The sequence below is a fragment of the Pteropus vampyrus genome, unplaced genomic scaffold (genome assembly GCF_000151845.1).
Source record: "Pteropus vampyrus isolate Shadow unplaced genomic scaffold, Pvam_2.0 Scaffold73, whole genome shotgun sequence".
Classification (NCBI taxonomy): Eukaryota; Metazoa; Chordata; class Mammalia; order Chiroptera; family Pteropodidae; genus Pteropus; species Pteropus vampyrus.
In genome coordinates this window covers 5615612-5687700 of record NW_011888854.1, presented here as the reverse complement: position 1 = coordinate 5687700, position 72089 = coordinate 5615612, and the positions used below count along the sequence as shown (strand labels likewise).

Here is a 72089-nt window from a genome sequence, read left to right as displayed (position 1 = left end):
ATTTTGGTCAGAAGGATGAAATTGCCATTTACTGAGATAGAGAAAACTGGGGGGTGGTAATCAGGTGTTTGAAATATAGGCAGTCATCTCAGACTTTACAAATAGAAATTCACTTTGGAAGCTGGATATAGTTGGGATTTCAGGGAAGAGGTTCGAGGCTAGACATTTTTTTAGAGCATGTAGATGGAGGGATGAATGGGGAATAACTGAAGAAGTGATCCATGAAGTTGGGAGAAATTCAAGAAAATGTGGGGACCCAGGAGTCAATGATGATGGATGCATAATTTGTAAACAGATAAGCAGAAAGAAGAGTTGAGTAGCTGACGAAGCTTTATGGTTTTGAAAAATGGCATCACCACCATCCTCTCATTTCTTTGGCTCTGGAGTATTTCATTCTCTTTTCCTTTATTTTCCTTGTCCAATCTATAATCAGGAGATCCTTTTTTCATATGTTACATTGCCATTTCTTTCTGGTTATGTGGTTAACAGTCTAAACCATGGCTTCTTAGATTGTCTTCTATGTGTGGCAGCTGCATTTCTCTTTTTCAGATGGTTTTAATATGTAATTCTCTTTATCAACTTATCATATTGTTTTGTTGTATATTCAGAATTTTCTGTCTAGTTTGCTATATGCTTGCTTCCTGTATTTCTCTTTATTCTCTAATAAATTCAATTCCATGTAGCTTCTTTCTTGTCTAAGTACCTGTCCCTTGAATATTCACCACTAGTCATTCTTTTCCAAACCTGACTACTTCAGAAAGCCTTTCCTTTTAAGCACCCACACTAATTTTTTTCCTTTCTCCCAGTCTTTTCAGTTCTATGTAATTTGTATGTGGCTTCTTCATGTGAGTATATGCGAGGTATATATTCTATAAGAATCTAAATCATTTAAGTAGAAATTATTAATAAATTGTTACTGAAAAATCTGTTACATTAAGATTTTTTTTTTTAATAGGATGAAAAATATGATCATTTGGATCCTGCCGAAATGGAAAAAGTTGAAAAGTATATCAGTGAAGCCATGAGTTGGTTGAACAGTAAGATGAACGCACAGAACAAACTAAGTCTCACTCAAGATCCTGTGGTGAAAGTTTCAGAAATAGTTACAAAGTCAAAGGTAAGAAACCATAAAATTCTCCTTTTAATGGGTTCAAGCACCAAAATTTTTTAGTGGAAGCCATACTTTGAGAAATAATCAACTTGCAAAAGAACTTAGCAAAACAAATTTAGGGCTAATTTTTTTTTTATTTTGAAAAAATAAGATTCTAAGTGGGACATCTCTGTTCCTTGATTTAGTCAACATACACATGGCTGTTTTGTAAATTTTAAGTGTAATGCAGAATGAAAGAAAGCAATGTGACAACTTTTGACAGTCAAATGTTAGACTTGGAAAGATTTCCAAGTCTCAAGTCTGCATTGTAACCTTGGCAGTATAGGCCTGTCTTTGATGTAATTACATGGTAAAATCTTATTTCTGAGCTAAACTTTCCAGTCTAAAAAACATTACTAATTAAAATATCAAACTCATAGAAAACATGAAAAACATGGGGACAAACTTTTTAATAAAGATCAGCATCTAAGTAGAAAAATGAGTAAAAATTTTGGAAAGTAGTTGACAAAAGAAATACATGTTCAATAAAAATATGAAAAGGTGTTCATCCTCATCACTAATCTACAAAATGCAAATCTCTTCTTTCACTCATCCGATTTGGTTGTATATTTGTTTGCATTTATAATCTTTGCCATAGTTGTCAAGGATGGGAAGAAATTTATTACAACTTTTCTGGGACATTGTATCAGAATATGTATAGAAACTTAAAATGATTAGACTCTTCAATTCAGAAATCATATTTCTAGGAATGCATTCTAAATTGATCCTTGTACGGGTATATGTAGATTAAATAATTGTTTTTAACTGCAAAAAATCAGAAACAACCTAAATACCTATAAGTAAGCAGCTAAATGAATAAGTTGATACATCAATAGAATACACTGTAGCCATTAAATATATTTTAGATGTCGATATATCTATTTAAAGATGTATACAATGTATTGAGTGAAAAAAAGAAACATCACAGAATCTAAAGCTCTCTCACTATAAATTACCCATGCACATTGATTTATATACCTATATAGATATGCCTGGACATACATGTAGAAGGATCTTTACCAAAATGTTAATACCTGTAGGAGATGGAATTTCAGGTGATTTTTTTTTAATCTAGTTCAGTATGTTTTTCGGTATTTAGGTATTTAGCCTTTTTAAAATAGAAAACAGGTATTTCTTAAATAGAGCACTAAAAGTATTTTCCTTTTGAGAAAGTTTTACAAAACTGTAATAATTAGCTGATTTCAAAAAGTAAAGTTAGTATGTATATATAATTTCACTTACTAAAATTGTTTTCATGTAAATGTTGAGAAATATCAGTTAACTAAATAGATGTTGATATAATGCTCCTAACAGCATTAGGCATAATTTAAAGGAATGAATTAAAAATTATCCCCAACACTAATTCAAAAAAATATATGCATCCCTGTGTTCATTGAAGCATTATTTACAATAGCCAAGATAGAGAAGCAGCCTAAGAGTCCATTGATAGATGAATGGATAAATAAGATGTGGTATATATACACTGTGGAATACTCCTCAGCCATAAAAAAAGAATGCAAATTGCTATTTGTGACACTGATGGACTTAGAAGGTATTATGCTAAGTGAAATAAGGCAGAGAAAGACAAATACCATATGATTTCAATAGGGTGGAATATGAAACAAATGAACAAATAAGAACAGAAACAAACTCATAGATGCAGAAAACAAACTGATGGCTTCCAGAGGGGAGGGGGGTACAGGGATGGGTGCAAAAGGTGAAGGGGGATATAAGAGGTCCAAACTTCCAGTTATAAAATAAGTCATGGGGATGTAATGTACAGCATAGAGAAAATACTCAATGATATCATGATAACTTTGTACGGTGACAGATGGTTAACAGACTTATTGTGGTGATCACATCATAAGGTATATAAATGTCAGATCAATATGATGTACACCTGAAACTAATATAATATTGTATGTCAACTATGAGTAAAAAATGAACTTTTAAAATATATTTTAAAATTAAAAATTATTCCTGCCTAAGTAAACTATATTTTGAATTGTGAAGAACCAATTTTTAGGAAGATTAGATACAAAAAGTATTGTTAAAGATTGAATAGTTCCTGTCACCACTTACATGCACTAGCCTAAAAGGTAAATCATTGAGGTATTGAAGAAACAGTTGGTTATCTAACTGAGCCAGCATAAATCCAGGAATGTGGAATTACATGGAAATTTATAAAGTTAAGGTAGAATTTAACTGTACTGTTTTTAATACAAGCAATTTTCTTCATGTCTTTAGGAACTGGATAATTTCTGTAACCCCATCATTTACAAACCAAAACCTAAAGTAGAGGTTGCAGAAGACCCAGCAAAAGCTAATAGTGAACACAATGGACCAATGGATGGACAGAGTGGGACTGAAACTAAACCAGATCCAACAAAAGACAACTCACTGCATACTAAATCTTCTGGGGAGATGGAAGTGGACTAAGTCATAATTTTATCTTCACGAAATTCAAACAGTGCAAGTAACCACGGGGTCCATTCTTCTTTTACATCTGGCACACACAACAGATGTTCAGTTGTTCTTAACCACCTTTTGTCATTTGTTTTTTGGAGTAGTTTTGAAAAGTGTTTTATATTGAGTACACCTCTGTTCATTTCCATTGCTGCTTATGTGAAGCGCTAGCTGAATATAGATTTACAAGCCAGTTTAAGCTTTCCTAATATATTTTATATCAAACGTGCAAGATTGATACATAGTTGGCAACAACTTACCTTATTTAAAGCTTCTAAGTTGATAAACTTCAGCTCTTTATTTGGGAAAGGATACTGTATTGCACTATTGTTGCAGAAGCATAGATTTAACTGCATCATTTTGAAAAACAAATATTGATATTGATGTGGTTTAAAGCCACTGAGGCACTGACCTTTTTCTAGTGATTGTATTGTTCTAATTTAAATATTAAAGCAAATAAGAAGTTCCTCCACAAATTAGTCTATCTCGTTGGTATGCCATGAGGACTCCAAAGATTTGTTGTTATCACATAAATGAAACAAATCACACTTTGAAAGGGAAAACACACAATTTTATGTTAAGGTGACACCAGCAATTTTCTTTTTATTAGTAATGTGGATTTATGTTTTCTCACAGTAATTCAGTGTCATTTTCACTTGAAACTTCTGATCTACTTCTCCTGAAGACCTGCTGCTACAAAAGTAATGGCAGCCTTACGAAAGCAAAGTGTTTTTGATGAAAATACCTTCATGTTAAGTGAAAAATGCTGTTGACCTACTCAGACATGCATCTGTGATGTTGATAGCTTTGTTTCAGTTTTAGTAGCTGTTTTAGTTTTCTTAATTGATTCTGTTAATATCTTAGCACAGTGTAGGGAAAAATGGCATAATGTGTTGCATTATATACATTTATTGCTGAAGTACTTAATGTTCAGATATAAACACTATTAAATAAGCAGTAATACTTGAAAAGAAGCACTTATACCATAAGTCTTAGGAAATAATGCTTGTAATAAACTTAACTATGTTACATATCAACAGGCAAAATATAGAATGTTACATAGTGTAATATGGTATGATGTGATTAAATTATAGTTCCTGCTGTTACATTGACCTGTTCAGACCTTGGCTCCAGTTTTGGTGCTTCTTAGAAAAATTATATGGGACAAGGGACTGTGAAATTAAGATATTTTAAGAACTTAATCTGTACTTCATCACCAGACTTGTTCAGTTGTTCAGTTTTGTCTACAGGCTTTCACTATGGGAGCAGACTGAAATGATTTTTAAACCTCTAAGAAGCATAGACAGTTCATGGGCTCTTATGTTTTAATGCCAATCAACTAGATTGACCTAGTTTTGAAATTTTGAGAGGCTCACTTTTTCCCAAAGCTAAATCTTTATATTGAGAATTAATACTGACTTTTCTTAAGTAGTAAAAATTGAGAGTTTAATATCTTTAGGGATAGTCATTATTTCTCACAACTAGTTCTCTAAGAGAGATTTCGTTTCTACAATGTAGTCTGCACTGAAAGGAGAGTATAGAAGAATGCATTTAGAGGGCATTTTTATCCATCCTTTTTGAGAGAGATTATCTTGTTTGCATTAAAAAAATCATATAGCCCCAATATATTTTTAATGTCTTCTAATCGTTAAACTGTCCTTGTTTTAATACTGTTAAAAGGAAATAATTATACCCGTTCATAATAATTGATAAAGTACACTTTTTTAAAGCATATATCAGTTACTTTTCTTTGTATGTTGAATATATAGGTTCATTTCAGGAAAACATCAAAGCTATGAAAGGGAATACACAGCAGTACAAATAGGGAGTTTATAGCTTTTTCTTGAATAAACAAGAACACCTCCACCTACTTTGTTAGGAGCTATACTTCAGAAACTTTTGGGAATAAATGTGGGAACAACCCTTTCGTTATCTGAATTTTCTAGTATGTTCTGACATTTTCCATTCCTTCTCTTAAATTGGTTTATGTAGTTCTGTGTTTTGGTCCAAAATATAACATTCCAATTCACTTCTATAACACTTAAGTTAAATACATGCAAAGATTACACATATACTTTTTCTACATATTTATTCAAATGATACTTTCAAAAGCCCTTTAACCTTATAATGTCGTTATTTATTGAATACATTAATAAAAGACAGTGTTCTCCTTAATACAGTTTTGGGTAGACAGTATGGTTTAGTTCATTTTAATCTGCACTGAAATATGCAGTGCTAGAGAAAGATATTTTCAAAAGAAATCAATATTTTAGAAGTTATTTTTAAAACAGCAAAATAGAATGTTTTCCTATAGTAAGCAAATAAAAACTAAGTATGTAGAAAATATATAGGATAATTAATAAATACTGGTACACTTTCTCTATGGAAAAGTATAAATTACTTGGTCTGGGAAACCAACTCCTGATAGTCAATTATACTGTGATTATAAAAACAAAAAATGCTAAATAATATAACAAAATAAAATTGGTAATGTTTTAATTCTTTAGTGGCATACAGAATTCTTAAGTTTTAAAACAACTAGAAGGCAGCACATCAAAGAATGAGGCTATTGCAATAACAGATAATCTGCTTTAAAAAAGTCATTAGACCTTTATTAAGAAGGAATAAAGATTTCTTAGACATTTTCGGGGTCAATTATTATGTTTATGATTATTTTCTAGATAGAAGTCTTTATTTAAAGTGAGTTTTGGGGCTCAGTTATCAATATACAATATAATAAAACAGTAATGTTAAACAATTTTGTCCAAATTAGCACATCTTTAACTATTTTGAAAAACTATTCAAACAGACATTTGAATATAGTGATCAAATTAGCTGACTTCCGTTTGACTCCAAATAGATATAAATATCCTATTGTCATAAATTTGAATTGTAATAGCCTATAAACATTCTCTTTAAAATTTTCTGTTTTAATAGTTGGTCTTTGGGATTCCACACCAATTAAAACGTTAGCATTAATTTTACATATCAGATTTAGAAGTGATTCTTAAAAGCCTAGAAAAATAGATCTTCATCTCTTTCACCTTTTAGATTTTACAACAAAAAACTTCAGTTCTAAAGTAAATGTTATTTTGTGGTTAAACTTTGGAAATTTTCAGTTTGAAGTGGAATTTAATTTTGTGATGTTTGATTCTGTAAAACTTAATGAGGCATGTCTAATTTATTGATCTATTAATATTTAAAAATCTGATGGCACTGATTAGCCACTGATGACTTTTAAAATGACATAAGTAGGGATGCTTATAAAGTTGGCTTCTAATATTTTATTATCCTTACTATAATATTTTATAGCCATCAGTGATTCAGCAAACTAAATCTTTAAAGCACTCAATTTCAGAAATACAGAATTTTTTATCAAAAGAGAAAAACAGGTTTAAAATTACCTTTTAAAAATTTTTTGTTGGTCAATGTCAAATTTAATCCAAAATATCATTTTAAATAAAATAATTCCCAGGAAGCACATAATCTTTTTAATAAAAAGTAACAAAAATTTAATGCATCTCAAAGACCAAGACTTTTAACCAGAACAAACAAAAAAGAAACTTGAACTAATTTACTTTCACATCTCTAATTTAAAATGCACTAAAATTAATATTCTTCCATGTATTCATATGTTTCCTAAGAAAACAGCTTTTTTACAATATGGCCAGATGTCTACGTTTTTTGTTTGTTTGTTTGTTTGTTTGTTTTAACTAAATTCATGGGCAATTGTTTCATACAATGAAAGGGCACCTGGAATTTTTGAGAATGTTAACAAACTGAAACTGCTTTGAAGAGAAAACCTAAATATCTGTGGCAGTGGGCAGTATCTGTAGGTGGTAATGGCTCTTTCATCTTCTAGCTCCCTAAAGGATACCTCTAGCATATTGTTAGAGTAAGTATTAAAAGAAAAAGCACATCTGTTAAAATATATTATTAAATGACTTGGAGCTTTCAAGTCAAAGAAAAAAACTAATACTTTAATCATGAACATTTGATTCAGTCTGTCAAATAGGTCAAAATCCTCAACAACAGAAATTAATAGTATGATCTTTGTTTTGGAATTTCTAACTTACTGTCATGTTCTGAGTCACAGTATGATTAGTAGGAAAATATACTGATACCTGAAAATGACCCATCCTATAAAGAGATAAGTGAAATTCAACATGTCTCAGATAGTTTAATTGTATTATACTGTATTAACTATAAGTGGAAATGGTCTTTAGTGTTTCCTGTTATCTTTAATTTATCCTCCTATTCATTTCTAGATTCTTAAATAATTACATTTTTCTGAAATATATTTTCCTATTTATTTTGGATTATTCTTTATCTTTTATTTCATGCTAGTGTATCACTTTGATAGCTAATTTTATTACCTTTGTCTCCTTTATCTTAACAAATCTTACTGTTAAGAATTTTTTAAAATTAATAGTTGAAAAGCCATGTTCTAAATGTCCATATGTAATATCTCTAACATTTAATAGTTGCTTGATCAAGTAGATTTTTCATATATGACCTTAGAATACTTCTAAGCAGTTCTGGACCAAAAGAGGTCAATTTTGTGAGTACTGAGTTTTAAGTAGCCATTGTCCCTAATTTTTAATCCAACTATCAATGTGACAAAATAACAAGAGTCAGAAATTCAAAATGGTTGTTAAAGATTAGACACCTTCAGTTCTTTGCTGCTTTCTGATTACATACATGGGTTCTGTATCTTTCTTTTTTTTTTTTTTTTTTCAGGCAAGGCCTACCTTGGTTGACCTCAGAGATGCAAGGGCCTTGTCAGCTTAGAATAAAGGGTTGTTTTTTTTTTTTTTTTTTTTTTTAGAATTTCCCTAAATGCTTTTGCTTCCAAGACTTTGAACTAAAATAAAATGTTTTTGAAATCCTATGGACCCACCAAGAATGTAGATGTTAAAATGTAATTAGAGGTGGAAATCTAGGTAATGGAAGCTTTAAAGTGTGTTTTTTACCCTGAAATAAACTTGTGTGGCTTAGTATCTTAGAAGGAGACTCACATTAAAAGTAGTTACCTTGTAATTTGGTAGGATCAAGCCTTTATTGTTTGATACTACAGTTTATAGAAGCAATATTTTAATGAAGGTACCAAATTGTTTAGTACTAACAATATGGCATCCAAGTCATTTTTTTCTTTTCTCCAACCATTATTAAAATAATTTATGAACATTGTAACTGACTCTGGTCATTAGTATAAAATAACTTATGGCAGTTTAGTTCCTACTAGCTAGTAATTTTTTTTAAAGAATAATACATTTCTTAATTTCCCAGTTTGTTTTCAATACAGAACGTGACTAGTGCAATGCAGAAAATCATAAGTGTGATATGTCTATAAAAATAATTATCTGAGTTTTGCATGGGATAGACCCTAGCCTCAATGAGCGGACATGAGAATGATTTGTGATGTTAGGATGGTAACATTCTAGGAATATATATGTGTGTATATATATACATGTATGTATATATGTATATATATCTCTATATATATTTGGCATATAAATTTGGTTCACAAACATATCCATAAAAATGCTTACATATGTCAGTATCAATATAAAACATTTTCTATGTATGTAAATTGGCATCTTCATACTGGTGAACAAACAAATGGCAATTGATAATAAACGCAGTTCATTTTGGATGGCAGTGCACCTTGTCAAGAAGTCATTTAATTATAATAAATATGTATCTACTTACTCCTTTAACTATGATTTTTGCACATTGGAGGTTTAATTTTCACATATTGAACTTCACTGACTTGATGGTGGTTTCTGGACAGGTCAACAGAGTCATTTACAGAAATTTGCTTGGCAATGGTGGTTTTTTGTTTTTCTTTTAATCTTTTTTTTTTTTTTTTTTTACGCTTACAGCTCCTGGTCTTCCTAGGTGGTCTCCCATCCAAGTACTAGCCAGGCCAGACCCTTAGCTTCCGAGATCAGACAAGATCGGGCGTATTCAGGGTGGCATGGCCATAGACCAATGATGGTTTTAATTGAGTAAATTGGCAATTTTTTCAAACCCTCTGATGCTGCTGATTTGAAAACTAAAATACAGTTGACTTTTGAACAACATGAGAGTTTGGAGCACTGCCCCCCGCCAACCCCGCACATTTAAAAATCTGCATCAGCTTAACTAGAGTGGTCCCTTAGTATCCATGGGTGATTGGTTCCATGACACCTTGCAGATACCAAAATCCAAAGATGCTCAAGTCCGTTATTTAAAACAGGGTACAACAGTGCATACATTCAGTTCTCTGCATTAGAGGATTCTCAACTACAGATCAAAAATACTGTTTTGATAGACATTTATTTGAATCTGAGGATGCAAAACCTGGAGATGTGGAGGGCCAACTCTATACATTTATTGAAAAAAAAAAACAAAACCAAAAAACGTGTTGTTCAAGGGTCAACTGCAGTAGTTTGCTAATTTTGGAAACGTAATCAGAGAATAACAGCTTGATGTTGGAAGACACCTAGGGATAAATGAATTTGAAGACTAGATATTTTCAGTAGGCAAAAGGGAGCTCCCTGCCCCAAAGTCTCATAACAGCTCCTTTGACAAAAATATGTCAAATAGCTTAGCATATTGGGATAAGAAAACGATTGAGTTTCCCCTGGTCTAGGTTAGAGCTTTTGGTGCTTATCTTCTAGGAGTTGAACAACTTGTGAGAATTTGAAAAATGATGGATCCTCCCTCCAAAAAAATGTTTAAATCCTCATGTACTTTAAACTTTCCAGTGAAATGCAGTTAAACTCTAGAAGGCTGAACAAATGGCAGTCCATTTCTATTCATCTTATCCTGAATTTGGGAGAATGGGAGAGGATTTTGTGGATTTTTTTTAAACTTCACTCTCTAATAATTAAATAGGAAAGAGATGATAACTTTCCAGAGGTGAAAGAGGAATGTCTGTTGATTGTAAATACCTCCTAATACTTTATCCTCAAAAATCCCTCCTTTTAAAAGGTAAAAAAAAATAAATAAGTTCAAGATGGTTCACAAAGCCTGGAAATGCCAGAAGGCAAGTTGAAACGTTTGTGTCGAGCAACACAGCTGCACCATTACATCTGGTCTTCTGTTTAACCTCGCTGTGGTGATAAAGCAGTATAAACTTGAAAGGATTTGTATAATGGTTTTAGAGATAGCAAGGATCAAGTTAAAGGTTAATAAACAGGAAATTATTTTTAGTAAAGAAAGTGAACCTTGTTGAAGACAAAGAACAAACAAATCACACAAAAGAATAGAAATCCAAATATCAGTAGTTAAATTTAAGTACCATAAACTTGCCAGTATAAAAACTATATGGTGTCTACAAGAAGACACTTGTTAGACATAATGATGTAATAGTTTAAATTGATAGGAAAAAAATGCCAGTAAAATGCCAATCAAAAGAGAAGTTGTGAAACTATTAATCAGATATATCAATTTTAAGGTAAAAAATAAAGGGAATGTTGGGATAAAATGAGAGCTTTAATAATGATAAATAGAGCAATTTACCAGGAGTATAACAATTCTGAAACGACAGCTTCTAAATATATAAAGCTATTGACAACTTTAAAGAGAGGTTTAGGTCCACAATAACGGTGATAACTGATAGAAAGTAGTAAGTATATAAAAGTATTGAATGCAATTTTAAAAGCTGCTCAAATAGACTTAATAGACTTATGTAAACTGTCACTCAACTATTAGTTACAACTTTTTAAAGTACACATGGAATATTTATAAAAACTGATATACCATAAACCACAAAGCAAATATCAATAAATACTAAAGACCATTATACAGATTTTCAGACAACAGTACAATAAGATTACATGTCACCTATAAAGATAGCACAAAAGAAATTCCTTATGCTCATATGCTCAAATTGAAAAATTTCTAGTATAGTGTCAGGTGGGTATTAGATTTATTGGGGTGATCACTTCCTAAGTTATATAAAGGTCTAATCACTATGTTGTACACCTAAAACTAATATAATACTGTATGTCAAGTGTTACTGAAAAAAAAATTTTAAATAAAATTAACTTCCAGGAATGTCATATTCATATTAAAAACCATATTATTTTTCTCATTGTGGTACATAAGAATGCATATAATAAGTGCTCAGCAATCTTTAAATAAATGAAAGCTGAATATAGGACTTTGTAACATGCAACTGAAGCTCTATTTTAGAAGTCTATATATTTTAATACATATACGTAAAATGAAGATTAAAGATTTAATGACCTAATCATTCCAGCAACAGTAAATAAAGAATTTTTATTTATCAACAAAACCAAGACACCTATCTGAAATTTTTTTAAAAAAGACATGCCTCTAGCAAAGTTGATAAAGGAAAACACATAAGCATTAAAGAAATTGATTTTGAGTCAAAAATCTATCCATAAAAAACATACCGACTCCAGATAGTTTTACAAACATATTCCAGGAATGACTAAGGTCCTTTTTAACCTCAATGTTGCCGAAATTAGGAAAATAACACTTCCTAACTTCTCTTACGAAGCCAGTTTCATATATACTCGATACTATACCTGAAAAGTGTTATGAGGAACATAATTACTTTTCCAAACTCTGTAACAAATACAACAAATAACAAAATTTCTAAATACTAGCAAACTGAATTCATGAATATATTAAAAATAGACTATCAAATTAGTTTAATGCCAAGGATCCAGGAGTTATTTATTGTTAGAAAATTTCATTCCCCACGTTAACAGATTAAGAAAAAAATAAATGATTATCTAAACAAATGCCAAAAAAATGATTTGATTGCTCATTTATGATTATTAAAACTGTCAAAATTACTCCTTAGTCCAAGCCACCATCTTTCACCTACGTTACTGTAATAGTGTACTAACTGGTCTCCCTGACATCTGTTCCCCACACAGAACTCAAATTGATCCTTTTACAAGTTGAACAGATCATGTGTCACTTTTCTGATTAGAACACTCCATGGATCTCCAGAATTCTCAAAGTAAAACCCAAAGTCCTTACCATGGTCAGCAACGTGCTACGTGACTTGTACCATTAACTCTTTTTATCTAATGTTTTACTATATTCCCCCTTGATCACAAAGCTCCAACACAATAGCCAAAATGAAACAATCTGAAGAGGTCTGTATCAAAGAAATTGAATCCATGAGTTACCTTCCAAAGCAGTACCAGGACCAGATAGCTTCGATGAATTCTAAAGACATTTAAAAAATTATACTACTTGTCTACAATTTCCTTCAGAAGACAGAGGGAAAACTCCTCATTCTGTCAGGTCAGCATTATTTTAATACCAACACCAGACAAAGACATTACAAGAAAACTGCAGCCCAATCTCTCTCATGAACATAGATGCAAAAATACTTACAAAATATTAGCAAATCAAAGAATATATAAAAAGAATTATACCAACTAGAGTTTATACCAACTATGGCCAACTAGAGTTTTATCCCAGGTATGCAAGTATTTTGGGTCCCTGGGCCTAATTTCCAGTGTGGGGATGTGTGTGGTGGTGGTGGGGGGGGGGGTCTTCTTTACACGTCCAAGCAATGCTCCCATACCATACCAACTGAGTGTCCTACAATTCAACTCAATTCTGGAGATAGCATCAGATTCTACAAGTTGAGGGCTCTGTCCCACAAGACTGTCTCCTACTACTGTAATAGTTGCAAACCCAGGTTGTAAGCTGTGCTTCTTACCTACTGACTATAGATTGGAGGTTCCAATGACCCCCTCCTTGGACTCTAGTAGAAAGTTCAGGTTTTTAGTAGAAAGTTGTTACTGCCTATAATCAGAGTTCCCACAACTCTTTTCTTTGGTTCAATTAATTTGCTAGGGTGGCTCACAGAACTCAGAGGAACATTTTACCAGATCACCACTTTATTATAAAAGATACAATTAAAGAACAGCCAAATGGAAGAGATGCACAGGGCAAGGTATGGGGAAAGGGTGTGCAGCTTTCATGCCTTCTCCAGGTGTGCCACTATCTCCAAATGTCCATGTATTCAATAACCCAGAAGCTCTCTGAGCCCCATCTGAGATTTTATGAAGGCTTCATTACATAGGCATGATAGATTACATCATTAGCCATTGTCAACTGATTCAACCTCTAGCTCCTCTCCCCCTTCCCAGGAGGTCTGAGTGGTACTGAAAATTCCAACTCTTTAACCACACCAAACTATATAAAAAGAATTACCACAGCCAACTTGAGATTTATCTCATGTATCCAAGTAATAGCATGATTCAGGCACTCAACAGCCATCCTTAGGTGTGCTCCAGGTCATAAACATAATGAAAGAGACACTTAAGTTCTCATCACTTAGGAAATTTCAAGGGTTTGGGAAGCTGTGAGCCAGGAATTTTGGACAAAGGCCAAATAAATGAGAAATCTGAATATACTTTGCTTGTCTGAATGACCAAATATATATTTCTTAGAAATCACAGTATCAAAGTCCACCCCCTGGTCTTCAAACACAGATCACTTAGAGAAAAACATATAAGTCAAAATATACTGGCATATTACTAGAATCTCATTCAGTCTTTAAACTATCCAGTCCATCTTATGAAAATGTCTCTGAGGGTGAGGCCATTAAGGTTGCAGGCTTCCATTTGATCTTGTCAGGTTCCAAAAGCAGGAGTAGTCTCAGTAATACATGGTTTCACCCTTTTGAGCATCTGGAAAATTCAGCTAAGAAATACCACCTCTGGCTCTGAGCCTCTTTCTCGATGTTGATGTATTCCTGGATTTTCTTCATTCTATAACCCATTTATTCATTCCCTTGCCTTCAGCTACTGTTCCCCTTCTCTCCAAACTTTTCCTCCTTTGGAAGGGACATTAGGTCTGGCCACTGTGTTGGTCTCCAGTGCGGTCAGCAATACTCATCTAGCAAGTTCTCCCCCACACTGCATTCTTCTTCACATTGGATAAAGTTACATAGATGCGGAAGCAATGGGCTATATAGACCATTAGGCATACCCGATATTAATGGAATAAACGATAAATACTTTCCGCCCAAAAAAACCATAAATGATAACAGTGAATTATAGGGGCTTCAGAAAAGTCAATACCAAAAGCAAGTCTAATTGGAAGACTGGACTCTGGAACCATCTGTTCAAGCATGATAACATTTAACCTTTAAGGAATGGTTTCAGAAATGAAGGGGGAAAATTGACTTTTCTCTGAACAGTTTTTTTACGGCCTGTAGGTAGACAACCTTAAGTAAACTTGATATATCCATTAATGGAGAGGGAAAAAGTTCGATTTAGAAACGAAAGATCTGAGTTTGTGAAGTAGTTCTCAGTTTGCTTTATATCCTTACTGAGCATCACACTTTTCTCACCTGCAGAAAGTGGATCGGCCCGCCCTGATGGAGGTCTCTATTGATCAATACATACATATCATTACTGTGTGACATCTCTTAAATGTAAGTTATACAAATGGCGTTATTATACTTGAGAGGCATTTGTCAAAATAAAGAATGGAGTTCATCTTCTTAAAGCACAGTACACATTCATTACAGTTCTGAAAACTAGGGAGTAAACATACAGGTGGAAAGGGCGTTAAGCCAGGTAACAGACCCCCCCTCCCCGCCCCGTGCCGTCCTGTCACGTTCAAACACTTGATATTTTAAAATTGTTTCAAACCCCTTACAGAATCAAAAGTTGTTTTTCAGACCGTCCAGTAAGTAAGTAACGGATCAGGTGACAATATCTCACAGTTCACGTTGGCTCTTTCATCCACCGCGCGCGGGCCTCCTCAAAGCTGAGGCGCTGACACTTGCCACTCGAGCTGCAGCCGCCAGGGCACTTCCGGTCCCGAGGCCCGGAAACTGCGGCGGGCCGCCGAGGAGAGCCTGCCACGCATGCGCGCCCGGGCGCAGCCTCTCTGCAGCCACCCGTCTCGTTACGTCACCGCCAGCCTGGCTGGGACGGCAACCGGCGGGAGTTTTCAAAATGGGAGCGCGGAGGCGCCGCCCAGGCTTCGGAAGATACCCGGGAGACCTTTCGGTGGTTGTGCCGTCGTCGCCGGGAGCGGCGGCCTAGAGAGCGGAGCCTGATGGGCGCCAAGAACGGCTGGCTGCTTGGAGCGCTGCCTCGAAGGGACTGCGTGAAGGGAGCTGATCCGGGGAGCCCAGGCCGGAGCCTGGAAATATGGCGACTTGCATCGGGGAGAAGATCGAGGTGAACAGACTCAGCCGTCCTCAGCGGGGCGGGTGGGAGTCGGAGTGGCGCGAGTCAGGACTGCTGCGGGAAGGGGACCCGGCGAAGCTAACGGCTGTGGGGCGGGCGCCGAGGTGCTTTGGGAGGGTCTCAACCGCCGGGGGCCCGGCTGTTTGGGGGCGGAGCGTCCCGCCCCTGGAGACTGGGGGTGGCAGGACAGGTGAGTCTCTCTCGGCCCCACCCTCTTGTCCCTAGACACCACAGCTTCGTGTCTGGGATCCCGCCGCAGCTACCGCGCTAAGCAGGGCATCTCCAAGGGGATGGCGGTTACCTCAAGCGGGAGCTGTGGCGGGACCTCGGCCAGACCCTTGGCTCCCAGGAGTTGGCTAGAGGTGGAAGGAGGGTGCGGAGGCTGCACTGAGGTTGAGGTACCAAATCATTAGGCTGCTGTATCTGGAGCCGAGCCTGGAAGCTCAGGGAGCCCCGCAAGGCGTCAAGATGCTTTCCACTCCAGACACCTGCTGTATCGAGGTGTAATACCTGCTTGAATTTTAAATGCAAATTCCCCTCTCGATCCATTTTATCTTCTTTTTCCAGCTCCCTCCTATCTTTCTTGTATACTGCTGTGAGTCATCACACATATTCTCTAATTTTAACTTTTAAGGATTTTAAAGTTGGAAATCTGCTTGGTAAAGGATCCTTTGCTGGTGTCTACAGAGCTGAGTCCATTCACACTGGTCTGGAAGTTGCAATCAAAATGGTAAGACTATATTAATCAACTTCGCACCTCTCCTTTGTAAAGAACTAGAGAGGTGTGATACTTGAGATGTCAGAAACTCCTTACCTATCTGCCTTTTCTTTAATTATGCTCTAAAGATCCCATTGCTTCGGCAGAAGACAGTAGTTCCCAAGTCCAACAGTTGAACTTACAGATATCTTAGGAGAGGTTTGACCATGTTTAAATAAGTGTTTTATCTTCATTAATTTTCAGTGGACCTGGTATCTGTCCTAATTATACATACTTGGAGTAATTGATAGTAATCAAAGGGAAAATATGATTTGTTTATAAGAATACATTTGTGCATAGTTCTGCATTACACTGCAACAATCTAAAATACTATTCTTATTGTTAGAACTCAGTGTAATAGCAATAACAAGCAATTAAGAATCACTTATCTAAATCAAGGGAAGGGAAGGGAAGGTTTTTTTTAAACTTTGGCTAAATTTTTGTTGTTATAAGAATGATAGTCAAACGATTAACTTCTTTAAATTGGGAGAAGGTATTAGGATGCATTGGGATGTCCTCTCTGCTAACTGCGTGGGGAAAACTAAGTAAATTGACCTCATAAAGAAGTAGATAAAAATACTTCAGAATATTTTAAAGTATACTTTCTTTTTAAAGTTAACTTTTGACAACTTCACATTTGAAAATTTATTATCAACATTTAAACCTCTCATGTTACTTTAGATAGATAAGAAAGCCATGTACAAAGCTGGAATGGTACAGAGAGTTCAGAATGAGGTAAAAATACATTGCCAATTGAAACATCCTTCTATCTTGGAGGTAAGATGCAAATTTTATTTAAAATTTTTTTTTAAGTGGCCAAGGACATTGAATTTTTTGTGTATTATAATTTATTATGCTCTTTTACATTTCAGCTGTATAACTACTTTGAAGATAACAATTATGTTTACTTAGTATTAGAAATGTGCCATAATGGAGAAATGAACAGGTATCTAAAGAACAGAAGGAAACCATTTTCAGAAAATGAAGGTAGGCTCCTTTTTTTCTTTCTTTCTTTCTTTCTTTCTCTTTTTTTTTTTTGAAGATATATATTTTACTTTATGTAGTTTTGAAAAATATTCTATTGTAATAATTAGTAAAACCATTTTAATTATTAGTTTGAGCTATAAAAGGCAGTCTCCCCCCTCACAAATTATAAGAGGTATTAATTCCTATAAATAATGCAAGCATTACAGAAGTAAAGTAAAAGGAGAAATTTTTATTCATTTTTCCCCAAAACCACATTTTAACTTAAATCATTGGTTCCAATTTAATGTGTACCCTTTTAAATTTAGAAAAAGCTTTTTAGAATGTTATTGATGACTATGTAAGTTTCTAAGTCAAACACAAATAACTATTGAAACCATTTATAATAGAAAATATCAATTATAAATAGAGCAATATAATGAGCCCCCATGAACTTAAAGCACTCAGTTTTCAAAACTATCAACTCAAGGTCAAGTTGTTTCATTTGTATCCTTCTATTGCTCTTAGTTTCCCAGAGTATTTTGAAGAAAATTAGAGACTTCTTTTTATATAGAGATTTTGGTATGCATCTTTAAAAGATGCAGGCTTAAAAAAAAAACCCCATAACCACAAAGTCATTGTCATACCTAATAATTCCTTACTATCAAATACATAGTCAGGGATGTGGTTTCATAGTGTAGTGGTTAGAACGTCTGTTTTATATGCAGAAGGTCCTGGGTTCGTGCGCCAGTGGAGCCACGGTCCGAGGTCTGTGGCCATGCCACCCATAATAAGCCCCACCACGTATGATCTTGGAAGCTAAGCAGGGTCGAGCCTGGTTAGTACTTGGATGGGAGACCACCTAGGAAGACCAGGTGCTATAGGCATAAATAATAATAAATAATTTAAAATAAAACACATAGTTTCAACCTCCCTAATTTCTTATAAATAACTTTTTACAGTTCAGATAAGGCTCAAGTCCATGCATCATCTTACAAACAATTTTTTTCAAATTATCTTACCTCGATAACTAAGATTGCAGATAAGCTAAGGAAGGTGGTTACTGATAGACTTTCTGTACATTTGAATCTATATAACCCATTTGGAAAACAATTTGGTTATATACATTAAGTTATGGAAATGTTCATATTCTTTGACTAAAAATAAAGACATAATACAAATTGGAAATAAATCCATACAAATATTAATGCAGATTACTGCATTTTTCATAATACTATTTAATAGTAAGGCCTTTTTTTTTTTTATTGGTGACATTGGTTAATGAAATCCAGTAAGTTTCAAGTATACAATTCAACAGGGATACATATTGTGTTGCATGTCCACCACCCATAGTTAGATTTCTTTCCATCACCACATATTTGACCCTTTCTACCCTACCTACCTCTCCACTCCCCAGTAAGGCCTTAAGACAAAACCTGCAAAATTTGCATAAGGAAAATAATTATTAATTTAATTAAAATTAAGAATGTATATGACAAGAGATACTGTCAAGAAATTTAAAAGACAAAGATAGGAAGAACATATTTGTAAAAATATGGCTGGCAAATTAATATTAAAAATGTAAGTTATGCCTAAAACGAAAAAGATAATTGAGTAGGAAAATGGGCAAGGGGATATAAGCAGACTATTCATAGAAGAGAAAGTGTCCCTCGTTAATAAACCTGAAAAGAGGTTCACACTCAATTGTAGTCATAAGAATGCCAACTAAAATGAGTACCATTTTTGTATTCATAGATTGAGACTACCTAATATTAACAAGGATGCACATGAAAATACAGCTTTTTAGAAAGCAATTTGGCAACACATTAAAATACTGAGTTTTATCCTTCAACCCAGTGATCCTGCTTCTTGAATTTACTATAGAGAAGCACCCCATAATATACACAAGAAAACAAGCACATACAAGAATGTTTATTGGTCTGTTTTTTTGTAATCTTGAAATACCAGAAATGACCCAAATTTTCATACAATAGCAATTAAATAAAATGGAGATCTGGACATAGAAATATCTCCAAGAAATATTGGGAGATGAGGAGTAATGAAACTATGGTTTTATACTTTTTTATATAAAATGCATTTATTACAACATTTCTGTAGATTTAAATGTATGTAAGCACACAGAAGAAAAGTATAAAAGAATATATACAAACTCTTAATAGTGATTGCTTTTTGAGATGGTTTGAGGGGACAACAGAGGAACTTTACCTTGGTTATTTTAACAATTAGAATGTATTTATGAATTATTTGTTCAATTATAAATATGTTCTCTTGATTGCTAGGGACTTCTGGTCACCATGATTACTCTAGTCACTTCCAATGGCTAATAAAATTAAGCTTCTCTTAACAATAGATAGAAAACTCATCAATTGGAAAGGACAAAGATTGAATAAAAAGAGTACCTAGTTATCTTAAAGGGAATTAAAGAATATTATGAAATTATCAGCATGGTATTTGGTTGGTAAAGCTAAGCTGCAAGCCAGTGTTCTAAATTTAATACTGTGGCATGTGTACTTGAGTTTCATAATGTATTCTAAATACTATTCCAGATTTTCTAAATTGTAAGATTTATTTTTTTGCATTCTCACAGCTCGACACTTCATGCACCAGATCATCACAGGAATGCTGTATCTCCATTCTCATGGTATATTACACCGGGACCTCACTCTTTCTAACCTCTTACTCACGCGTAACATGAACATCAAGATTGCTGATTTTGGGCTGGCAACTCAATTGAAAATGCCACATGAAAAGCACTATACATTATGTGGAACTCCTAATTACATTTCACCAGAAATTGCAACTCGAAGTGCACATGGACTTGAATCTGATATTTGGTCCTTGGGCTGTATGTTTTATACATTACTTATTGGGAGACCACCTTTTGACACTGACACAGTGAAGAACACATTAAATAAAGTAGTATTGGCAGACTACGAAATGCCAACTTTTTTGTCAAGAGAAGCCAAAGACCTTATTCATCAGTTACTTCGTAGAAATCCAGCAGATCGTTTAAGTCTGTCTTCAGTATTAGACCATCCTTTTATGTCCCGAAATTCTTCAACAAAAAGTAAAGATTTAGGAACTGTAGAAGATTCAATTGATAGTGGACACGCCACAATATCTACTGCAATTACGGCTTCTTCCAGTACCAGTATAAGTGGTAGTTTATTTGACAGAAGAAGACTTTTGATTGGTCAGCCACTCCCGAATAAAATGACTGTATTTCCAAAGAACAAAAATTCAAGTGATTTTTCTTCTTTAGAAGATGGAAGCGGTTTTTATACTCAGTGGGGAAATCAAGAACAGGAAACCAGTAATAGTGGAAGGGGAAGAGTAATCCAAGATGCAGAAGAAAGACCACATTCTCGATACCTTCGTAGAGCCCATTCCTCTGATAGATCTGGCACTTCTACTAGTCAATCTCGAGCGAACACATATGCAATGGAACGATGTCACTCAGCTGAAATGCTTTCCAAATCCAAAAGATCAGATGAAAATGAAGAAAGATACTCACCCACAAACAGCAATGTCAATATTTTTCACTTCTTTAAAGAAAAGACAGCTAATAATTCTGGATCTTTTGAAAGGCCTGATAACGATCAAGCACAGTAAGAATAATTCTATCAAATGCATTTTACTTTTTTGATAAACATTCTATTAGCACAATATGATGCTACCTCTAAATAAGGGGTTTACCTTTTTCTAATGTCAGGTAGTCTTTGGGCACTTCTTAACTTTATGATTTCTGTGTCTTAAAAGGAAGAGAATCACAATGATGATTTTAAATTGTCGTTAAGAATATCTTAATATGTGTGTATGTGCTCACAAATGTGTTTGTAGAATATTTGGGGATTTTTAGTTTCTTTTTTTTTATATGAGGCAGGTCTCCAGGGCAAAATATGATATTAAACATGTTTTGTCTTTAATGAACTCTAATAGTTACTGTAAACATACATATGTAAAGAAAGAAGCTGAGCCTAAATGATGAGTAATCATATTGACTGCTTTTCACATGAAACCTAGTCTTTTAGTGATTGTAGTGTATGTGTTTTTCTGATCTTTGATTTTTATGCTTAAATTATAAGAGGGCCGTAACCATAAGCATTGTCACAGTGCCATGAGCATTTTGGCATGAGAGTTTAGCTTCTTAGGGACAACTTAGTTATGCAAATATTGATTTCTGTAGTTACTTTAAGATTTTCAGATATTTAAATAAGACATCGCCTTTTTAAAGTATTTTTATCCTAAAAAGTTATTTCCTGATAATTTTATTTTACAGGAATTTAAAAAAAAAATTGTTTTTGATCTGTTTAGCTCCAGTCATCGTCCAGGAAAAATTCCTTTTCCACTTCCAGACCAGACATCTCAGGCTGAAATGGTGCAACAGTGGTTTGGGAATTTGCAAATCAATGGTGAGTTTTAATGGGCTGCTTAATAAAAATAAATGACTTAGCAAGCATTCACCTTTTCTGTTTGGGTTTTCTTTAAAAAATAATGCACATTCAATAAACTATGTTGTAATAATAGTAATAATTGTTAACAAATTTTGAGTATTTACCATGTTAACCACTGTCCTTCATGCTTACCATATATTATTCTCATAAAAAACATAAAAGGACGATACTATCATTAGCCTTATCTTTGGAAGGATGAGAAAACTGTGGTGCACAGGGCATAATTTGCCACGCTACACTGCCCATAGGAGCCAGGAAATAGGAGCCAGGATTCCAACCCCAGCAGTCTGGCTCAGAGACTTTACTTTTAACCCCTGTGTTCTTGAAGCCTCTCTCTAATAAGCATCTACTATCAGTGCCTATGAAATAAAAGATGGTTGACCTTATTTGTAAGTAGAAGCTTATGTGGACATCATGGTTTACCAGTGGTACCTCACACTAAAGTATTAAACAGCTGTCATGCAAGTCATTATTTTATTTGTACAGAGGGAGTTTGAAAGTTAAAACATTTCTCATTAATTAACTCGACAGATCCACAGAAGGTAGGTTGGAAAATAATGATGCAATAAAGAGAGAATAAAAAAGAAACATATGGAGAGGAGGAGATCATTTTTTACTGAGGATTATATTACCTCACACAAAGAGTGCATAATATGGCTGTAATTTAAGCAGAGTTGTTATGTCATCTCAAGAGTCTGTTCTTTCTATTTTTTTAAATGTATATTATTTTCAAGAGCCCAAGAGAATTAATTTTTTCATGTATACTTGTTGAAGATGATAATTCAATTTATATTTTTAAAATATAAAACAGTCTATAGTTTACTTGATGTGCTTAATCTTGTATTTAATGTATTGTGTTTATTCATTTATTTGATAGCATAGATATATCTGAGATGGAGAAATAATGTTTATAATAATCTAATAGTTCTGCTGCAATTTTAGAGTATAATATTTGATATAAAGTATTTCTGTCTTAGGAATAGAGGGGGAAACACGAAAAAGTCATTTAAAGGAAAAATTGCAATTTTTAGAGTCTAGCATTTATTTTGAAAATTTGTCTTACTGCATTTTATATAGTTTAATCATTTTGACTTTAAAAAAAATTTCCATGTGAACATTAAAACCAGATAAAATCTAAAAGGGTAAAGATCAATAAGAACTTTTTTTAAAAATTAACATGGCTTCAAATACATTTGTAATAAATATTAATAATAATATTGAAGCTATTTCATATAGTGTTTTTTGCTTTTAGTTGCGTATTTTGTAAATAAGGATGGTATATACCTTAGCATAAAGAGAATAAATTTACAATTATGTAGAATGATTACCTGGGAAATCTTGTCATCTACGTATTTGTTAAACATTTGTTGCAGCATTGGCAGTTGCTTGTTTTAGAATTAGTAGGTGACTAGTTTTGCCTTGATTGAAAAATTAATTTGATATTAATATCTTTTCTTATGCTTAAGAATATTGAATATATTCCTTTGCAGTCTGGCTTAAAATGTCCTTGAAAAATCGCTTTTATTATGTCATATCTTAAACTGCTTATTAGAAAAATTATGAGCTTTTTTTTAACTAGATTTCTTTTGTTCCTCAAAAAAAAAAACAATATTATAAAGCAATATGACATTGCTCTGTGTGGACTTGGCTTTTTAATTATTCCACGCAATTACTTTCTTCTTTGTGTATTACAGCTCATTTAAAAGAAACTACTGAGCACAACAGCATTAGCCCAAACAGAGACTTCCAGGGCCATCTGGATTTGCAGGATGAGCCAAGAAATGCCTGGACTGATAGAAGAGCCAAAAAGAGCCCTGATGCTTCTGATAATGCGCATTCTGCAAAACAGCTAAATACCTTGAAATACATGACTGCATTTCATAGTAAACCTGACATAATTCAACAAGAATCGATTTTTGGCTTAGAACCTCTTTCTGAACAAAGCAAGACGAGGGGTATGGAGCCACCATTAGGTTTTCAGAAACATACATTACGAAGCATTACATCTCCTTTGACAGCTTATAGGTTAAAACCAATCAGACAGAAAACCAAGAAGGCTGTGGTATGTCTTATTATTTTTCAAAACTATTATGTGACCTTTTCTTGAGTAAAATGGCATCTGGTATCAAATATAGTGTTTTTTTAGTTTCCTCTAATGTCCTTGTACTTTTGACATGTACATAGTAAGCTCATTTAAAAGAGAAGAGACTGGATGCTGATGGAAAAATGGCTGTTTCTATCTGGCTGCTTTAAAAATGGTGAATCGATGCTGCTAACTTTTGAATTTTAAATTATTGATGATGAACGACATTTAAAAATAATACTGGCCAAATACTGTGTTAAATATTACTTTATTCACAGTTTCAATCACTAAATTAATAATAACACTTTTGCTTTTGTTTTGACATATAATCCAGTCTCAAATCAACAAGATCAACTAGAAAATTAACTTTCTCTAAACATATGAACCTATTCAAGGAAAATGAGTATGCATAAAGTTAAGTTTAGAGTTTAAAATGTCATGTGAGACTAGGGAATGGCGATTTTTATTTTTTAATTCTGTCTTCATCCTGTTTTCCTTTGTTTTCCATTTCACCCAGTCTTGCCTTTGTTTGGCATACTATTGTCTTTTCAAAGTCCTTATTCTCCACCCTACCTTCTGCTCCCTTTCTGCTCACAGGTTATTATTTCACGCTTCATTATACCTTCTTACCTTTGCTCCTTATGTTTCACAGTTGTGCTCAAATACACCTCTGGTCCAGACAGTTGCAGTGAAGCAGCTATTTTATTTTACTTTAATTTTTATTTTTGCCATGGTTAAGTACTTTTCTCTTAAGTATTATATATGTCAAAGCTGTTCTAGTAAAGAGAATTGATTTTAATTGCTTTTTTTTTTTAGGTGAGCATACTAGATTCAGAGGACGTATGTGTGGAACTTCTAAAGGAGCATGCATCTCAAGAATATGTGAAAGAAGTTCTTCAGATATCTAGTGATGGAAATATGGTAATGTGGATTTACTTTATTATCTTGCAACTACATCAGTTAAGCATTTAGTCTTCCAATTCATTTTATAACGATGAAGGTATCTTTAAAATTTTTAAAAATCAGTTTTCCTGGTAATGATAGCGTCTGGAATTTAAAAACTAAAATAGCATATACTACATATATTTAAGTAAATTAGTTTGGGTTTAACAATAGTTATAACTAGTAATAAAATCTCAACTTCAGGCTTAAGGTTAAGGAGCAAAAACTTACTTTTAGAGTATATTTAGCATTTACAAAAGTAGTATTTAATATTACTTGTGAGCTCATTTCATAATTTAGTAAGAAAATACAGTGCTTAACTTAATGGCATATAATTAGAATTCTTAAATTTTTTTTTGGCAGATCACTATTTATTATCCAAATGATGGAAGAGGTTTTCCTCTTGCTGATAGACCACCCCCACCTACTGACAACATCAGTAGATACAGCTTTGACAATTTACCAGGTATATAAATTTTCCAGGAAATACATTTATATAATGGACTTATATATATGTATAAACTCTATATATGTGGTTATCACAGGTTGTAAATATCTTGACTTCTGTCAGGCTGCAGGTCATGCTCTTGTATTAATATCTGGTGAGATGGCATATACCTTACTACTACAATGTTTATTTATATTCTGTGTTATAATGGCAAAAACTAACTCTGGGATATTTGTCATATATCAAACAAATATAATTTGTATGCTTGTTTAGTTACTTTGTCTAGAATCATGTTAAAAATTCAACATGAATTATCTAGTTTTTGATTTTTTTTTAATATTTTTTTAATTTCCCCCTTCATCTCCCCCCAAGTTTTTGATTCTTGAAATCATTACTGTGCTACACAGATGATCATTTATAATTGTGGTTAAGCAAATTTGACTCCCAGTTCAGCTTTTAGATATTATGGATTAGGGAATTAAGTACTGAATAATAAGGCTTCTCTGAGGTGACACTTAGAAACAAACAAGAAAATCTATGTAATTTTAACCCTATTAGAAATCAAAACAGGTAAACAAGACCGTTAAATAATGTAAATGACCATAGTTAAATATCATAAATGATCATAGTTACAGGGAACTGCAAAACTTTACTTGTGTAAGTTAGGACCATAAAACTGTGCTTTATTAACGTATAAAAAGAGATATTTCTTTTTATAAGAGTCACTTTGTTTTGATAGCTCAAGTAGAAATCTTTTCATTTCACTTGTAAAACTTTCCTGGAATTATTAACTTGCTTATAATAAGGAGGTGATTCAAAGAAAGATTTTTTAAGTAGTCATAACATTAGTCATCAGATTTTATTATATATTTCCTGGGAATTTTATTTTATTTTTTTTTTTTTTTTGGGTTTTTTTTTTTTTTTTTTTTTTTTACTTTTTTTAGTTACAGACTTACATATCTAAAATATTTTTGTTGGTCATGGGATTACTAACCTATCAACTTGAAATTTTGAAGAAGAGGAGAAATAAATATTAAATTTTCATGAGATTTATATTAAGTCAACACTTTATTCCCTTAAATAAATATTTTTTTTTTCTTTTCCCCTCTAGAAAAGTACTGGCGAAAATATCAGTATGCTTCCAGATTTGTACAGCTTGTAAGATCTAAGTCTCCCAAAATCACTTATTTTACAAGATATGCTAAATGTGTCTTGATGGAAAATTCCCCTGGTGCTGATTTTGAGGTTTGGTTTTATGATGGTAAGTGCCATTTTAAAATGGTAATTTTTTTAGTCTACGGCCATGCTATCCTGAAGAAGCTCAATCCTGTCTGATCTCAGACCAGGATCGGGCCTGGTTAGTACTTGGATGGGAGGCCACCAAAGAAGACCAGGTGCTGTAGGTGTAAAAAAAATAAGAGATTGTAAGCTGACAAGGTCCTTGCAATTTGTGGGGTCAACCAAGAGTTGCCTCACCTAAAAATAAATAATAAATAAATAAACACACAAATAAATAAATAATATGGTAATTTTTTTTCCCCTCTAGATTCAGTAATTTAATTTAGTTTGGTGTTTTGTTTTAATTCCACATGGCGAGTTTTTAAGAAACACACACACATTTGAGAAACTCAAATGGACATATACCAAATTATGAGAATTATAAATGTGCAAAAGGATAGGGTTGAACCATAGAATTTTGTTTTCTAAATTTATTCTATAAAAGATGATTTATTTTTTAACCCGTAAAACTCCCTCCTTTAAGGTAGGGGTCCCCAACCCCTGGGCCACAGTCTGTTAGGTCTGCGGCCTGTTAGGAACCGGGCTGCACAGCAGGTGAGGGAGCAAAGCTTCATCTGTATTTGCAGCTGCTCCCCAGTGCTAGCATCAACGCCTCAGCCCCACAACAGATCTTCAGGCATGCGATTCTCATAGGAGCACCGGTCCTGGTGTCGAAAAGGTTGGGGAAGACTGCTTTAAGGGACATGTAACACATACAGTCACACAGTTCACATATATTAGCTGTCCTATTGTTTTTGTATGAAAGTGGTGGTTTTTAAAAATATTATGAATATCTCAGACTTGTCAAATATATGCAGGAAAGAAAAATGGATGACCTGTATTTATTGAATACTTTGAGAGCCTTATTTTATTAATGGTCAATAAGTAAATACCATAATCTAGGAGCCGTTATGAACTGGTATGCTAATAAATATAAATGTGGGAATATTTAAAGAAATGATGAATAGTTTTCTTATTTTTTAAGGAGCAAAGATACACAAAACAGAAGCTTTAACTCATGTGATTGAAAAGACTGGGAAATCTTATGCCATAAAAGGTGAAAGTGAAGTTAATAGCTTGAAAGAGGAAATAAAAATGTATATGGACCATGCTAATGAGGTATGTACCTACTTATAGACATTTCATACCAATTAATGGTCACAAATGATATAGGTAATGATGGAAAGCACTCTTCTTTTGAAATAGGGCCATCGTATTTGTTTAGCACTGGAATCCATAATTTCAGAAGAGGAAAAGAAAAGCGGAAGTGCTCCTTTTTTCCCAATAATCATAGGAAGGTAACTGTTTGAAAACTTTAAACAGGAAAATAGTTTCCTATGGCTAAATGCATAGGAAATGTTTGAAAAAACAGTTTGGTGTTTACATTAGGAACATTGTTTACCTTTCTGTGAATTGAAAGCTTTAAGGGAATATGTTTAGACATTTCTTTCTCCTTCAGAAAACCTAGTTGTACTAGCTCGCCTCAGACCTTGTCACCTCCTTCTGTGGATCCAAACTACCCAATGAGAGAGAGACCATCTTTGAGTAGAATGATCATAAATAGTGCTGCTTCTTCGAAACAGGCACCGATACCTATTCCTTCTGTAAGTAAATGTGTGTCACTTCTGTACTTAAAACTCTTCCATAATTGCCTGATGCCCTTGATATAAAATCAGAACTCCTTACTGTCATCTTTTTACTTCTCCAGCCTCATGCTGAGCTACTTCACCCTACACTTCTGTGCTTGAGCCACAGATGTCTTCTTTTAGTTCTTTAAGTGAGACTCTCACAGCCTTTCCACATGCTGTTCACTCTACCTGGAACTCTTTTTTCCAGCCCCTCAATGGCTAATTCTTTTTCATTCTTCAGGTCTCAGTTTAAATGATACCTCAGACAGGCCTAACCTGACCCCTCTGGGAAAAAGCTAAATATATTAAATTATATATATATTTTTTATTTTTACTTGTAAAATATCATTAACTGCCTTTATATCCATGCCTGGCTCATGGTTAAATAAACATATCATATTTTTACTCAATAAACTATCATGCCGGACTAGATAACAACATAGCATAAAATTCAACATTAAAGAAGATCTGTATATGTATATATGTACATGTATGAGTACACACACATACACGTACATATTGTAATTGTACCTATGAAAAATTATACCTTGGGAAAAAGAGAAAGATACCTATCAAAATGAAAAACAGCTTTTTTCCTAATTTTCCATAATCTCATGTTTTAATTTTTAAATTAAAAAAAATACTTAATGAAAAAAGTCATTTTCTACTTTTTCTGAAGTTGGCTTCTATAAATGCTAAGAGATAATACCTTCCTTTTACTATTTGTAGATGGTTACAAATGAAGGGCTTGGCCTTACCGATGCAGCTTCTGGAACAAACATCCCTTCTAGTAGTCTAAAAGATTGTCTTCCTAAAACAGCACAACTTCTGAAATCTGTTTTTGTGAAAAACGTTGGTTGGGCTACACAGGTGAGAAGTTTTTAGGAAAGTGAATTTTCTCAGTATGAATTTTTTTGGTTTCCACGGTGATTAGACAGTTACATGAAATTATAAACGATTTAAATATTTCTTTTTGCAAGAAAGGTTTTATACCTTTTTTACGTTGGTTATATCATTAATAATTTAAACATTTTTTATTTGTATATAGTTGGAAAACTTCTAGGTATTGATAACAAATTGTCTGCTAGGGCCTAGGTGGCCTATTTTTGCCTTTTGTTTTTTAAGTAGAGATCATCATCATGATTATTTGTTAGGAATTGAGAAATGATGTACAGGGTATTTTAAATTTTAGAAACTGTTGAATTTTTTGAGTTTATTCACGCCAAACTGACAAGGTATGCCAGAGATCTCAATTGCTCCAAAGAATTAGAAACTGTAATTTATATTAGAGTAACTTTAATTTGGCAGAAAAGGATTTTTGCATTTGAAAGTCAAGTCTACATTGAGTTTCAAATTTACAGCATTTTCTGTAGGTGTAAACCAACCTATATGAGTATATTATCTAAAAGCTTGAAGCTTGGGGACTTTTGAGAATAGCATATGTAATTTTTACTTACCAGTGAAGTAGAATGCAGCTCAGTCTTTTACAGGTGTACCCCTAAAGGGAAGGGAACTCAGCATTTGTTGAATACCTGCAATGTGGTGCCATGATTTCACATATATTGTCTCATTAGTCCCCCAAATAAAACTAAAGTTGATGTTACCTCTTTTTAATAGGTTGTAAAAGAACAGCTTATAGTGGTTGATTGACTTGCACAGTACTACTCGTTAGTTGGCAGAATCTGGATTTAAACCCAGAGTCCATGTTGTCTTTTCTGTACTCTTTTTAGAGTGGCACATTGTAAAAATATCATTGAGTGAAAGAACAAGTTTCAAAAGCTAAGATAATAACGTTCTCAGGCAGAAGGGAAATTTTCGTGGCCTGAGGACAGAAAATAGAGGAAAATCCTAATTAAAGAAAGTGTTGCTTTTGTTATTTCCCAAATCTCTTCTTGGTTAGAAATACCATTTGAAAAGACAACTACTCAGATATCTAATGGAAATGAATGAGAAACAGCATTAATCTAGAATTAATGTCCTAGCTATTAAAGGGATAATCTGAAGACATGAATTTTCTTGATGCCGCTACCATCACAGCCCCAAATTTGTAGTTACCTTGTTTTTTTTTTTTTTAATTGTGTTATAAGCCTGTTAAACATGAGCACCTTTTAAGAACCTCAGATCCCCTATAGTAATATTCCATGCTTATTATTATTCTAGTTAACTAGTGGAGCTGTGTGGGTCCAGTTTAATGATGGGTCCCAGTTGGTCGTGCAGGCAGGAGTGTCTTCTATCAGTTACACATCACCAAATGGTCAGACAACTCGGTAAGTTCTTAAAACACTGGCTGAGATTCAGTCTTTTGCTGTGTTTTCTCTGTACATTGAAATAAATGTTTAATAAAGTTTGTTTTCATTTTTGATAATATTCCTATCATTTAAACTGTTAATTATTCTTAGCAGTTTATGTAGTCTTTTTAATGCATTTTTTATGAATATCTACTTGAATACAGGGTAATTGGTATGGATAATCCACTGCAAGTGGTTAGATTCCTTGTAGCCTTGTTATTCCATAGCCTAACTGGCTTGACCCTTTTCAGAAGTAATAGACTTCTAGGTTCAAAGTAATATACCTAAACAATTTGTGTAAAAGAACATAGAAACTAGGAATCTTTTAAGAGATTTTTTTTCCTCAAATGAAAGCCTGTACTCTTTAATGTAATTAATGTTGACATACATTTTTGAATGCGTATGTTCATTCTGTATGGAAGTATGTGCCAGGCATCATGGCAAAACAAGGAATCTGGCAATAGCCAGAATAAGCAATGGTTTGGTGTCCACATTTCAAACCATAACTTACTAAAAAGAGGTAGAGTGCTGATGATGCCAATACCAACATACGTTATGAGAAGTGCTTATTGTAATTACATGAGACAAATATAATTTGTGGATCTCTACCAATTTTTTTGTTAAATATGTATACATATGCAGTGCCGTAATTTAAAGAACTACTCATGAAGTGAGAGGCTTTGTTAAATAAGCTCTTTCAAATGCTCCAGAAAGTGGAAGGATGCAATTATAAAATGGGTGGGTAGAACCCATGTTCAGAAGATGAAAGTTCAGATTTTCTTAGTATGGTTAGTTGGAAATTGTTAACATTTAAATAGAAACATGTTCATAATATGTTTAGCTTAGTATTTTCCTTAGATTAGGGTCTTCAGTTTTATGAGGAATCCAGATAGATCTTCAGGTTGCTGTAGACATTTTAAAGCCAGTTCAAGTTTTTTGAGCTAATATTCTTTTTATTATTTACATACATTTATAAATTGGTTTATTTTGAAAGAAAACAAATTGGGTATGCTTAACTTCATTTAGTTATAAACGATTTGTATAATTTTTCTGAAATACCTCTTGACATTGAAGAATTATTAAAAAGATAATGTGCCTTTTGGTACTCTTATATGAACCAAGAAATTAAGTAATTTTTTATCTTTTTTTTTTTTTTTGCTTCACTTAGATATGGAGAAAATGAAAAATTACCAGAATACATCAAACAGAAATTACAGTGTCTTTCTTCCATCCTTTTGATGTTTTCTAATCCAACTCTTAGTTTTCACTGATTAAAGCTCCTTTTAGATATATGTTTAATAAATAATGTTTTTCTCGGCTTTCAAGGGAAGTGACTTTTTCTTATTTAAAATAACTTCTTCAGAAAGCCTTTCTATAAAAGAGAATTTTAGTCTACCATAGCGGATGTATTCTAATGAAAGAACAAAGCAGAATGAAACTGAATTAATTACAAAATGTAGTGGACATAGATTAAAATGGGACATACCTAACTTTACTCTTAGAACATATACCCCCAAACTTACTGTGTTCATATATTTGTATTGAACAATCTTTTAAAAGCAAAAATATAAATGGTGTGTGGTATATTTGTGCTTTGTTTTCCCTACTTCTCACCTGTTGAGAATCACAGACAAAACATGCTGAACTTTTGAACATGTAAATAATGTATATTTATGTTATAAGTAACATATGTAAACATGTAAATTTGTTTTATATTTAATTTTGTAGCACCAGTTTCTGATGAAGCATTTCTGCAAATGCATTTTATAAAAAAATAAAGACAGTGCTATGTTACTTTATCTTTTGATTTATTTAAATATTTATCGTAAAATAAGTTACTAGTGAACTTGTTTTTAAATTTTGTTGCCTATTTGTTTCAGAGGAGCCAATTAAATTTTAAAAATTAATTTTGCAAATGATAAATGCATTATTTCTTTACCTGAAAATAAAGTATATTTTAATGATAAACATTTTAACATTGAAGAACTTAATGCAGTTGATTAACACGATGAAAAAGAATGTTTGATAGTAGGACAGCCATTTCTAATGAAATACTCAAAATGGGAACAGAATGAAGCTATTTAAATATGATAAAGATTATTTAACCTAATGTTTCCTGCTGATTTTTATAATCAGAGAAATATTAGAGCCATTTCCATTACGTAAGAATACTCAAAGTCACAATTATTCAACAATGTTTTGAAGTTTTTTGTCTAAGGTAATAAGAAAAACAATTTGCAACATAAATTGCAAAATTAAAACAAGAAAATCATCTCTCTGTATTGGCAATTGGTAAAAAATAAAATAATAGTGCTCCCTAAGATGAGCAGGACATTCTCAGGATTAGAGTATAAATTTTAACAAAGCAATATGGCAATATCTATTAGCATTAACACATTTTAATACATGAATCCAAATTTTGGGAAGAAAATTAAGCCCTTCTATTAGGGGGAAAAACATACCAGAAATATGAGTTTCCCTTTAAAAATGGAAGTAATAAAAACTTCCTAGCTAATTTTCGAAAGCTAAAACCCAAACACATTTTGCTTTGATATAATTTAAGTAGGTGTGTTTTTCTATAATCTCTTTTGATCTTAATGTATCTTTATGTTTCTTGTATTTCTCTTATCCCTGGATTTTGTTTCTTAATCCAATCAAATAACCTCTAGTCTACTTTGCTTATTACATTTATCGCCATTTCTGATTTATTATACTGTTTGTCTAGACTTATTGCTTGTCAGCCAACTTATTTCGTGCTTTAACCATACTTTTCTCTTTTTTTCCTTTCCTGCCTTCTTGGAGGTTGACTTTCCTTTAATCCCTTTGAGTCTCTATTGATATTCTTCAGGAGAGTGGTATAGTGGTTGTTTATCAATTATGCAGTGTAAACAGTACTATGACTATGACAATATTCACAGCTTAATATTGCTGTGTACTTCCTGCTTCATCAAATCAGGAAGCACATAATGCTTACCTACTTTAAGGATACTAATGATGAGTGGGTTTAAGTATTGTCAGCCTCATCCATACTTTAAGTTTCTCATGAATTTTTTTACCTGGAAGTTTTAGCATTCATTGACGATTGTTGCCCAAAGCTGTTATTTCACTAGGGGTTGCTAAATGGAGATTTGTCTAGTTCTGTTTTTCTCTTTGTATTTATTAGCCTGGATTCTTCTACAGAAAATAATTCTCCCTCAGCAGTATTTGATTATTACCCTAAAGTTTCGATACAGAAAAGATGGAATAGACCCTTGAGTCTTTATTTTCTGGTGTTCAGAAAAAAAAAAATAACTAAAGCCCTAGCTAGCAACCTCCTAAGTTTCTTTTTTAGTATCATGAACTCATAGATTTCCAGTGCTTTAATTGCCTTACTTTTGGCCAGAAGTCCCTTTATTTGACTACTGAGTCCTTTTGGCAGTGCTTCTGTAGTCTTTGATAGCTCCCTTGCTTTCTGGCACAAGATGTCTCAGGCTCACTTTGCCTCACACCTGCAATCAGCCATTTCTACAGGGAGCCCAAGTTTCTTTATAGAGACCATGTTACCTTAAATGCCTTCTCATTTTTCTTAAGTCTAAAATTCTTAACATGGTATAGAGCCATGCTTCCCAACACTCATATATCATAAATGGGTTATATTTCTAAGTGCTCAGAGTTTTTAGTAGGACCCGCATTGGCTAAAGCTGGGTACGAGCAGCTTCATCCTTTTTCCACAGTGGTGCATATGATACTTTCTAGAATACGAAAACAGTTGAGAGGTGTTAAGTGTAATGGATAAATACGTGTATTTGTCAGTTCAGCAAACCTTTCTTTGGTAGAACCTCCTCTTCATCCAGTTATAAATCTGTTTAGTCCACGTAATTGAGATGGGCCTGATAGGGTTTGTCTCCTTCTCCCTCCCACACACAACAGTTGCATTCCCAGAATGAATGCATGATCCAGGCTTGGGTTAGTAGAGGATTCCGTTCCTTGCCCATCTGCCTAGTTCAGAGATGGGTATGTAAGCTAGACTTGGCTCTTTGGAGCCTTTTCTGATCCTTCTGTCTGAGCTGTTTTTCCTCTGTGAGCTAAAGAGAAAAAAACATTCCCTGATTTTTCTGTTCAAGTCAGATACCGTTATTCACCCTTATAGTCCCCCATACTTCTCTTTCATCGCCCTTCCCTCAAAGATAAACTTCCCTCAGGGTAATCATTTGACTAATGTCTGACTTTCCTGCCATTATGTAAGTCCCATAAGGCTTTGTATTTTGTTTACTGTTCTGTTCCCAACAATGCCATGGTGACTGGCACATGGTGGGTACCCCTTAAATATGTATTGAAAATATAAATTTTAAGGCTTAAGGTACATATATAATCTTGTTTATTAAAAATATACATTAATAATATAAAATACATTGTTACAAGTAAGTCTTCAGTAGTCAAAACTGGTATCAAAATTCCTCTCCAAATAAGTTGAAGAGTCTATGGCCATGCTACCCTGAACAAGCCTGATCCCGTCTGATCTCAGAAGCTAAGCAGGGTCGGGCCTGGTTAGTACTTGGATGGGAGACCACCGAGGAAGACAAGGTGCTGTAGGCATAAAAAAAAAAAAAGTGTTGAACAGATGCAGATGAGCACTTTATCCTCTCCAAAACAACACATTACATACAGATTTATTTTACTCTGTGCAAGGGAAAAGTTTTAGACGAACTGGAGTTTATTTTAAATGTACCCAAGCTCAGCAAGGTAGCATGAAGAAGCTTGGTGGTTATAAATCCCTACAAAATATGACAGTCTTTTTTAAGTTTAACTTTAGGTTTTCAAAACTATCTTTTCTTAAATATAGTTTTGTTTTGTTTTTTGCAATTTTTCATACCGTAGAGTCTCCTATCATCGTTTTAAATTTATATTCAACTTGTCCTTAACTTTATTTCTCAGACTACCTCCCTGCTCTCTCAACTCCATGTCACCTCTTTATCTTTGTGCCAAGATGTGTGCTGGTATAATCCCCTGGAGAAGAAAATGCTCTCCAAAAAAAGGTGGTAGTCATTTTGCAAGCTTATAGTTTATCTGAATTTTATTGACTATTATGTCTTTAGAAGTTGGGAAACTTCTGTCATATTCTTACACGGAAACAGGCTAACCATTCAGCTAAGATAAAAACCTGTCAGTGGACTTCAAATTATGTTTCTCAAATATTTCTGCTAATAGGAATCACCAGTACGATAACTTAATATACCCTAAAATTAGCAATTAATTAACTGCTACTGCAAGTTTCTGGGCTATTTTCCCCATTATGAAAAATATAATGGTTAAGAGTATGGACTTTGAAGACAGACTGTTACTTAGACAAGTACCTTAACTTGTCTGTGCCTCTGTTTCTTCACTTGTGAAATGGGAATCATAATAGTACCTTCACTCTATGGAACAGAATTAAACATTACCTATTACCTGGTATATGAAAAGAACTCTATAAATGTTCACTATTATCATTTTCATCATTACCCGTATTGTTATTTCTGTCATGCACAGTGTCTAAACTGAGGGTGGAGTTTACTCTTTAGGATTAGAGTGCCCCTAAAACTGTAAGACGTAGGAAGGAAAGGTAGAACATTAGGGAAGAAGGCTCCCAGGACTTGACCAAACAGCCAGAAAACTGGCTATGATTCTAATAAATCTAACTGAAGCAGAGTCTTGTTAGGGAGGTGGAGAAAAGTGAAAACAATCTCTAAAATGTAATTGTAGGATGATTTCTGTCAGATTAAGTCTTCTATTAAAGCTGCAGGAGTTGGACTTGAGTCTAGCAAACTCCAGTAGGAGAAAAAAAAAAGGGATAAAAAAGTGGACAGAGGATCTGAATAGACATTTATCCAGAGAAAAGAAGACATACAAATGGCCAACAGGTACGTAAAAAGGTCGTCCACATTACTAATCCTGGGGAAAATGCAAATCAACCCATAATGAAATACCACCTCACACCTGTTTGTCTCTGTGTGCGTGTGTGTGTGTAAGAATATTATTCAGCCACTAGAAAGGAGATCTTGCCATTTGTGGCAGCATGGATAGACTCTGACGCATTATGCTAGGTAAGATGTCACTTGTATGTGAAATCTAAAACAGCTGAACTATTAGAGGCAGAGAGTAGAATGACAGTTTCCAGGGGTTTAGGGGATGGAAGAAATGTGAAAATGTCAGTCAAAGAATACAAATTTCCTGCTATGAGATGAATAAGATGCAGGGATCTAAAGTATAGTATGGTGATTGTAGCTAATAATACTGTACTATATACTTAAAAGTTGCTAAGAGAATAGATCTTAAATAGTCTCACCACAAAAAGGAAATGGTAATTAAGTGATGGGATAAAAGTGTTAGCTAATGCTGTGGTGGTAATCATTCTGCAATATATAAGTGTATCAAATCAACACTTTGCATACCTTAAACTTACATAATGTTACATGTCAATTACATTTCAATAAAGCTAGGAAAAAATCAAAAGACACAAGAAGATACCCATCTACAAGCCCAGGAGAGAGGCCTCCTTAGAAACCAACTCTGCCAACACCTTGATCCTTGGACGTCTAGCCTCCCAGAACCGTGAGAAATAAATTTGTTTCCAGTCAAAAAAAAAAAGTATAACGAACTTAGTATAAAGTGCAGATAATAGTCTTTACTCTCAGGCTTGAAAATGTTTATAACTCAGAGTAGAAAACATTTGGAAAAGTAGACATATTTTTGGTTTTTTTTGGTAACATTATCTATAATCATACTTCTATACTAGTTCCTTTCATCAGCATTCAGCTTAGGTGGAGGTAGAGACGTACACATAGAGACCAGAGACTCAAGTAAATTCAGTAAATGGTTAGATTAAAGCCATTTGCCTCAACTGTTTATTAGCCTGACTATATTGGGGCTGCCATGGCTCATCCAAATGTAAAATTTTGCAGTTCCAAATAACTATGCAGACATAAACTGAAACTGTTGTGTCTACCCTGTCACTACTGAGACGAGAAAAGTAAACAAAGTAGAAGTTTTTCTCTAGAATTTAAAGGATTTTAAAATGCCAGTAATTATAAGTTTGCTGTTCAGTATGTATATACAATAACACATACCTGGCTTATGTTTCTAAAGTGAATTATGTACTAGCACTTGAAAGAAAAAAGTAGTTAGCCCTACTAAAGGTAGTGAAATCCATATTGATCTCTTAATCCTCTTTATTACTCAAATACTGCATCATTTGTACTCGTCTATTAACTTAGTGGTTACTTAGATAAGACAGAAGGTGTAGCATTAAAAATAAGGTAGGATGGCAGGCATGGTAAGTGGAAAAATTAATAGTGATATTAATTTCCTTCTGTTATAGGTAATGCATACAGAACTCTCCTTATGGTTCCCCTGCATAGATATTCTTATTATTTTAAATGACACTTCTGTAGTTTAAGGGTACAATTTCATATTTATAGACCACTGTCCATTCTATCGTTGAGTTCATGCAACCCCCAGAGGTATTAAATGAAGAATATTTCTTTTCTGAGATAAAGAAATTATGAGCTAAAGTGTTTTTATATTATCTTACTATTCACGCATTCCCTGTGTTATTCCATACATGTTCTTATTATTTCAAACACAGTATCCAAAGCCTGACTTTTGGAAAGTGACTCATAGCAGTTGTCTAGCAGAGCCTGAGTAAAGCAGTCTCCCACAACAAGTAGTTTTCATCACATTCTTGGCTATGTTACTCTTGAATCCTTCCATGCCTTACAGAAAAGGCAATGAGTCTTTTGTAAACCACTCCCAGGAGTATAATGGCGAGCGCCACTATTCCACAGATGAGACTGAATGCCCATCGTGGGCCCCAAGAAGTGTACACTTGGCTGATGAACACGGGTCCGAGAATCCGTGCTGCACTTCCAGATGCTGTTAACCAGCCCATGTACACGCCCTGTGGGACAGGGAGGGGAAAGAGCAGATGGATATTCAATTCAGGTTTAGTCATTTTAAAAACAAAGATGATGCCGCTATTACTAATCTATGGGAAACTCAAAGGAATCACTTTTCATCTCTTATTTGTGAATTAAATATAAAATGCCTCTCTATAAATACAGCTATAGTGAACAACAGTCTTATTGGATAGAGCCAAGTTAGGAAAAAATAAAGTGAAAAGGGATAAACGTAATGGCTGCTGAAGCCCTGGGAACAATATAATTTATTAATTTACCTTTTAAAGCTAACCTTTATTTTGTACTTGCTACCTTCCAAACACTGTTAGGTGCTTTCCATATATTGTTTCCAATGTTCACAAGTATATCTGAATGGTGTTATCCCCATTTAACAAATGTGGAAGCTGAAGCTCAGAAAATTCAAGTAACTCATCCAAGAGATGTGAAGACATTATTTGGCTGACTACACTGTGCCACCTTTCACTGAACAACATGCCACTCCTCCAAAAACCCAAAACTGTGACCCAAACACTCTTCCCAAGAACGTGCAGTGCATAATTACTTTCAATATCCCCAAATTGAAAACAACCATCAGTGGTGAATTCAATAAATTATGGTATGTTTGATGAATAGAATACTAAACAACTGCTTAAAAGAATAGGTAGTATTCTTATTCTCCATTTTGCTTCTGTATTCTAATTTTTATATAATGAATATGGAATGCTTATAAAACTAATTTTAAAAAATACATAGCTGCTGTATACTTTAAGACTGTTGTGTTTTCATCTTTTTGTAATTGTCCTCAAGGCCAGAAGAAATGAGGCCTAGATTCAAATTTGCCTATCAATTTTGGTTTCCTAACCGTTGTCTAGCTTAAGAATGAGTTTCAAAACTTTATGCTTCAGACATTTTTTCTTTGAAAAAGATTCTGCACTCATAATTTCTTTGTTCAAGAGATCTCTTGAGTTCTAAGTTAGAGTACTTTTAGTTAAATTTCAGATACGTACTGTTAGTACTTTACAAAAGTTATGGGTTTTTAAAAAAATTTGAAATGCTGAATATGATAAAAATCCCCCAAAACAGTCTGTGTGAAAACAGAGGATGATAGCACAAGATGTGAGCACTTACATGTATATTTCACATAATAGCAATGCCAGGGTAACTGACTCACCTGAGGTTTTGGTCCCAGGATTTTTGAATATAATGAATAGGACGTAACATGGCAAGATGCATAGCCTATTCCAATTAGCACAACTGATGTGAGGAACTGGGCCAGATGGATCATGGGGGTGTACAGGCACCAGGCTTGTTCAGCTGGACAACCAGTTGGTTCCTCACCATGATCTTCTCTTGGAGACCTCCAAAGAGTAATAATAATTTCCCCAAATGTGGTATTAGGGATTGAATTATTATGTAAATCTGCAAAAGCAAAATTAGTACAGTGTATCACTTGTGAATTTTAGATGAATATAAGAGCTGACATTATAGAATTATGTATGGCTATACCTTCCCACTGTATTTTGGGAAATTGATTTCCCCAAGGTAACAAGATAAAGAAGCCAACCCATACAACGACGAGTCCTCCTAGTAGAAGAGCACGCTCGCCAATCCTGTTGAAGAACAGAAACTCTAATTTAAAAATGAAACAACAGATTCATTACTTTTATAATTTTAAAAGCTATAAAATATATTGATATTTTTGGTGATATTCCAATTAATATGAATGCTAAATATAATTTCCCATTAAAAGGAACTTCTCTAACAACTGGCTGAGACAGAAAATATATAATAGAGCCTGGGCATCTTGTCATACAAGAGAGCACAGAAGCTATCAGTGACTACTAGGTCATGATAAAAAGGACTCAAAGCCAATTTGAAGAAGCTGGCCCCAAACGTGACAATGTGAACACCAAAAACAATAGTAATGGCAATGGAATGAAACACATAAAAATGTTATAATCTATGAATTCACACTGTATTAAAATAAAATACTTTTGGTCACTTAGAGGATGCTAAAGGAACCAATTCTTTAAAAAGAAAATCAGTTAATAAAAGGAATCACCATGCCTTTCCTGTACAATCTGTACCTCAAGATTACCAAATAGTTGGTGATAGGAAGGTTCTCTTTATAGAAAGTATTCCAGCAAATAAATAAAGGAATGATAGAATTAAAATACCAGCATTGTGCAATGAGAGGTGGGGGGAGGGGGAAGCCTATATATTAAGAGAGACTAAAGAAACTTAAGAATTTGAGTCAAGTGGAACAACAACAACAAAAAAGAAAAACATCTGCAACAGTGGAGAAAATCTGAATACTGGGTGGATATTTGATATTTAGAAATGACATTTTTTTAAAGGTATGATAATGCTGTCATCATTAACTTTTAGAGATACATACTGATATACTTATGGAAGACATAAAATGATGTCTGGGGTCAACTTCAAAATAGTTCAGGTCTATGACAGGGAGTGTGGAGGTACAGATGAATGAAGATTATCCAAGGGTTTATCATTGTTGAAGCTGGGTAACGGATATTAGAGATTCAGTGCTTGATGCTCTCTGCATCCCTGTATATGTCAGAAATTCTCCATAATAAAAAGTGAAACATATAAACAAGACCCAAGGCTTCCTAAAACAAACAAAAAACCCCAAATACTTCCCATCACCCTCAGAATACCTACAAGGCTTCACATCTTTCCAACCTGATCTCCCATTTGCTATTTCTTTCTGCTCTGGCCAAATTTTTCTTCCTGATTGTTTCTTAAACATGCAAAGCTCAGTCTTCTTGGGGAGGAGAGTTCCAGGCCATTACAAGGCTGTTTTCTGATTTCACTGAGGTCTTCGCTTCGATGTAACTTCCAGAGCATGCCTTCCTTGGACACTCTATCAAAATAACACTTCCCGTCTCTCCCAACCCTGCTCAGCCACGCCGTTCTCTTTCTCTGCTCTACCCTCCTAAATAGTACTTATCAACACCTGACTTTGTATTTGTGTTTATTGGCTTTTCCCCCAATAGAATATAAGGTCTTTGAAGGTATGGAATTATACAAGTTGTAAGAATGCCTATCAGCATGACTGCTCTCCTTCTGTAGCAAAATGTAATGAATTTACTATTTAACTTTGAATATGAATCTATGTCTCTGTCTATATGTTGGGCTCCTACTTGGCTCTATAAGAACAGGAATCTTCATAGTGTCCCCCACAGCACCTAACCTTATATACACAGACTCAATATTTGTTAATTGATTTTAGAACTTTAAAGTTCTAAAGTACTATTAAAGTATCTTAGGAATAATTAAATTAAAACTGTCTAAAATGATCTACTAATGTCTCACCCCAGACTATATGGATGAACTTAATTTTATATAGGCATTTCCCCCCAAATGTGTTCTTTACAGTTATACTTTGACAAAATGCCTCTTTAAAAAATGTCCTGTGGTCAAAGTTACAAATAACTTCCTGAAATGTCACATACTGTAGTTTTCATGATGGTAATATAGTATGTATAGATTGAAGATTTAGAGTTTTTAGAGTAAAGAAGTTTGGTGATTTTAACCAGAATTTTCCAGACTTATCATTGAATCTTTTTTGTTGCTTACCATATATTACCATGCAGCAGAACAATGTTTTAAGACATACACTTTTAGAAATACTTTAAATAAAACATAAAATACAAATGCTACATTAGAATACAATTATTCACTTTGTAAAATATCTTGCTTTACTAAAGAATATGCCATGGTATAGAAATATTCTCCCTTGATAAATTTTAAATCTGTTTGCTAACATTCAAAGACTAAAACTAATAATGAGAGAAAAGCCTTAAATTATTTTACCAGCACATTCATTTACATTGTTAACTGTTTCATGTTTCGTTTTTAAAAAACAGACATGAAACAAAACCAAAGACAGATAACTTACTTTTCAGAAAGTAATTTAATCCCCAAGAAAGCAATAATTGCCTGGACTCCAAAAGCAGCAAGCATTATTCCACCATATAATACAGCTTGTTCTCGCGTCCAGGCATACATATCCATTGTTAATTGAGTAACGTTGCTAAGAGAAAACAAAAAAAGAAATTATTCTTATTTTATTTAAAATCATAGTCATTGTCACTGAAATCTGAAATAGAAGTTTTAATAATGATATGGACTCATTCAAGAATTTGCATCTTTTAAACAATAATACCAGATCTACATAAACAAAAATTTTAACACACTTTAAGGATATACTGTTGTTACATATGTGCTTTTGGCTGTTTGTATTTTCATTTTTTAATATTTAATTATAAAAGTAATATATCCACACTGCAAAAAGTTTGAAAAACAGGAAAATAAAACCAACCAAAACTACATTGTAATATAACTAAGTAATCGTAGTTATATTTTGGTTTAAATTTGTCTCTTTTCAATAAAATAATGTTACTGCTATTAGGTAGTATAATATTCTGGGATTTTTTTTCTCTTCTTCAATCCCTTTCATCCCTATCTTTGAATGTATATATTTTCCTCCCTTCCTCTGAATGTCTCTCTTCCTTCATATGACTCTCTCCTTCCTTGCCAAGCTTCTTTTCCTACTTTGTATCTCCTTATGTTAACTGACTATAAAATGGAATTGAATATATTTAAAATATTCATTCTTAAAAAAAGAACATTACCATTTAAAAAATTTTAAAATCAGAAGAGCTGATGTGGGAAATAGTTAAACATAGAATTACCATATGATCCAGCAATTCCACTTCTGGATATATAAGCAAAAAAACTGAAAGCTCAAACAGATACTTGTACACCAATGTTCATCACGGTATTATTCACAATAGCCAAAGGTGGAAATAACCCAAATGTGCATCGACAGATGACTGGATAAACAAAATTGGTATATATACATATACATGTACCAAAAAGGTATGAAATTCTGAAACATGCTACAACATAGATGAATCTTGGAAACATCATGCTAACTGAAATAAAGCAAGACATGAAAGAATAAATGTTTTATGATTCCACTTACATGAGGAACCTAGAAAAGGCAAATTCATAGAGAAAGTAGAAGAGGGGTCACCATGGGCCGGTGTCCTATTGTTTAATAGGTGTAGAGCTTCTGTTTGGAATGATGAATAGGTTCTGGAAATGGATAGTGGTGAGCAAGACATGAAAGGATAAATGTTTTATGATTCCACTTACATGAAAAGGTTCTGGAAATGGATAGTGGTAATGGCTGCACAACATTGTGAATGTACTAAATGCCAATGAACTGCACAATTAAAGATAGTTAAGATGCTAAATTTTATGTTATATTTTACAATTTCAAAATACCCCAAAATTAGAATGAACTGAAACTTTCATATATCTCAATAATTTTTTAAAAAATTAAAAATCAAGCAAATCTACATATACTGGCGTTAAAATGTATTAATAAGGGAATAAACTATGTTGTCAAATGATCATATATGTTCTATGCTGGTTTAATATACACACATACACACCTCGATACTGGCATAGGAAAAAATGTTCGAAAAACTACACACTCAAGTATTAGCAATAGTTACCTCTAAGGAAAGGAGTGAGTGTGGAAATACAGTTGTAGTGTTTGGAATATTTACAAAGAAATGCACTATTTTTATAACAAAAAAGTATTTTAAAAATAAAAGCCATCAAGGTCAACAATCCATACAGAGTTTGTGATATCTCACACTATTGTGTTCCGGGTCAGGGCTTAAACAGTTAAAACTGCCAGATGGAAACCCATATACAAATTAGGAGGGCAAGGTGAATATACTGAATTATCCTGAACTATGCAGTTAAGCTACAAACTTAGTATAAGCTATTCCTGATATAACTGAGAAATGTGAAGCCATTTAAATCTACTTCTATACATCCATCATGCTATTTTATAATTTACCCAATTAATCAAAGTAAGCCACGTAAGTAATTCAAGAATGTGTTCATTTATGCTATCTTTATGTGTATGTGTAGCAGCAGCAGAGGGCAGATGGTGACTTTCCTAAGACACAGTGACTCGCTACACATATACATATGTAGCGAGTTATATAGCTTTAAGTTTAATCATGACAAATTAAAGTTTTATAATTATGAAAATAAGAAGAAAGGGAGAAAGGCTAGTGAAACAGATTCCTTTATAAGGAAGATAAGAACAGTAAGATTACAATTATCCACATTCAAGTTAAAAAAACATAAAATTTATATACATTTGACAAGAAAAATGTCATATAGTTTTTGAGAACATCTATATGCCTGATTATATTGCATTAAGAAATACAGATTTTACATAATCTAATTTAGATGAAGACAGAATAAAACTTACGTTTCAAAAACGGCAAACACAAACATGGCGGTGAAAAACAGAACATTGATGGTCACAACGCCGAGGTGGTCAACATTCCCCTGGGGAACCTGCACTTCCTCTGTGCTTGCTGTAGGGAGCAGGAGAAAGGCTGCGTTACCTACACATGACCTGAAATACTGTAGAAATTACAGGTAGCAAATTCTATGACTAAACATTTAAACTCATTTTTAGATGTCTACACAGTTTAAAAGTAACAGAATTTATTTTAAATGGCATTTAAAAGTAACTTTTCTTCCCAGGAGATACACTTCAATTCTGTAATCTATAGGAAATACTACAATTATCTATTTGCTGTGTCTCAAAACAAAATAAGAATGTATTTTATAGAATTCTATAAAATGACCTCATACTAAATACATTTGCTTTACATTTCATTTGCAGGTTTTTTACCTACCTTATCTAAAATCTTACATTTATGAGGATTTCATGAAGACCTCAAACAGTTTATTAAGTCAGTTCTCAGTTATGATTCACTTCAGTAAATATATATTTTGAATTTAAACGTATGTGAAATTATTAGTAAATGTCTTTGTTATTACCACATTTTTTAAAAGTCCTTATATTGTCATTTTATTTTTGCAAAGAAATATGTTTTCTTTGTTATGCTTTTTATAAATTAGGAGGGCAAGGTGAATATACTGAATTATCCTGAACTATGCAGTTAAGCTACAAACTTAGTATAAGCTATTCCTGATATAACTGAGAAATGTGAAGCCATTTAAATCTACTTCTATACATCCATCATGCTATTTTATAATTTACCCAATTAATCAAAGTAAGCCACGTAAGTAATTCAAGAATGTGTTCATTTATGCTATCTTTATGTGTTTGTGTAGCAGCAGCAGGGGGCAGATGGTGACTTTCCTAAGACACAGTGAGTTTCTATAATTTTTGTCATAATAATACCTGCTTTTATATCTCAGGATCCCTGAGAGGAAGTTCTTTCTCCAATAATAAATGAGATTTGGAAATAGTCTGCTATACTTGGGGGCAATTAAGTCCCTTGGACACTAAACATACGGGGTCATGACTTCCCTTTTTAATCACAAAAAAATACCCAAAAAACCTGGCTTTAGATATTGCCTCTTTGAAAACAAGACAAAGTGATTTAACCCTGCCAATTGTGAACAGCAAATAACTGATATCAGTATGCCTTTAAAAAAAAAAAAAAAAATCAATTTAGGTAACTTTCAACTTTGAAGATCTTCTCTCAATCACCTTCTATTATTCTCAGAGGCAAAGTCTAATACCAGACAGAATCATTAGAAACACTTTGATAATGTTATAGTAATTTAGTCAAACAGGTTAACAGTACCTTCTTCAAAATTAATATTTTTATACTGTCGTCCTGAGTCATCCACGCGATGTTCTCTTAAAAAGAAAAAGATAAATATTGTATCCATGAAAGCCTTAGTATAATAAAGAAAAGCCTCAAATTTATTACTAGCCTTCTATTTTTTCACATTCTGATAGTTTCTTTTACTGGCTTCTAATGTAATTATTACCAATGAGATATAACCAATAAAATTTAAAAGACAGAAGTCATGATTATTATATTATCACATAAAATGAAAAGAAACCTAAATTCATCCAAAAGCATATGTGATTTACCTTACTCAGTGTTTAAAGTTTTCCAGTGATTTTAAACACTGGTTATAAATGTTTTTGGATTCTTGGTTAAAGCACTCCAAAGAAATATAAAATAACAAAATTTCTGTACATTTATAAAATTTCTTCTGATCTATAAAATATATTTAAAATAATTTTTGTATTTAAGGTTGATACTAATTATTAATCTACTTAAAATGCTGCATTCATGACATTTTCCTACTTAGAAACCTATAGTTAGTAAATCAAAACCAAACTTTGAATCTTCAAAGAACTTACAATCTGTTCTCATTTATCAGACTGTCTTATTATTTCAAGTAGGAGTATTAGATACATTAGCTGATCAAAAATATGAACAGAACTATAGCTATAAAACCAAATAAAGACTTCATATGAATAATTCCAACAATGATAATGCTTATTTAATTTCACAATCTACAAATGTTGTTTTATCATTTCTGATTACCTTAATATAGTAAGGATCAGAAGAATATTTAAAACTCCCAAGAAGGCACCAAGTAAAACTGGTGCTGTATACATGTTGATCTGCAGCTTTATAGTCTCCCATGTCACGCCCTTCTCTCCGATGAGTGCAAAACAGGTCTGAAAAACTTATTAAAATGTATACAGATGAATTATATGAGAGGCACAGGCTTAAAAAATGTGAAAGACATTTATCACAAAATTAGAAGTAACATGATGGAATCATCTATATCACACATCTCAACAAAGGGAAGAAAACTTTCTGGGGGATGGCAAACTTTTTTTCTACATAAAGCAAGGATATGCAAACAGTACATAAAAGATATACAGTAGATCTATGGTATTAAAAATTCATGGGATGGAGTGGTTAGGGAAAAAATGTCTAAAAGCTCCTTTAGGGATCAATAATTTTAAAAAAAAAAACAGTTGTGAAACACTGATGTACATGAATTCACAAAGGATTACATCTAAATTAACCTGTCAATAACTTTTTTTAAAAAAAAATCTCCATACAAAATTTAAATTATACACTTTCTTCTATAAGTAAATTTTAAAAGTAATTTCATTGTGAGAAATAAAATGCCATGGCTTAAGTAAATATTTTAAAATATTACTATGTATATAGTATTTATATATATTTAATTTTTAAATTTTAGATTTGCAGCAAAAATCAAGATTGGAAGAATAGTGGTTTGCTGTCCTGATTTAGATTGTATATCTGGCTCTTTCAATGATTTACATGTTACCTTAGTGTGAAGATTAAGTAAGATGCTGCACCTAAAGCACTTAGAACAGCACCTGGCACACAGTAAACACTCAGTATATGTCAGTGCTTGTTGATACGTTATTATTGGAAAAAATCATCATTTCAGGCTTACATTTCCTCATCTATAATATGAAATGTTTAAATGGGGTTATCTTCAAAATACTTTTTGAGGTGGTGAGAGTATTTACTGAGAACCCAAGTCTATACCAGATACTGTACTAGATACTGAGAGTAGAGTGGTAAACAAAAAAGAAACAGACTATGGTCTCATGTATTTCATAATATGACAGTAGATCTAATTATTTTACATTTGTGCTTATATTTTACTCCAGAATAGTAAAATGAAATATTAGATATTGGTGAATCATGAATTAGATTCTCTTCTGTTGAGCTTTTTCTGGGCTAACTAGAAGGAAGTAATGGAAACAGGTGGGGGTGGGGTGTTAATAATCAAGAAAACTGGGTTGGATTCAAACTGATGGTATCCACAACTTCAATATTCAATGCATGAGCCATAATATATGGTTTTTCAATATTATTCTAGGCATAAAAATTACTAATTTCTCTATTCACCAAAAAAATTAACTGGCTTTGGGGAAATATTAAATATCATGACTTTTTTTTTTATATTCAGCTAAAAGATGAAAGCTTTGGAAGAGGAAGAAAATAGTGTTTTTAAAACTCTTTCATTTTCTTCAACGTTAGAAAAGTCTTAAAGGTATGGGCAAAGGGTAAAGAATTGCCTATAATTTTCTTTAAATCCTTCAGTCGAAAAATTTTTGTTTCTAATAAATGGAAAAAGAACAAAGAGTTATCAAGCTAAATGATTATTTCACAGAATGTATGCTTTGGAATCAGAACCTCAGATTTCCCATTTATTATCTGGCTGACTCTGGATAATTTACTTAGATTCTCTATGAGTTGGGTTAGTCCCAGAGGGCATGAGTTAACAAAGAGCATAGACTCATCACTGAATCAAAAAATTTTAGTTCCCCTCCCTTTCCCTTCAATTGTGAGGTTTTATACTTAGATTTCATTTAACATTTGAATGTCCAAAGCTTTCCAAATTGAAATTCAAGTAATGACAAGTGGAAAACACCTACCTGGACCTAGAATAAACCCTAATGCTTGACAAGCACTTGTGTTTGCCATGGAGCTTGTTCTTTCCTGAAGGGAAGTCGCACCAGCAATGTATGACCTAACAACTGCTATATTTCCTAAGAAAAGACACAGCAGTAAAAGAAATATCCTTTAGTTTATAAAATTCAACTTAATTTGGCTTTGTACAGAAGAAATATTAACCTATAGTATAGTCACTGCTTCCTCTTTATGATCATACAAACCATGTATACTGAGCAAATGCATCAATAAATAGAAAAAATTACTTTTAGTAATATGAAAACAGTTTAATATTTGAATGAATGAAAGAATAGCATTACGAGAATGTTAAACTTTTTCATCATTAAATACTGAGAAAGCATTGAGTGAATGCATACTACTGACTGCTACATCTGTTTTTAAAAGATGTCACAAACTCTGCATGCTTGGTCCTGTAATAGAAGAAACAAAAAGAAATCTACTAACAATTTAACTCAAAAAAATTAATTGAGCATTGTGCAAGAGACTTTTCTGGGGGCCACAGAAAATTTTTTAAAAGTCATAAATTGACTCTACAAAAAAGTTTACTGTCTGATTAAAGATGCAGGATGAAAACAGTGCAAAACAGTATATAAGCAAGGGGCAGGGTAGCCTAAGAAAGTTTCAAAGACTATGTGGAACTTGAATTAAGTCTTGAAGGATGAATGATAGGAACAGAAAAGAGAAACTATAGGTGACGGGAAGATCATGAGTGGAGGTAAAAATGATAGGAAGATGTGAGTCTGTCTGTAATCAAAGATCTATACAGAACCGTGAGATAAGACATTGAGAAGGGATGGATGACCACCAGGTAAGACTGGGCCATAAGTGTCAGGATGAATGTGAATCTGACACAACCAAACACATACGTACACATTACCTGCTCCAAATCCCGCCAATCCGCGAGCAATCAACATGTAGTATTTATTATGAGAAGCTGGGATGTGGACATACGCATAGAGGCAGTTGGCTACCACCGAAATAACGATGGAGACAATAACAGGTTCTTTTCTTGGTCTATGATTAGACCACAAACCAAATATAGGTGAAGCTACCATTTGGCCAACGCTAAATGAAGCAATAACCCAGCCCAAAAAATATGCATCAGCTGTTGGATCAACCTGCAGAAAAAATGCAATGCTTTATGAATTGCTATCTAAGATGAGTAAAATTTTAAACCTAAATACATTTTTTCTGACTATGTAACATTTTGTATTAAAAAAAAAATACTAACATAAAAGTTTTGTGACAGATTATTTAAAATAAGGGATTCGAACTTCTGACATTACAATTAAATGTGATAACAATTCACTATACGCAAAGAAAAATGCTTGAGAAGCTTCATCTTTTGAAATGATTATGGATATATCTCGTTTATAAAAATCTTGTTATAAAGATAATCACATTAAATATATAACAGTAACAAAAATAATGTCATTCTTTAATTCTTATAAAGTAAATTATTTAAACTTATGCTATTCTATAAGCTAAAAAGTCATTCGCATTGTAACTTTTTAAACTGGGCACAATAGTCAAATGCATAAAGAAGACAAAACACAAATTCTGAAAGACGACTGATTCTCTTATTAAACTTATTTCTAATTCTTCCTTTTAACATAGACAATTCAGGATTTTACCACTTAAAAAGTGTTTATATATCATGATGAATGTTGAAGGGAGAACCAAATGATTAAAATTCAGAAATGAATTACTTTTAGAAAACAGAAAATTTTAACTTACAAAAGGACTATGGAATAAATCGGATTTTTAAAAATATGATAGGCTCTATAGTAATTTGAAGAAATAAGAACCATTAAACCTTAGGAAATAAACTTAAACATATAGGTTAATTGGTAGAACTTAAGAAGGGCCATGGTCTTCTCTCCTCTAAATATATATTTAAATAGCTTAAAGCAGAAATTTAGGTACATTTTTGCTTGTGGGGGATGAAAAATAAGAGTAAATAAGGATAATGATATATAATATTCAAAGTTCTAACCTTAAAAATATTTTAGGTACTCTGGTTTTAATTTTTTACCTTATTTAGCTCCCTTTGCTTTCTCTATTAAAATATAAAACATATAATTCATGTCATTTAAATTTTAAAAATTAACTTTCAAAACAGCAGTAGAATCTCAATTTTAATGTTAAATGTGTAGTGTTTGAAAGCAAAAGGATGAAAGTGTGCTCTCAAGATATAAATGGATCATAATCAAGTGTCTGTTTCATGGGCAGAAGTGAGCTTTTTTTAAATTTGAAATGCACTCTTTATTTTGATTGTTCCATCTCTCCAATGAGCTTTTATAACACAGGATTTTTAATACACTATGTTGATTTGTGTTGTATCCATTGTTGTTTTCTTGAATTACATCACCAGCTTCATAGGATGTTTCATTCGTTGAATTGGATGCTGCATTTGAATTGGGGGCTTTGGTTTCCTATCTGAGTTGCCTTCTCGAGTAGAAGAAATCTTTAGGTGTTGAAGTTTAAGGGCAGTGTCAAATCTTTGAGGCTTCATACACAGAGATAGCAAAGGACACAGACGCTGATGACAAAGGCAAGTAAAACAAGGGCAGCGATGGCTCTAACAGTATTTGTTGGGAGACCACTGGAAACTTATTTTAATTAGATATTATTCTTTACAGAGATTGGAAAACTGGAATCTGCTAGAATTCTGCTAGAATTGTAACAGGAAAGTAAAATGGGTTGAGAGATATAGGTTCTACAACAGAAGGTATCAACTTCAGTAACTAAACTGCTTACTTGTGCTCGTGTGCATTTCTCTTTCTCATAATAATAACAGTATCGCATTTCTGATCCTCTGGCTACCTCTACTGATTTCTATCATATTGTTTTCAGGATACAATCTAAACTGACTGTTATAAAAAAATAACTCAGAAGCTGGCCACTGTCTCTCCTCTCTAACTTCATCTCTCTGTATGCTCCGTCGCCCCAGTTCTAACTTCTAGCCACACTGAACTGTGTAGTTTCCAAAATGAGCTAACTTCTTTGCCTCTACTCCTTTGCACAGATTCCTCTATTGCCCCTTCCACCAGCAATGCCTTCCTAACCTCCTACTCCCCGGCCCCTACCTTTCCTTCAGGTGACCAACTTCTGTAGGCCTTCAAAACTTAAGCTCAGGTATAACTGATTTTGGAAAGTCTTCCAGGATCTCTTTAGTCTAGATAAGCAATACCCCAATTCTCCATGTCTATCTGTGTCTGTGTGTCTGTTATGTCTGTCTGTCTCTGTCTGTCTCTCTCTCTCACCCACACCCACACTTATTTTCAGACTTTACCCACATATATTGAATGGTTATTATCTGTAAACTTGTTTGGTTTTGCCCACTTCAGTGAAAGTTGGATCTTTATCTTCTTAAAACAAACAAACAAAAAAAACCCCAAAGTGTGTGATATTGTATCTCAAAACATTCTTCTTGACACGTTAATATTGACAAAGTCAAAGTTATAGAAATCTTAATGCCTTACTTTGGGAGCTAAAGTATGAATATGGGTGTTCCAAGCCTCCTCAACTATTTATAGATTATTGTGCAGTCATAGGGATATAGGGATATAGAAATGAGTAAACACAGTTGCTGGCATCAAGGTATTTCCAAACCAGGTTCTATTTGTCTGGTTCTGAAAAATCCTGTATTTGAGTGGCTGGGGAAAAAAAAAAAAAACAGCATGTTTTAGTTCCTTATGTGTAACATGAGGATAACTTGACAGAGTTGTTAGGAGAATTATTGAAGCCAAAGCATGTATAGGACTTAGGGCCATGTCAGCATATGGTATGCACTCAATGAATGTTACCTACACAATATTAAAAAACTAGTATTTTTAAATATATTGTTTTACTAACATGTCAGTTTTATTATTATGTTTTATTGTAACTCATGCATGAGTATTCCTACTGTCACTCCCTGGATCTACAACCTACCATTCCAATTCAAAATTTGGGTTTAAGAATATGAGTCTTCCTGGAAATCAAATCGTATCTCTGAGCAACACAGCCTAAGGAATCACTCAGCTGATGGCTGTCTATCAGCTAGGGCCAGAAGTACAATTCAGAGATTCAAAGTAGTGCCAAATTCCTTTCGGACAGACAATTTACCAGTTATTGTTTTTTTGTGGGTTTTCTGACCTAGCTTTTTATCTTTCTCACAGATGGCTTTTAGGCTAAGTAATATTTGGTAATAGAGATTCATCAAAGAGATAGTAGCCTTAAATTAAGAATTAAAAATTTTAAGGTACTAGGTAACATAGCACTGTGGTTAACAGTCAAATTTTGGTTTCAGATAGGCTTTGCTTTGCCATTTTCTAGCTGTGTGACCTTGGGCAACCTACCTAACTTCTCTGAGTCTGAGTTTCTTCACTCATCAAACAGTGATAACCATTTGACAGGGTCATTGTGAAAATCAACAGATGATTTAGGTAAAAGCTTCAGTAGTGTGCCTGGCACACAGTGAACTCTAAATATCATTATCAAATGACTTGAGAACAATAATTGATAAGTTTTTTAGTGGAAATGTTACATTTGTTTTACCAAAGAACTAGTTATAAGTTCATAAAATCAATAAATTTACCTTTGAAGAGCTTTCAAATATCTGGACAAAGGAGTGTACCTTTTCAAAATTCAATTTTTGTGCTGACTTTATTTTGAGAATTTTGAGGTTAAACAGACTAGATACAGGGACCATAGTAATCAAAAGAACTGTGATACATGCAAGTGTATTTTTAGCAAGAAGATGTTGCTCTAGAATTGTTTTCTATTTCAATTTCAATAACTCTGCCAGTATGGAAAGAATTTTTAGTGTCATGGGTAGTAATTTCATGTGATATAATTTTTTAAATTAATTTTTAAATAGCAATGCAAATGTGGCACTAAATCTAGTTTTTTCTTCTCTTAGTTTTCTTTTTATTAGGGAGGGGGTAATGATGGGATGTGAAAGTGGCTAATAAGTAAGTGACCCCACATGTGCACTCGCCTGGGAATTTCCAAGTATAACCCTGTTTTCCGGGTATAGCACTGCTTTTACTTCAAGAGTGCTCTGGTTTGCACAGTAAGGCATATGATATAAGCCTCTTCTGAGGAATTATCATCTCAAGTTATTCTAGTAAAAATTAAATCAGAGAAACCTAAGAGACTCTAAAAAACTCTTAAATACATAAGAGTTACTACTATAACAGCTACTTAAGGGAAGAAGAAATTGAAGTGTACAAACCTTTTGGAGATATGGCCATATACACATTATTACAATAGAAAATCCTGTAAAGAGGCAAACTGTTATTTATACTTACAATAATTTCACAGTATTTATAGATAGTTTTTTAAACTATAGCATGAATTTTAAAATGCTATTCTAAATTTACAAATTTATGCCCCCAAAAACTGTAATTTATCAAGTCTTGGGGTTTTAGTAATCAGAAGAAAAATAAATATTAAAGGCTTGAAAATATATAGTTTATAGTCGTTGGCCATAACTAATATAATAAAAGCAGAGGAGCTATTTCTCCTTCCTCACATGCTTTTACTATAAGTGGAACTTACTGAAAGCTTTAAGTTTTTATAGCAGAAATGAATGGAGGAAAGGCCACTTTGTTATAAAGGAAGTGCTAGACCTCTAATCTGTATTTGGGAGAGATAACTGACTGTAGGGAAGAGCTAGGAAGAAAGAAAGACTAGGAAGAAAGAAAATGATCACTTAAAGGGGGCAGTGGCTATAAAGAACCAGGATACTTCAAGATGGCTTTACTTTGAAAGAATATTCATTATTTCTGCTAGCCTTTATTGCTTGAGAACTGTAATAATAAACCCCAATGCTATTTGTCAATTTTAAATTTAGGCACGTCCAATCAAAATTCTAAAAAACAGCTTTATGAAGCTATAATTCGCATGTCGTACGATTTATCTATTTAAAGTATACAATTCGATGATGTTTAGTATAATCACAAATATGTGTAACCGTCACCAACGTCAATTTTAGGACATTTCAGTGACCTCAAAAAGAAACTCGGGGTCCTTTAGCTATTACTCTGCCACCTTCCATTCAATCCCACACCAGACCTAAGCAACTACTAATCTACATTCTATCCCTATGGATTTTCCTATTTTGGAAATTTCATATGAACAGAGTCACATAATATGTGGTCTTTTGTGCCTAGTTTCTTTCTTAGCATAAGGTTTTCAAGGTTCATACATGTTGTAGCAGGTTCATCCCTTTTATAAAGCCTATTTTAAAAAATAATAATTAGTTTCGTTTTAGTGTATTTTGAATTGATACACTGATGAAAAAAAGACTGAGTCAACTAATATTTAAAATCAAAGCTGTAATTTCACAATCCTGTAAATAAGCAAAATGGTTAACATGCCAATTAAAATCTATTTAAAATAATTTTCCTTTTTTGCCATTAAATTTAAAATGACTACTTATAATTTAAGATAATTGTATATGTTAAAATTAAAAATATTTTAAATGAAAACAGTCTATTGCAGAAATTGCTACCTAAACATTTGTCCCCTTCCTCCTTCCCGACAGAACCCTAATTTTATTAAGGTATCCATCACTCCTCCACAAAGCCATAGGCTTTAGGGGAAACTGTCTCTACCCCAAATCCCAAAAAAGTAAATCCTGAGTGGTCTGAAATTCAATCAGAGTAATTCCATTATCCCTAGCAGATGATGAATTTAGAAACTGACAAGTAGCCGAGTTCTGACCAGTGAGAAGTAAAGTGGTGGGGGCGCCTATCTGGAGACCTCTGAGAAAGAACTCGGTGGAGGTTTAAGAAAAAAAGTCAATTTCGATCAGTAAGTTATCTTGAATAGATGTGACACCTAGAACTACTGCTTCAATCTTGCTACAGCCTAAAAATGAAGCCACTGTGTAGATGAGGGCAAAACCAAAACAGTTACTGAGTAACAGAGCCAAAGCCCCAGTGAACTTTACCTGAGGTTGTCCTACTATCGCTATCCCATAAGAAAAAATAAATTACTGTTTCTGCCAATTCGAATCAACATTTTTTCCCTGTTATTTGTGGAAGGCATCCTAACAGATACAAAGTCCAAGGTGAAATTGTGTTACAAAGTATGGTTGAAAATATTCTTTTCGTTTGTAGTTTTCTTTAGTTTTAGCTTTATTTAAAATGTACTTTTACTCAGTGTTGAATTATGAACAAGACTGGTAAGTGAAAGAGAACAAGCAGGTGACTGGAGTAAATAGAAGGGATTTGGAAAACAATTTAGTAAAATGACCTTCACTAAATCTGTCTCAGGGAAAGAAACCGCTTGTAAAATTAGTGCCTACAGACTAGGCTTGAGGGGAAAAAGAATGATTCCCTTAAACATTCCTTTAAAAACTAGCACAGTATCGGTAATTCCCGTATATTTTCATGCCTTATCATTTTAACATAATTACAGTTCTTATTAAAAAATTTTTCCTCATGAAGTTTTACTTTGTAGAAACTACATTTTTATAAGTAATGTTAATAGATTAAAATACATTGAGCTATACAAATTAAGATTCTTGCACTTTACTAATTGTATGTAATGTGTCAATATAAAAATTAAATGAGGTTCACAGGCAATAAAAGAAAAAATAGATAAATTGGACTACATCAAAATTTAAAACTTATACGAATCTAAGGACACAATCAGCAGTGAAAAAAAGAGTCCTCAGATAGTAAAAAATATTTGAAATGAAATATCTGGTAAGAGGTTAATATCCAGAATATATAAAGAACTTCTACAACTCAACAACAAAAACACAACCACCTGATTAAAAAGTGACAAAGAACTTGAATAGACATTTCTCCACAGAAGATACACAAATGGCCAATATGCACATGAAAAGATGCCCATTACTAATTATCAGGGATATATAAATTGAAACCACAATGAGATGCCACCTCACGCCCATTAGGATAATTACTATTAAATAAATATAAGAGCTGGTGAGGATGTGGGAAAATTTGAACCCTGACCGTTGGTGGAATCTAATAGTGCAGCAGCTATGGAAAACAGTAGAGCGGTTCCTCAAAAAATTAAAAATAGGATTATCATATGATCTAGCAATTCCACTTCTGGGTATATACCCAAAAGAATTGAAAGCAGAATGTTGAAGAGATACTTGCTCACCCATGTTCACAGACGCTATTCATAAGAGACAAGAGGTAGAAGCAACCCAAGTGTTCATCAACAGATGAATAGATAAACAAAATGTGATACATACTGAAGGGGATCAGAACGTGCCCCCCCAAAATATGCTGCACTGACACAGTGATCATTTTGAGCCGATGGCAACTAACAACAGATGCAGAAATGGCTCTCTGTACTCCCACTTGCTGCCTAAAAACTGAGCATAAACTTCCCCTGAGAAAAGTGCTTTCCCAGGAAGAAGCGAACATTCTTCACTGGAGATGAGTCCATGCTGAGATGAGTATATACAAACCTTACTACAATAACTTCAATTAGTTTCTCCATATATTTCCTAGTTACTTTCCCACAGTTTACCAGCCCTAGAAGCCCAAACCTCTTTCCTTTACCTACTTATTCACAATTATTGCCCTTTGTTGAAATGGCATATAAGCCCTGAGTGTAAACATTTCTTTGGGGTTTTCGCTGTTCTATGAAGCCCCCTGTGTTATGTAAAAATATTAACATCTAAATAAATCTGTATCCTTTTCTCCTGTTGATCTGTCTTTTGTCGGCTTAATTTGCAGGCCCAGCTACAGAACCTAAGAAGGTAGAGAAAATGTTTCTCCTCTCCTACAACATATACAAAGGAATATTATTCAGCCTTTAAAGGTGGGGAATTCTGACACATACTATAACATGGATAAACCTTGAGGACGTTATGCTAAATGAAATAAATGAATCATAAAAAGAAAAATACTATATGATTCCATTTATACGAAGTATCTAGAGTACTCAAATTCATAGAAACAAAGTAGAATGGTGGTTGCCAGGGGCTGGAAGGGGAGGGCGATGAGTTGTTTAATGGGTGAAGAGTTTCAGTTTTGCAGGATGAACAAATTCTGGAAATTGGTTATACAACTATGTAGACATACAAAGACCTCTGATCTCAGAAATGGTTAAGATGGTAACTTTTAAGTTATATGTTTTTTACCACAATAAAAGTAACTTAAAAATTAAATGTTAAAATATATTTTATATGAATTTTTAAAATTATCCAATTTCTAATACTTACCTACACTGCTGAGAAACATAGTAAGATACAGAATCCTAATAGATCTCCATCGGCTTTTATAATGCTCCTCAGTTTCTATAATATCCCATTCTCTAGGTGTAAAGAAGAAAAAAGTAGTATAAAAAAGTAGTTATCATTATATGCAAATCTTTCTGTGGCACACTTCTATTTTCTCTAAAGCCATGAAAATGATATGATATCTATAATTTACTAGTATTGGTTTTTGCTGTACTAATTCACTATAAATAAGCATTATTTCTTTGAATTTCCATGGGTGGCATTCATGTATCATGGTACCAGGAAACTTGGGAGACACAAGGTAATTTAACAGGGCAAAACGTTTTCCAAGCCAAATATTTTGCTATTGTTGGCATGTTATAAATTATTATTCCAGAGTGTTGAAATTTGTTAAACCAGCAAAATGAATAAAGGTATATATGAATAAATAAACTAGCTATAAAATCTCCCATAGGTGGGATACACAACTACTAAATATTAAAGGTGATTCCTGTCATCATATGACATGTTCTGTTTGATGAGAGCAAATTAACTTTGCTGCAGGAAGATATTTTGGCTGTGTAATTTCAGCAAAATTAATGTAGAAGTGACACAAGGAAGGTTTGATGAGATCTAAGGCATTCCTAGGCTGAGACCTCCTGGAACATTTGTCTTTGCTGCAACATGGGTTCTAATAGTGGACCAGAGAGAGACCAAGGCCCCTCCAGACTGCGTTGATCTTTCCACAGGCCTGTGACCTGGAGTAAGGGCAAGTATATTAACCAGACATCCTACCTCTGTCAGGTGATATACGTGAGGGTGTATATGCATCACATTTTCGCATATGCCTACAGAGTTAACAAATTTACCTTGATGTGACAATTATGTTTTAAAATAATTAAGACAAGCAAAACAGACAAAATACCTTCTTATGTTCCAAGATTATTTTCTAAGATAGACCTTAGAGTCAAATTAGTCTCCAAAATATTTTTTTTTCCCCCAAATGTGATGTGATTGGGAGTGGTAGAGGAAAAAAAGAAGAGAGATAACATTTTAACATTTATTAGATCTACTATGTGTCAGGTATATAAAATTAGTTCCTGATATAACATATATTAAGTACTTAACACTATATATGCCATTCTATAAAAAATAGGAGAGATTTTTAACCCTTAGTTAAACTTCCATGCTCTAACTACACACAATTCCATTAAGCTTATATATGGTTTTCAAAGCAACAGCATACTAGAAACCCCAAAATAAAGCTGGGAGAAGAGAGGCTGTTGTTGATAGTAACAAAAACAGGGGTTGTCAACGGATAACAAAAACGTGATGAGGGACAGTATGCCAGAACAGAAGAGACAGAAAAGCTAATAAGCAGATATAAAACTTAAAAAGTATAGCAGTGTATAAAAAATTAGTATAGAAGCAAATAGTCCAAACTGCATCAATAGGCCGAGGATATCACTCTATTACAAGGTTATTTCGATATTAACTGTAATGATCCCAAAATAAAATATAGATAAAATTACATCATATATATTGTTTAGTAATTTGGGGACCAGAGAAATACATTTCCAAAGAGTTTCAAGTGGTTAAAATAAAGATTTGGTGCTTAAGTGGTACAAATGAACAAAAATTAACATGGTCCGTGGCCAGCTTAAGTAAACTAATGGTATCATATAAATATCAATTTATATGATACCATTAGTTTCAACTAAAATGATACTTAACTCCTTTTCCCTAAAAGCAAAAATACGTAATTGCGTAGTGAGACGAACAATTCCGAATTACTGTCAATAAATTAAAATCAAAATAAACAATTACGAAAGGGTCAAAATACACTTCATCCCTTAACTGCTAAAAGACATTAGTCTTTATATATTTGGCATAGGACAAAGACGAACCCATTTTAGGCAGGTTTATTTGCTAACCAAGAATGAGGCAATTAGGTTAATACTAAGAGCGGCATCTTCAGTTATCAATTAAAACCATAACTCAGAATTTTGTGAAATGCGTAAAATGCTCTGCGTAAAATGCTCAGCTCTGTAACGGGCCAAATGCAGAATGGCTTGGCGCCTGCACCTTTGGAAGTTGCTGCAGTTTGTGTCTCCCTAACATCTTCACCAGAACTCCCGGCTCACGGATACTCTTTCTCGCGGTGAGAGTTCACCTCCTGCTCTCGCGCGACCAGCCCCACTGGCACCCCGCCTCCTGCCTTGTGCGGCTGACGCCGGGAAAGGGGCCAGCCCCAACAGCACAGAAGACTGAGGGGGCCTTCTCCCCACATCCGCTCACCTGCTTCCGGGTGTGCGGTGGCCTAAGAGCGGCTCCTGCTCGGCCTGGCACCGCAGGCTCGCCATAGCTAACAGGCTAACGCTCGCGACAGCTCCTGCTCGCTCACACCCGACTCTGCCCTAGCGGGCAACACGCGACAGCAAGTGCGCGTGCGCGCCCGGCGGCCAGAAGTGGGCGGAGCGCCCGGGCCAGGGGCGGGGCCCTGTGTCCTCGTCCTCCCGCTTCGCTCCTCGGCTCTCCGCCTCCCGGACCCTGTGGACCGGAGCTGAGGAAGGGCCTGGGGCGTGTCTAAACAGCCATCCCGCCCCGGGCTCTCCGGACTCCCGAGGCTTCGCGGTCTGAGGCCACTCGCTAGCTCCTGCGTTCCTGGAAAGACCTCTGTCGCTGCGGCTGGGGCTCGGACGGAAGCCCCGGGAGCCTCCGGAGCTGCAGTACTGGGAGGCTCGGTCAGTTGGACAGCAGGCTCCAGCCGAGCGGCCAGTAAGTCGCCGGTTCAGGCCGCGCTCCCCCGAGGCGGTCGACCCGTGGCGTACGTGCTAGGAGGCAGGGACTGGGGGCGCAGGGCTTGTCCGGGCCCTGGGGGCCCCGGGGACCCCGGGCGAGGCCGGAGGCCGGGGCGCGCTCTGGCCGGCCCGTGGCGGGCGAGGGGGCTGGCGCGCAGTCCTTTCCCCCTGTGGAAGGTGGAAGTGGCTGCGCGCTTTTTCTCACTCGGCTAGCTACAAAGGCACCTTACGGGTAGTGAGCCTAGTTAGGGCTTGGATGGGGTCCTGAGGATGGGGTCCAGCCCTCTCTAATCTACTGCTTCCGCAGCCAACTGCCGCCTGGGCGGACCGGGGTCTTCAGCCTTGCAAGATGCTATTAATCAGAACCTATTGCTGTAACCTGGGGGTTAGAAAAGGCACAGCACCAGCTTAGCAATGACCAGCCCCTTTCATCACAAGGAAGATGACATTTTTAGAAAATATGTTTTGAGCTTTATTTTTTTCCCGCAGTAGATCTTGATGCTGTTTCTCTCCCAATGTTTGCATATTAACATCTTATCCTACAAGTAGGCTTGTAAGCTAATTGGTAGCAGTAGTGTGCATCATAATTACTGTTTTATTACTACTAATACATTCTCGTGTGATTTCATTTGATCACAACGCTCCTATGAGATAGGTAAAATAGACAGTTTTCTATTTTACATAGAACTAAGGTCTAGAAAAGTTAATAACTTACCTACAGTCACTCGGTGTGATAGTGACAGAGTTGGACCCACATTTAATTATTTTCAATCAATATTTATGAGCACTTACCCTGTACTAGTTATACGTTATGTGGTATATCCCATCACTTCTGATCTTGGTCTCGTTTGTGACCTTCTTGGGTGTTTCTTTTTAGACACATTCCACTCGTTAACAGCTAAGCTTGAAATGTGTTTTCTGTTCAGAATTATCTTCTGAATCCAGAACTGACATTTTGTACTTGGATTCAGTCTTGCACATTTGTTTATTAGCAGCTCACAGAAACATATCATATTCCTATGACAGATTCCAAGAAAGTACATGGATTAAAAAAAAAAAAAAAGTGTATTTTTATCATAATGTTGCCTTACTGTATTGTCAGCTTCTTTTTTAATTTATGGAGTCTAACACAGTGTATGGCATGTGTGTTTGTGACTGCGTGTGCACGTGTATGACAAAGGGACTTTTAACCGGTATTGCACCAAGAAAAATGGTTGCTAGATAAACGTATGTTGAATAAATGCTTATTGAAGTACTTCATTTTATCTCTGCAATATGCAAGGAAATTTAAAGCATGGAGATTAAGTAAATTGCCTAGGGTCTCACAGCTAAGAAGCAACACAGCTAGAATCCAAGAAACATGGGACTTATGACTGTAAAGCTTTTAGCCTTCCTGAGAAAGGGATATTTTTAAATCTCTTAAAGTATATCAGAACAGGTCATTGATTTTTATTTAAACGAAATAATTTACTATTCTTTATTAGGCCAGGTATTATTCCCCTTTTATAGATTAAGGTGATTTACTCAAGGTCACACAGCTAGTGTAGGAACCCAGGTCTTCTGACACGGCTATTTTCCATTGCTGCCTCCAAGTGTTGACTTTAGACCACAAAAGCACATGGAATGGAGTGCATGTAAACCTGGTGAAATCTAAATAAGCTCTGTGTATTGTACCACTAAAAAGTATATATGTAGTTCTCAGGAACACACATATATGACACCAAAACAAAGTAAATATTTATATGGATGTAAAAGTCCGGGAAAAGTTACAGTTGCATTGTTTAAATACATAAGTATGAAAGTGATAGGTGATAAAAGTACTAGATGGCCTAACAGATACTGAGTGCCACTTTGGCTACAGAACTCATTTTTAGGAAAGACTTTTCATTCCTTGGCATTGAACAAGAACGTCTATTTTTGTTTCACTTTGTTTTTCCCTTTCTCATCGGCTATATAAAAATATAGATGGCAGTTGTGCCAATGTGGCTTGATATATACTTCAAAAGTGGGTTCTCTTTCTGCAGAAGCTCACTAGTGTCAGACCAGCTTGATGTGGGGGCTCCAGATGGTGCCTCTTTTTGGTAAATTGGGGGTATTTTTACCCTGAGCCTGGGTTATTATCAGTTCGTGATGTCATTGGACAACAGGTAGCCCTGCCTAAAAAGTTCTACCTGTTTAGAACATCCCAAGAATTTAAAAGATCTGTGTAACCCTAAACTCCAGCACCTAATTATATTATGTGTTTGATTTGTTTTCTGTTCCTCATTGGTCAGCTGTTTATTAGCATGTAAATATAGCACAGAATATGCTGGCTCTGGACTTGGAGTGCTGACTTATGGTCTATATTACATGGAATTAAAGTGATTTGGAAAACGTTTCTAATATAGGGTTGAACATCAGAAATGACTAAACAATTTTATAGTACTTTACAAAATATATGAAGAGTTCATTGTTGTCAGGTTCTTTCAATTTTTGTATGTTTGTCTTATTTTGTTTTTATCTATTACCAACCTAGAAGAATATTGCATAGAAAAACAGGATGTCTCATGACCAGATTAGTACTTCTTACTGTAATATATGAGTGTTTAAATTTTTTTTTTAATACTAACATGGAATTTGCTTATTGTTTTTGATGCCATAGATGTTGCAAAGGAAGATATTGATCCTCTTCCTTTTCCTGCCACTGTAGAGAAATTAAGTGGCCTCAGTATCCAGAGTTCTTATTGAGACAGTCACAATTGGTTGGCTCATTGGTCACGTGATCCAACTCAGTCTCCAGCTTCCATACCTTCTTAGAGGTCAGGCTGGCCCAAAGTCAACTCTCTAATCAAATGGCTGGTCTTTATGGTGATAAGCCAGAAACTATTTTGAGACCATCTGGGGGTCTACCATGAGTCACCTCATGAGCATAACAAGGGCACTTTTATCACTCAAGAAATTCGAGGATTTTAGGAGCTCCATGCCAGGAACTGGTGTCAAAGACTGATAGATTATTATACCACACTGACATTTACCCTCAAGAAAAAACTAGTCAAGCAGTTTAAACATGCTACATATATTTCCTTGATATTAATAATTGAACTAAAGTAGAAAATGTGTATAATGAGGACAGCATTTCAAAGCTATTTTGCCCTTTACCATTTGTTTAATGAATAAGAAAAGACTGAGGCATGGTTTCTTTCTTTTTGGAGGGGGGAGGTTGTTTGTTATTGTGGACAAAGGTTTTAAGTGAATGGAAATATATGTGCATAGTTTAGACAAACTTTCAAGAGCTCACTTGCTTATAAATAAATGTTATTCAGGTCTATGGAATTTATTTGTTTTCTTGTTGGTAGGAAAATGGGAAGAAGGTAATTGAAAGCCCCAAGAATGTCAGCCCAGACATTCTACTGAAATGCTGAGTGCAGTTGGTTTCTACCTGTGTGGAGGACAGTCTTTCAGGTGGCCTCCATGATCCCATCACTGGTATTCAAGTCTTTGTGTAATCCCTCCCTTTGAGTGTGGGCAAGACCTGTGATTTGCCTTCTAACCAGTATAATATGTCAAAGGTGATTGGATGTCACTCTCATGATTGTGTTATGTTGTATGGCAAAGTTGGTGAGATGATACTCCCATGGTTACATTAAGTTATACAAGACTGTCTTGCTAGCACACTAACTCTCATTCTCCTGTTGGCCTTAAGGGAATAAACTGCCAGGTTGTGAACTTCCTATGAAGAGAACCATGTGGTAGGGAACTGTGGAAAGCCCCTAGGAGCTGAGGCTGGTCTCTGGCTGACAAACAACAATATTGAAGCTGTCATCCCTATAGCTGCAAGAAAATGAATTCTGCTAACAACTTGAGTGAGCTTGAGCACAGGTTCCCCTCCATCCAAGCTTCCACATGAGAACAAAATCCAACTGATACGTTAATTGAAGCTAGATGAGACCCTGAAGCAGAAAACCCAGGTAGGCTGAATTCTTGGAAACTAATCCTCAAGAAAGGTGAAATGATAAGATGTGGGGGGAACCAACTAGATTCAAGAGATTTATTCTTCAATTTCTTTTTATTTTAGGGCCTTTTTGAAGGCCTTCAGATAAATAAATTATGCAGCAGTCTTTTTTGAAGAGAAAAATAGAAACCTTAAGTTCTGTTCTAAGATCAACAGAATTTCGAACAAGTACTGCTTACAGAGGAAATTGTGAAGAGGGAGAGTATCAATTTACTTCCTCTGAACATTTTTGTGCAAAGACTCTCAAATTAACTCCAGTTTCTAAACTTTTATTCCAATTCTTTTTCTCTTTCTTATTGGCCATATAAAAGTATAGATGACAATTGTGCCAGTTTGGCTTGATACATACTTCAAAAGTAGATTCTCTTTCTGCAGAAGCTCATTAGTGTCATACCAGACTGATGTTGGGGATCCTTTTGGTAAATTGGAGGTATCTTTACCCTGAGCTTAGATTATTACCCAATACAGATTACATAAAATTCACCATCTTTTAACCATTTTTAAGTATACAGTTCAGTTGTATTGAACTGAATCATACTATCGTGTAACCATCACCACCATTTACCTACAGAACTCTTTTCATCTTGGAAAACTGAAATTCTATACCCATTAAACAACAGCCTCTTTCATTTCCTCTTCCCCTCAACCCTGGTAACCACCATGTTGCTTTCAACTTATGAATCTGGCTCATCTAGGTACCTAATACAGTTGAATCAATATTTGTCTTTTTGTAATTGGCTTGTTTTGCCTAGCATAATGTCCTCAAGGTTTAACTACTTGTAGCATCATATGTTAGAATTTCATTCCTTTTTAAGGTTGAATTGTATGCACATAACCACGTTTTGCTTATGTATTTATCCATTGATGGTGACTTGAATTGCTTCTACCTTTTAGCTACCAAATTCAAAATTTTAAGAAGGCAGACAAAACATGGCTAATTAAATAACTAATTTTTATTTTAGATTGAATACTAATTTTAGATCTACACTGTTATATATTGAATTCTCTTAAAGTCAATATTTTTATTTTATTTATCCCATTTAATCAGATTTAGATAATTTATCATTTTAATATAGTATTTTGTAGCTGTATATTTGTATTTGTGACATTATTGTAACACACCTATGATTTATTTGATTTTCTAGCCTAGGGGTCAGCAAACTATGGCCTATGGGCCAACCTGTCTGTTTTCATATAGCCTGCAAGCAAAGAATAGTTTTTACAAATGAACATTCACACTCAAATTTGATGGCATAGGCACTAACTTTGAATCCCCATTAAGTAAAATCTCAAGAAAAGAAATTCACTTTTCTTATTAATAGACCTATATTACAAAAATTTGCACATTATAATATTTTGAATTTCTTCAATAAAAAAAAAAAAGTTGATTTTTTTTCTTTCTTTTTGCTATCTTAAGTACCTAACATAATATCCTTGATTTTGCCTCTTGGCCTGCGAAGCCTAAAATATTTACTACATAGCTCTTTATAGAAAAAGTCAATTTTTAACATTGTTGGTTTGAGATACTATTTGTAAATATGTTACAATAGAAACTAAGATTTTATGCTTATACCTATTTAATATTTTTCATGCAGAATTTTATAAGGTGTCATTTCGTAGTTCCTGCCAATGATTGGATATATTTAGTAAAAATTATCTTTTCAAATATTCTTCAGTTTCTTTTTACTTTCAGATCAATATTCTTTCCCAATTAGTTATATTATTAAAGATGTCTCAGAAAAATATTGTTCAAATATAGTCAGAAATCTGCTTTAAAGGCAGGCTTATAAAAATGTTTAGATGTAAATGTAAGATGGTAACATATGTGGAAGTTTTTCACTTTATGCTTTGTGACCATGGGTTTCTGATATGGCTTAGCTAGTAAGAAATTGGGGGAATAGCATAGTATGGTGGACAGATGCATATTTCATCACAGAGGAATAAGTCTCTCCTAAATATCTGATACATTCATTCCTGGAATGCAATTCTAATATAAAAGTTGTAAGTCTTGACAAACAGAAATGAAATGTATATGGAAAACTTACAGTAGACTTTTAAACACTCAAAAGTTCTAAGAGCTGTTTGAAAGAGGGTTTAAAAATAAAATATAGGTTTTAGAACTAGATCTAAGTTTATAAAATATTTCTAGATTTAAAAGTAAGAATTAGAAAACAGCAGAGAGAAAAATACTGTTTCTGGAATTCTAGTTAATAAACAGAAAAACAATATTTCATAGTGACCTCCAATGAGAAAAGGAATTTAACATTTAAAAAAAATTGAATTGTACACTTACTATAGTGTGTCGAGAGTTATATTGGATGTGCTAAGATGGATTGGTTTGATTACATAAACATTGAAGAAAATTTGTAGAATTAATTTTTAAAAATAATACAATGGTAAAAGCTTTTTGCTGTGAAGCTTATAGGTATAGACTAGAAATCCCAACTGTATAAAAAATAATTATGAGTCTTTAAAGTCAATAATCAGTCTATACTGGATAAGTATTAATTATAGCATGACATATTTCCTGTAATTTGACATCCCGTTCTTCAGCCCTCCTACATTATTTCAGCATGTCACATTTTTTCACACCTCCCTTTTTGTGTTTGTCTATCTTCTATCTGCCTGATAAATCTCTGAAGACTGTTAAAACTTTGAATTTTTTTAATGCAGGCTTGCCCGCTCCTTGCTCCTATAACTAATCACATCATATAAAACACAGGTTGTTCATTTGGTGATAATGAACCAAGTTACACTCGTGACTTGGACACTTTTAAGTTATACTTCAGTTTATAAAAAAATTTACTTGAACATCAACAACTTCAACAAACCTGTAGTGAACTCCTAAATCTTTACTTGGGAAAAATGTTCCTAAGCTCTACCTTTCTACACCAACTTAAACCTCTCCAAATGTTTCATCATTCTTTCCTGGTAGCTCGGGTGTAGGTTGTCACACCTCATAGATTAATGCTTCCGGCACCTAGACCTTGACTTCTAGGCAACAGCCAGACATTTTTCAGCAAACTGTGTGTTAATGTGTCAGAATATCACATTATTTGCAAAATATGTAGATATATGTAATTGAGGAAAACTTGAAAATAGTATATAATTTTATTATAAATCTGTACAAATTGTTCAGTGAGGGAGTCATTTAAGAGGTTGGTACATTAAGGTGACAGGATTCTTAGTTCCCCTGCCCATGCAACTGAGTTGAAAATGAAAGTTGATAGGTTTAAGTGAGAACACATAAAAGGTTTTAACCATTGCCATAAAAATTAAGAACAGGATTTCCCCTCTGTGATTAGCAATGAAGATCAATGGAGTAGAAAAACTTATGGAAATAAATTTTTTAAAGATTATCTGTTTCTCCTTTGTTAATATTAAATTTTGACTATATTATAATTAAAAATTGGCTATACTCTTGTAAAATGGTTAAAATAAACCAGAATATGTATTTTATCATCATTTGTAAGTTTAAGCTACTTGGAAGCTTATGTTATTTCTAATTTCTGGATTAGCTTTTAAAGTGACTTGAATTTTGAAGCCTGTTGGAATTTTTAGAATATTTAAGAGGATTTTTAAAATACATTTTCATTAGAAGTGGCAAATAAACGAATACATATAGATTTTCAAACGGATTTTTTCTTTTGTCCTCTTTTTAAAATGGTATTGATTTTCTTCCTATAAACTAATAAATTGAAATAAAGTCGACAGAAATCCTGTATGATTGCTATTTGATAGATTGTTTCCTATAACAATTGATATACTAACACTGCTACAGTGATATATCTTGATACAATAATGGTGACAGAAGCTGTATGTGCAATCCTAATGGAATTTCTTCACATTTAAAGGTACTTTAGACTAGTCTAAAACCTAAGGGGAATCATCTTTTGGGCTTTTTAATTTAAATTAATACACTTCATTATTTATAACAGTTTTAGGTTTACAGAAAACTTAAGCACATATTATAGAGTTCCCATACATCCCTTTTCCCTCTACCCACAGTTGCATTAGTGTGATACATTTGTTACACTTCATGAACCCAATACTGATACATTATTATTAATGAAAGTCCATAGTTTACATTAAGATATGCTCTTTGTGTTGTACAGTTCTGTGGGTTTTGAGAAATACATAATATCATGTATCTGCCATTACAGTATCATAAAGTAGTTTCTCTACCCTATAAATCCTCTGTGTTACACCTAGTAGTCCCTCCTTTTCCTCTTCCTGAATCCCTGGCAACTGCTAATCTTTTTTTACTCTCTCCGTAGTTTTGCCTTTTCCAGAATGTCATATAATTGGAATTACACATTGTCATACTGACATCTTTCACTTAGCATCACGTATTTAAGTTTCCTCCATGTCTTTTTGTCACTGAATAATGTTTCAGTGTATGAATGTACTGCCACAATTTGTTTATCCGTTTACCTATTGAAGGACGTCTGATGTGCTTCTGGTTTTGGGCAATTATAAATAAAGCTGCTATAGACTTTCATGTGCAGGTTATTTTGTGGACGTAAGTTTTTAATTATTTGAGTAAATACCTAGAGCATGATTGCTAGATTGTATGGTAAGACTGTATTTCGTGTTGTAAGAAACTGCCAACTGTCTTTCCAAAGTGGCTGTACCTTTTTGCATTCCTAACAAATGAGACTTTTTGTTTCTCCAAGTCCTTGCCAGCATTTGATATTGTTATTTATTTATTTATTTTTGGATTTTGGCCATTCTCATGGTTGAATCGTAGTGTCTTAATGTTTTAATTTGCATTTCCCTGAGGACATTTAATGTGAGACATCTTTTCATATGATTATTGGTCATCTGTGCATCTTTAGTGAGGTTTCTATTCAGCTGTTTTGCCCATTTTTTAAATTTTTTTCTTGTTGAATTTTAAGAGTTCTTTATATATTTTGGATACAAGTCCTTTATCAGATAGATGTTTTATAAATATTTTCTTAGTCTTTGTCTTTTCATTTCTTAATGAAGCACATGTTTCAGAAATGTTCATTCCATCAACCAATTTTCTTGAAGTCTTAGAATATTTGCTATATTTTCTCTGATTATAGTCTCTCATGTATTATGAATTTTTATAGTTTTACGTTTTCACACTCAGCTCTCTAATCTTAATCCACATGGAATTTTTTTGTGTACTTAGTATGAAACGTAGGAATTTAATTAAATTTTTACCACAGAGATATCTAATTGCTCTGGTACTTTTTACTGTATAATAATAACTAAGTTCTAATACTTTATTGACTCTTGGATTTTATAATTATTTCTGGATGCTGAATTTTAACATATGCTGCAAGTTTTTGTTTTTTAATATCCTTAAGATATATCTTTTTTTTGTTTGTTTAGTTAGTTAATATAGTAGGTTACTCTAAAGTACTCTTACCACAAACCCATCTGAAATATCTATCTTAAAGAATTCTTTTGGGTTCTTACTGATTTTTGTTGTTTCTCTATTTTCTATTTTATTAATTTACTGCAAAAGGATTGGTAATGATCACTGAATACAACCATCTCTAAGACTAGGAATATGAACATTAATTCGGACACCATAGAACAGATAAAATTTACAAGAGTTAGAAGTATAAAAGAGAGAGAAGGTAGAAAGTAGTGAAGTATACAGATTTCCTTAACTTTCAGTGTCAAGAGATATTATTTAAAAGTGATAAATCAGACTACAGATATAGGTATATTTATAAGTATAAAGGTAAGCAGTAAAAACTGTATCAACTAAATTGAGTGATGGGGAAAAGAGAACAATTGCCATTATTCATCAGCAGGAGCTAATCAGTTCTATGTAGAACATGAAAATACAGGTTATGGATATTAAATAAAGTTATAGGGATAATCAGTAATATTGTTGCTATTATTAGTAGGTATAATACTTAAGTTTGCAAAGAGCTGTTTAAATGCTTCTTATATAGTAACTCATTTAATTCTCATACTAACAAGTAAATACTGTCATTCCCATTTTATAGATGAATTACAGAAGGGATAAGTAACTTGCTCAAAGTTATATAGTAAAGGATTAAACTCAAAGTGTTTCTTTTCTCCTATAGTGTATGTTCTTAGATATTATGATATATCACAACTTAAATTTGTATCTCTTTCAAATTTACATACACTCAAATGTAAAAAATAAAAAAGAATAAAACCCAAAAAAGACTGAAATCGAAAGATTATTGCAATAATAAATATAAAGGAGCTAAACACCTATTAACAGAAAAAAATGAGGCAGGGCTATACTCAAATTGAAAGAGCTTTCTCAATAGTTAAAAATAAGCAGGATGATGAAGAACACTGGTAAAATACAAATAATATAGTTGTTCTCTTCTGTTTTTAAAAACACCAAAAAACCCTAAAATATGTGTACATGTATAAGTGAACAAGAGCTCACAGATATACATCATTAACAATGGTTACCATTTTGGAGGAGAGGAAGCTTAACAGAAGTAAAGAAGGGAGACTTCTCAGGTTTGTTCTGTATATTTTTATACTGTTTGAATTCTGCCAAAAAATGTGTTACATAACTCGTAAATTTTTTAAGTAGGTGAAGGTAAATAAATAACACCAAGAAAAAGGTCAGAAAGAACAGAATCCAAACTCTTAGCACTAAATAGCTCTGAAAAATAGAATTAGAAGTAATGAGAATGAGATTATTTTTCCCTATTTTACTATATATACTTCTATATGGTTTAGATTTGAAAATGTTACAAGTGAGCATTTTTGAATTACCAAATAGAGGATATGTGACCATTTTCTCTTGCTCTTCCTCTTATATAAATGATCTGTATCTGTGCTATGCTTTATCCACTGACTAGATAATGTTTAACAAATTTCATTGGAACAAAGTACATGAGTAGACTTCAGGAGGGATGTGATTTTAATGAAATTTGGCTGCTCTTGTCATGTACCTCTTGGTTTAAATGTTACCTCTTTGGTTAAGAGGGTTTTTTTGACAAAAGAGCCCTCTGGTCTCTATCATATAGTCTTGTTACATATTATCATCATGGTATTGTCATTATCTATTCTTATTGTTTTTTAATCGCTTTTCTCCACTAAAATCCATGAGAGCAAGAATGTGCCCTAATTATCTTGTAGCATGGGACCTAAAATGCTTGGCATGTAGTAAGCACTTAA

General features: G+C 33.8%; 3 protein-coding genes, 1 long non-coding RNA gene and 3 pseudogenes across 9 annotated transcripts in view; 4 read left to right on the top strand and 3 right to left on the bottom strand.

Annotated features, from left to right (window-relative positions):
* HSPA4L (heat shock protein family A (Hsp70) member 4 like) overlaps positions 1 to 5795 on the top strand; it is a 43236-nt gene extending 37441 nt beyond the window's left edge. The window contains exons 18-19 of the mRNA XM_011362130.2: positions 956 to 1117; positions 3398 to 5795. Of these exons, the coding sequence (XP_011360432.1) occupies positions 956 to 1117; positions 3398 to 3589 (354 nt within the window). The 3' untranslated portion in view covers positions 3590 to 5795. The remainder of the gene's footprint in view (positions 1 to 955; positions 1118 to 3397) is intronic.
* A 3697-nt stretch (positions 5796 to 9492) lies between these two features.
* On the bottom strand, positions 9493 to 9608 carry LOC111741127 (annotated as a pseudogene).
* Positions 9609 to 14908: 5300 nt separating this feature from the next.
* LOC111741094 lies at positions 14909 to 15410 on the bottom strand. Its single transcript, XR_002780876.1, has 2 exons — positions 15269 to 15410; positions 14909 to 15146 (listed from the first exon to the last, which is right to left on the bottom strand). It is a non-coding gene; the product is annotated as an uncharacterized LOC111741094 (long non-coding RNA).
* A 90-nt stretch (positions 15411 to 15500) lies between these two features.
* PLK4 (polo like kinase 4) lies at positions 15501 to 32468 on the top strand. The gene is made up of 16 exons (XM_011362129.1): positions 15501 to 15798; positions 16442 to 16537; positions 17246 to 17341; positions 17437 to 17551; positions 20136 to 21156; positions 21863 to 21960; positions 23697 to 24064; positions 24902 to 25006; positions 25391 to 25493; positions 26587 to 26736; positions 27739 to 27872; positions 27960 to 28051; positions 28213 to 28357; positions 29111 to 29251; positions 30542 to 30648; positions 31838 to 32468. Exons 1-16 carry the CDS (start codon positions 15769 to 15771, stop codon positions 31938 to 31940), a joined length of 2904 nt encoding a protein of 967 aa, XP_011360431.1. The 5' UTR covers positions 15501 to 15768; the 3' UTR covers positions 31941 to 32468.
* Positions 18296 to 18414, top strand: LOC111741125 (annotated as a pseudogene).
* Positions 32469 to 35009: 2541 nt separating the features above from the next.
* Positions 35010 to 60582, bottom strand: MFSD8 (major facilitator superfamily domain containing 8). 6 transcript variants are annotated; one of them, XM_011362126.2, is made up of 12 exons: positions 60444 to 60582; positions 58149 to 58240; positions 54168 to 54211; positions 49824 to 50064; positions 48910 to 49023; positions 47024 to 47168; positions 46265 to 46320; positions 44908 to 45016; positions 42505 to 42639; positions 40089 to 40192; positions 39754 to 40001; positions 35010 to 38584 (listed from the first exon to the last, which is right to left on the bottom strand). In XM_011362126.2, exons 1-12 carry the CDS (start codon positions 60506 to 60508, stop codon positions 38378 to 38380), a joined length of 1560 nt encoding a protein of 519 aa, XP_011360428.1. In that variant the 5' UTR covers positions 60509 to 60582; the 3' UTR covers positions 35010 to 38377. The 6 variants fall into 6 exon arrangements, with proteins under 6 accessions (XP_011360428.1, XP_023387581.1, XP_011360429.1 ...); XM_023531813.1 differs by lacking the exon at positions 54168 to 54211 and adding an exon at positions 52432 to 52605 and having other exon boundaries at positions 60444 to 60504; XM_011362127.2 differs by lacking the exon at positions 60444 to 60582 and adding an exon at positions 60231 to 60403.
* On the top strand, positions 35126 to 35244 carry LOC111741098 (annotated as a pseudogene).
* Positions 60583 to 72089: the final 11507 nt, after the last annotated feature.

Coding starts and splice junctions, on each gene's coding strand:
- MFSD8 (XM_011362126.2), bottom strand. CDS start 60,508: ATGGCGAGCCTGCGGTGCCAGGCCGAGCAGGAGCCGCTCTTAGGCCAC. Junction 50,065..54,167: donor TATGGCCATATCTCCAAAAG/GTTTGTACACTT, acceptor TTTTTTCTGCAG/GTTGATCCAACAGCTGATGC. Junction 45,017..46,264: donor AAATATTAATTTTGAAGAAG/GTACTGTTAACC, acceptor TGCTCCCTACAG/CAAGCACAGAGGAAGTGCAG.
- PLK4 (XM_011362129.1), top strand. CDS start 15,769: ATGGCGACTTGCATCGGGGAGAAGATCGAG. Junction 15,799..16,441: donor GCATCGGGGAGAAGATCGAG/GTGAACAGACTC, acceptor TTAACTTTTAAG/GATTTTAAAGTTGGAAATCT. Junction 26,737..27,738: donor TGAGGTTTGGTTTTATGATG/GTAAGTGCCATT, acceptor TTATTTTTTAAG/GAGCAAAGATACACAAAACA.